Genomic DNA, 72,089 nt, shown 5'->3' on the forward strand with positions numbered 1-72,089 from the left:
GCAGAAATAAATATTGTTTTATTGACTGAAATGAAACTTCCTTAGTAAAAATTGAACAAGCCTGAAGAAAGGACACCTGCCTTTTTTTTTTTTTAGGCCCAGAGAAACAGAGCGCCCAAGAAAATGTTGATTTGATTCAGTGCTGTTCATGCTGAGTAGCAGTATCCACAGGAATCCTCAAAGCACTGTGGATGGTAGTGGTGGTTACCTGCAACTCAATAAAGCTGAGAGAGTATGGTGTGTTGCAGCTCTGCAGAAGCTGCCCATACTGCGGGTACCTGAATGGACAGACTCCCCAGCCACATGCAAGGGGATGGAAGGGAAAGGAAGAGAAAGGACTACATCTTTCTGCCTGATATCATGTAAAGACACTTGAGTTGCACTGTAGAGTGTCCTAAGGCAACTTAAGACAACTATGACCCACTAAGAAAGCCCCTAATGTCAGCAATAAAGGCAGCCAGTGTTTGCTAGATCAAACTTGGTAGGACGAGAAGCAGCATGAACAGGAAGGAATAACTGTAATAGAAGAGGAACAGATGAAAGAAAAACCCTGGCCAAATCTGAGTTGTAGCTTCTGAGCTTCAGAAGAAAGATGCTCATCCCCCCCCGTCAAAGGAAACATTTGTTTTATTAAAAAGGAATCACTTAAGGTTTCAAAATCTTCCAGATATCATTGCAGCAAAAGAGCATTCCTCTATATGTATAGTGAAAAAAAATTTTTCCTCTCCATCAGCCAATAAGTTTTCCTTTATTGAATAAATATTTTTCCTTTCTTTCCTCAAACCAAGAAACATGCTTTAGTGCCAATGTGTGCTTTGTTTTATAGAGAGATTTGGTCATCGGTAATGCTGCCAACGGTAGTATCACCGCCAGTTCTGAACTATCTGCAGTTCAACTTAGAGCTCCAGAGCAAGTGGCTGTGTGAGAGTCTCAGTTTCCACACTTTTTCAAGTAAGATTTTAACCCTCATAGTTGAGGAAGAAAACTTGAAACAGAGCCAAAAGGCACACTAGAGAATGAAAGGGCTTTCTGTTCTAAAGTATCAGTATTTTGTAGCCCAATGATGACTAGGTAGTCTGAGTTCTATATTTATTTTTGCCAGTGTGGTATTTCATTATTAAAGGGAAACCATTTACTGCCACCATGGATTTGCAGTTACAGATTTATTGGTCTCAGGCTGTATTTATATATTCTTTTAGTTCACATTGCTTGCAGCAAAACATGACTTTTTTCTGCACAGTACTCCTTTGAGGTTCAAATAATCCCCTTCAGATTTGGAAAACGTACAAGTTCTACATATTCTTCAATATTCCTGAAGCATGGCTGCATAAAACAGGAAATGATACAGATAGCCACACTGCTTTGCTTTGGGCTGTGGGAAATTTTATGTTTTTACAAAAGCAAAAATAAAGAGATACATAGTCTTTGATGACTTTCTAAATTGTAAAAACAAAAGGAAGATAGCCACCTTTTCTTTGTAGCACAGAAATGCTTAAATGTCATTTATTTATTTGATTCAGAGACAGCCACTATTGTGAAAAATACCACTAAATTTCTAAGTGCCTGGATGCCTTTATGTTGGCACTAAAGACCAAAACACATTTAGCCCATGTTCAATACTCTTTTCACAAAGATACATTCAAGGCCAGAGCTAATACAATTGCTACAACTCCAACTATCAGGTTTGGGAATTGGCGAGGGTATTTTTTTTGTTGGGTTCCCCCCACAAAACTCACAGACTCTGCAAGAACTTTCATTACTGCAGAACACATTTTTCCTCTGCTTTTACACCTGAAACTCTATTGATGTACTAAGGGGAATGAAAATATGCTTGAAGGAGCTAGCTCAGTGTTTATTCACTTGCAACTGATACAAGTCAGGAACATATTTGTAGGACTGTAGCCGCCACTCTGCTGGAGTACCAGATCTCAGAAGATGTTGTTTGTGTGATTCCCATGTATTCAGTAGACATACATCCATGCACTGTGGTTTAATCCGGCAGGTGGCTGAACACCACACAGTCATTCGCTCACTCCCTGCTTCCTAGTGGGATAGGGGAGAGAATAAGTCAAATCTACTGGTTCTGTTCCCTCGCAGCTCCTTGGGCCCTTTGCTGAGAACGGCCTTGGCTTCACACAACTCTGCTCAGCAGTAACTATAAACATTGGTGTGTTATCAACATTATTTTTCTCCCAGAAAAAAAATATGCATCATACCAGACACACTGGAGAAAATAATTCTATCCCAGCTGAAACACACACCATCAAAACACATAACAGACCTACATGCCTAAACTTCCTCTGTAGCTCTTACTGTTCATGCCTAAGATAGAATGAGGGCTCTGCACTCACACTTTTTGTCATCTTGATCCACATAACTGCCTTTCCATCCTGAGCTGTAGTTTATTTCATTATCTTTATTTCTCCAAACAAGACGACTATTTATTTTAATGGACAGACATCAGTTTATCCTATACCTGTGTAATATGATGGAAAGCTCAACAATGACAGCAGAATAGAGTTCAAGTAGTACAGTTAGGTTGCACTTCGTCTTGAAGGTCTTTTCCAAACAGAGCAATTCCATGAATAGCAAGGTCCTAGGCTGCAGCAAGCGAGAGTTTGCTCAAATACAACAACCACAAGTGCAGAGATAAAAGAAAGACACTACTTACCTTTCAAAGACCTCAGGTAGGCAGCAGTCTCCAACAAAATACCCTTGACTCCACTGCTAGCCCTTAAATGAGGTCTGGGAAGACCTCACTTAAGTGACCTCCAGTCACTCAGGGGCATTGTGCACACCTGAGCTCCCCTGGGTTGGCCCTGCCTTCCCACCAGCTGCTCAATCACTGGTTCAAGCTGTCACTTAGCATTTCTGCTACAACCTGATTAGCTGGTTGATTGTCTTCAGCAATTACTCAGGTCTCAATAATGTATGTGAAAGTTGCTCTTCGATGTTTTTGTTGGCTGTGGTTGTCCCTTGACTTTGTGAACTCCTCACCTGGAGTTGCAGTGTGCTCCTTAATAACAAGGGTTCTTCTAAGGATCCAGTTGAGATCCACATTCTTTCTCTTTTTGTGAGTTACTGACATGTAGATATTTCTGTATCACCAGTCAGATAGAATCTTAGGCATAAATACAGTGATAGAGAAAAGAAAGCTGCTTATGTATGGAAGGGACCACAGACAGTCATTCTAGGGATTTGAAACAATGTGGGCTTGTAAACTTGAGCAAGGAACTTCATGTCATATAGAGACTCAAACAGAATGTGTTTATAAGCTTCGCATCCTGTCTCAAGGTAGTGAAATAGGAAACAGTGAGTCAGTCTGAGGTTCTCATGTTATTCAAAACGCATGGATTGATTACACTGTTGACTGTCTCAGAGAAAACAAAACAGAACTATGCGCTTGAACCAGGTCTTAATTTTCCAAAAGCCCAAATAAATCCAGCCACTATCTCCCCAGATATATACCTCGTCTTTGTTGCAGTAATCCTTCTCGAGCCAGGCTAAAGAATGTGCAGTAGTACAAGAAGGCAGTGGTCCTCACTACTGAGAAGCAAGAGGTGCTTTCTGTCCCAGTTGTGCTCAACTTTCCTGTGCATGATGCTGAAGGGCATCAGTCCTCTGCTGACCTGGGTTTCTGCGGCTTCTCCCTTTCCATTTGGTTTCCTTTGCACAAACAGTGGAAGAATGCTTCAGGTTTTTTGCCAGCCATGCATTAGCTTTGTTTTCAGACCACTAGTACCAGAAAAAAAAAAAAAAAGCATCTTAGAGCATTATAAAATATCTGATCATAAAGAGCCCATTGTACCTAAACACAACACAGTATTTATGTTTTTGTTAGCAGAAAACACCGTGGCAGTGCCAGTATCCCAGTGTCTGCTGCAAACCCATGTTGTCATCCACAAGGAGTTACTGGGAAAATAAAGCACTCAGGTTCCTCATTATCCCATTCTGTTTTGGTTCACTACTGTTGTGAAATCTGGGGTGATAGGCTACTTCTCACAGGACCCAGGGAGCTCCAAGGGTGAAGGATGTGGGGCTGGAGAACGGGCACCACAGGATTTGATGTGGGGCAGACAGGGAGTGCACAGGCTCCAGATGAGCCAGAATTCACAAATAGTGAAGCTGAGATCAACTCACACTCTAAGCCAACACCTGGGAGATGCTTTGCTGTGCAGAGTCACAGTCTCAGGATAGTCTCGCTCTGCTCAGTGCTTTTCCTTGAGCTTCTTTGCAGCCACCCACCATCTCCTGCACCCTAAGCTCTGGTACTGCCAGGCTTGGGCTCTCTATGGCTTTCTCGTCACACAAAATACAGTGTTGTAGCTGCTGCACAGTGCCTGCCCCCCGGCTTTTGGTCCTTTGCTGTGTTTCAGACATCCTGTTGTCACCATCGGGGTGAGCCCTTCTGGCAGACGTTTTCTGACACACGTGAAATACCATGCACGTCCGGTCTGAAGCCTGATCTGGTAATAAGGAAACTGCACCACCAAGAAAAGGGGACAAAATCACTGTGTGGTGTGCCAAAATATAGCCCCAGCATCTCAGCTTCCTCACAGACTGCAGTCTGTGGCCCTCTACAGATCTCATAAATATTTTTCTGCTTGCTTCCAATTTCTGATTAGTTCAGAAATGCAGGAGGGATTCAGTGCTTTCCACAGCTTGTAACAGTTAAGCAGCAAGTAGCCAGCTGAAAATAATAGAATCTTGGCACCTGCTAAAAGCCAGTAATGCAGATCATCCTCCTGTAACTGGAAAATACACAACATTTACATTCATCTAAATTTTTGTTCCAGACAGATAAGATTAAAACATTTTTTAAAATTTGTTTAAGGAAAAAATAAGAGACACAATGGACTACCAGCATTCTGTGCCACCCAGTACTGTATTTAGGACCATTCAGTAGAAATGAAAAATGCTAACCAAAAGCTTGTTATTAAGCTGCTACATGTTATGCCCATCACCTTTTAAAGCTAGCTTTATGGTCTGCTCTGTCATACATATTTCTTGAGTTACAAAACTATGCTCAAGGACACTAATCACATGGGTATTTGCAACAACAATGCATAATCTCAGTTCAACATTCAAAAATGCCAATTTGGAGTTAAGGCCTATGCAAATGGTTTGAGGTGTCATCAGAAAATGGCTACACAAAAATTAGTTTTTAAAAAAATGCTTGCCTTTTGTGTCCCCATGGATCAGGTTAGGAGACTGCACACTGCTCATCCCCATGGTTCAGCTGAAAAGCAAAACCCCAACAACTAGACTGAATGACATTCTAACATTCAATGCTTTGGACACCAAAGCCACTGATTTGCTTTTGTGTTCAAAGAGTACTGGGAATAGCAGATGGACACTGGTTGTGCCTATGGACCAGCTGTTCTAGTTTCTTGATGGGTGAAGAAGGGAAGAATAATGGCAGAGCTGGGACAATGCAGTGCACAATCTGTAGTGTCAGGCTGAGTGGCCTAATCACATTCATGAAGGAAGTAAGCAGTCAATAAAACAATGGCAAATTGTCTTCATCTGACTTTCTCTTGTTGGAATAGTCTGGCTGAAGGCAAGGAGCATCACTGTCCTTGGAAGCATGTAAAAACACCGGTTAAAATCCCTTTTCTGTCATCTTCATTGCACAATAGAGCTTTACAAGAGGCTGTTTCAACATAGCTTACAACTGCTGGGAACCACACGTATAGAGACATCCTTGGGCCTGATGTGTAACCAGGACTGCTTGGATCAGATTGGTACGTGAAAGGAGGAAACACTGAAAAGGAGGCAGGTGCTTCAGGAAGTAGTGTCTAGGCATTAGCACTGCTCCAGCAGAATACCAACACACCAGAGCAAGAGGAGCAACATCTGACTGGTGGATCCACAGCCACCCCCTGTGTGGCATCCTTCCATTGAATGAGCGCTCTATGGACATCACCCTTTGCATCATCCTTTGGGGCTCCTGCACTTCGGTCCTTTGGTAGCGATGTGCGTTTAACAGCCTTTCATTTCCATGAGATCCTGCTCTTGGCTAGGAGGCCCTAGGGTGAGTCACCAAGCCACCTGCTGCAGAACAACAGGAAGAGCCACAAAATCTTTCAGGAATAACAAAGGCTGGGAGGTGTCTTTATCCAGTCCAGACTGCTGGCTATGGGCAGCATTTGCAAATGCACTGGAAATACGCTTCATTCAGATCATATTTTTTATTTTATACTCTCTTCTAAAACAGATTTTTTTCCCTCTGATCCTTCAAACACTGAATCACGGGAGGGCTGATGGAAGACTATTTGTCAAGTTGACTGTTTCAGGAGTTTTGCTGCTTTTTGTTGCAAGATTTATTTGATATAAGATTTTTTGAGCATTTGATCAGCTTCAGAGCTGGCTATATATACTCTTTCAGTATATGTTTTGGAAAGTAAGCAGGATTTGCTAAGGAATTTAGCGGAAAATAATGCTTTCAGCTAGGCCAGGTCTGCTCTCATGCCAAACTTACGGGGCAGATTACTCAAACCCATCCAGACTGGTCTAACTCTGCTTCCAGTGCGGTCAATTAAAATGAACAAAAAAACCCAAAACCAAACACAAATACAAAAACCAAAAGTCTTCCACCAATTTCAGCGAGAAACATTACAGCTGATTGCTGTGGAAAATTCTGGTCACACCTATTCTACACCTATTTTAGTGACAGGTTAACAAATCTATAGTTGAGTGTGTAATGGTTATTCCTATTATATTGGTTGTGCATTTCAACATACAAAGTTGTAAGTGCAAATATTTACAGAATCAGGCCCATGCAAGTAGGAGTCCTGTATTTCTATTTTCTTTGAATCTCCTGCATCCTACTCTGACATCATTTTGCATTCCCATACCTATCAGTATCGCTCAGAGTGGGAACAACATGGAATAGAGGTTATCTTTATTTTCATTGGGCATTAGCCCAATTTATGGGGCAGAATAGAACTCACAGTTGGAAACAATACCAACAACAACAGGAAGTTTCTGTCACATCAGATCTAAACTTGAATTAGGTGTCAGCTTGCTGAGCCATTTGCCTGTGGCTTTCACTGTGTGAAAATGAATGAGCATAGGCAGCCTCAGGCAGCAGGGTGTGGAATATGAGGGACACGTCACATTTGCTGTAGCAGGTAAGACAGATGTGATCTACATGCCAACCAAAGCACCCAACATTGCCCTTCTGTGGTTCAGCTGCTCCTCATACAGGCATCAGCTGTCACTCAGAACTGCACGTGACCTGACTAATGCCCAGCTGCTCGAGCAACAAAAGAGGACCCCATTACAAATAGACCTGTCACAGTAATTAACAGAGAAGATACTTACACTAACCTGCACCTTCTGTAACACAACAGAGCTAAGGATTTGGCTGAACATATTTCTTTTTGTCTTGCTTTCAACATTGCAAGACAGTTAACATTTTGTTTCCCAGGTCTCAACAGTTTTGACACGACTCCCTTTTCCTTGCAAAAAGCATAGCGATTTCAGTTGTTTGTTCCTTCCCCACCTCTTCTGCATCTTCATACATTCAAAATTAATTTGTCCCCCTTGTACTTGCGCTATTAACAAGTATGTTTTTCCTCATTTCTGGTACGTGCAATATATGCTTAGCTGGAGTACGCTCCAACCGTATCTGGCAAACCTCTGCAACCAAGGTCTCACAGGCCATGTTACTCTCTCAGAGACCATAAAAACAACAGGAGAAATTGTTGGCCGGGAATGAAAAATGAAGATGGTTCTCACACTTCTGTAGCTGGCTGATGTTCTTTCTCCAGTTACCATGGAAAATTACTTTGGTTGTGGAAAACCTGGCGCTATATTTCTCAGGTAAAGCCCTCCCTCAGTTTAATTCATTTGTCACCATTTTTCTTTCTTTCTTTCTCTCTCTTTTTTTTTTTTTTGCCAAATGCATTTCCTTGGTCAGGGAAGCAGGGAGAGCTGTTGGCAGCCCCCAGCCCACACATTCCAAATATTTCAGTGTAACTTTATAGCTTGGGCTGTAGTCATACAAGGGAAAACTTTTTGCAAGCACTTTCTCGTAACACAGGACATCAGGAAAACCATGGAGTCCAGTGCTTGCACTTGGAAAAAAAAATCCACACACAAAAGAAATATATAAATCAGGAATGGGCTAAAACTCAATCTCAGCACGCTTCAAACGTCTAATGTTAGGCTCCTAAATCCGTTTTAGCCACCAAGATTAGTAGCTTGATCTTTGCTACTGGTAATCATCCAGCAGGTTCTAGGAAAGCAGCTTATTTCAGCACCTAAATGTGGGGTTTAGAACCTAAATTTAGTCCTTCTACTCTCAAATCTTGCCCTCAGCCAAGGACAAGTAAGGGCACCTGGATTTTAAATCACAATTAGTTTTACTTCTAGGTCAAATACAAGCATCAGGAAGGGTCTAATTTTCCATCTCTGATATAGACACAGCCCCAGATCTCACTGTTGCTGCTTTGCTCTGCAGCTGGAGCCTCCTGGCACTACCTGTCCTTTGCTGATGGAGATGTGGATTCCTCTCTGCTGTCTGACTGGTAAGCAGGGTGCCCTGTGGGAAGCTGGAAGATAAAAGTAACAACAAGCAGTTCAATCTGGTTAGCTCTAGAGAGGCTTTGTTTTCCTCATCAAGGCCCTCCAGAGCCCAGAAAGGATAACCCCAGGGTATGGCTATACTTGAAATCAAAACCTAAGCTTAATCTTCAGCAGAAGCCAGAGACAGACCAGAAGCACAAATCAAAATCGAATGTGTAACTGTATTCCTAGAAAGTCCTCTTTTGAAATAGAAATGTAATTACAACTCATTTTCTCAAGCCTCCCCCTACACATGAAGGCTGTAGCCATTTTGCTAGCCCCTTTACGAAGCTGATTTTTATTTTAATTAGGACAGACTTTTAATGTCCTTTTAGGTTATTCTCAAGTCACCTTACATCGATTTATCTTAATTCTTTCCCTTCAGACAGAACAGCTCTTTTCTCTGGAGTCCTCAGAGCGATCACACTATATATTTTCTATCCAGAATTATTTTAGTGACCTCTTTTGAATAATTTTACAAAGAGTAAGAATCTTCCTGAAATCCATAATAGGAATTTAATGTAAGACTTGTATGCTTAAGGCAATGCATGTAGGTCACCCTCTGTGGCATTGCAACATGGACTGTGGGAAACACTGTTGGCTGGTTGTAGAGAGGTAGGGATCTGATCCAAAGGGACACTGAAACTGCACAAGGAGGAAGCTCACAGCCACTCTATGCAGCCCATTCAGAGGGGAAGAGGACAATGCAAGACAATATAATCTAAGTGATGTAATACTACACACTGTTGAAGCTGTATTTTCAGTAGTTCTGTACACAGCTGCTCCACAGATTTTAGTGCACGCTTGTGCCCAAGTGCAAAGCTCAGCCACTTTGCAGACCACTTTTCAAGGGCTTCTCCTGAGAGCTTGGTGTATTGCCATGTACACAATTCTCAGGTCATTACTTCAGTAATGGTCACATCCTGGCTTTGGTTTCACCATCCTTGATGATAAAGCGAAGTTAGCAAACTGACGATAAAAACTTAGTGAGAGATCACTGCATTTGGTGAGATGCAAGATGAGTTTTGTTCTTAGGTAACATGGCTAAATTTGTGAAGGTTAAAAAACAGTTTGATATGGCACCGAAGGAAGATATATAAGCAAACCTGATTAGATCTGTGGAAACACCCTACCTGTGATGGGCATAAAGCTAAGCTCCACAGCAGTTATCAGAGCCTTGTGTTTTTAATTTCCACATTACTCAGAGACTTAAAGAAACCTCTCAAAAGAAAGCAGGAAGGGCTGTGCAGATTCCTGGTGATTCACTGATTTCCTTCCTCCCATCCCCAGCTAGAGCTTTATGGGACAAGCCGACACGCTAGTGCATAGTGTGCTGCAGCCATGAAGTGCCCAGCATGGGATAGATCCCCCAGCTCATTGCCCAACAGCGGTGACATAAGCACTGTCCTCCATAGGCACCCCATGCCTCCTGGCAAGCTGTGGGGCTCTCTGTAAGGAATTCTTCTCATTTTAAATAGTGTCCTACATTCCTCTGCAACAGACAGGCATACTGCAGTCATGTGGCTGCCAGCCTTGTCGTGTTTCTATGGCTTATCTGACAGACGTCTCTATCATGATTCTGAGCAATAAGGTGATTGATGACTAGCTCAGAAACCCTACTACAAAAGCAAGTTGCAAAATAAGAAAACATAAGTTTAAAATACATCTGAAACTATTCTATTCTCTAGGCTGTCACACAAGATTTCTCCAAGATGTCTCTTATCTACTAGTGCAGATAAACCCAGTAACAGCCTCCCACTGAGCCCTGGCTTCCCAAGAGATTTCCCCTATTCCAGTTAGACCCAAGGTACCTGTTAGGGTGTTACTATGTGAAAGCTAATATTCCGAGCAGCAGTAGAGTCTTAATTTCTCCTTTTATCTTTCCTTCTTTCCTACTTAAATAAGTCTGGGGGAAATAAAATCTGTACATGGCTTAAATGAGCTTGCAATGTTTACAAAGTTGTAAATGAAACAACATTAGAAATTGCCCTGAACAGGTTACCATCTGATTTGTCCAGCTGGACCCCAATGCCAGCTTAAGAAAAACAAGGCAAGGTTACATTCAGAAGGCACTGGGCGACCATGAACCACACCAGGATCTTTGTGTTCCAGCTGACAGGTTGCTGCACAGGCTGGCTCTGTGCCTCCCCTCTTGAGCCTCCTGCACACTGGAACTGGGTTGTTTTGGCCCATGTCTTTGGAAACCCTTGACTGTTTGTGTGATGTGACAATTTTGGAAAGATCAGAATTTGAAGTGGCTGGACTAACTTTTTAAGCTTCTTGTGCAGGAGGCTTTAACTACCTACCAATGCTTTTTTTATTACTGGTCACAGAAATATAGGTAATTAAAAGTATCACTACAGTCAGAGAAAGGAAATGACAGAACTGGTGACCTCCTTTAAACTTCTTGCCTAAAGCAATTGGTACTTGGGAAGAACTCCCTCTGGGCTGGAGGCTTTAAGTGGGCTTTGGTTTACATTATGCTCTCTCTATATATGGCACTATCCTGCCCTGTTAGTGTTGAAATCCAGCTAACTGACTTGGGGAAGAGAAGGGGTAAGCAAGAACCTGCTGAAAATGGCACCCTTGGTCTTCTTTTTATCTTCAAGCCACTCACATAAGCTCAGGGAGACAATTTCAAAATAAAAGTTTTAACATGCAAATACTAAAAACAGCTCTCAGTGTGTTGCCTTTTCATCTCATTGTTCCCTTTATGTCTTGACTCTTCAATTTTAGAAGTTTTCGCACAAACCAAATCCACTAGACAAATCAACAAGTCATTCTGTTACAGAATGAGAGGCATCATTTATCTCTATGTAAGGTCAATGGAATATTCTCAATCATACTGCAGAGTCAAAATCTGACCTCTAGTCTCTTTAATGCTAGCCCTATTAGGAGCCATGTTAAAACAGCTTCTGATTTTAATGAAATCTAGATCTGCCCTTAGCTTCCTACACCCTTCACTTGCCTCTTAAGAATGATCTAACTGCTCTGTTACATTTGCCCTCTCTCGAATAGGATCCCTCACTTGTTCTTGTCTAGAGGTTGCCTTGTATCCATATTTAATTTAGAGCCTTACCTCTGGGTATGCAGTGGCATAATGCCACCCTACTAGTAGAAGGACATGGCTCAGTTCTCTGCAGAATCAGCAAACCTTTTTCCTTTGAGATCCAGTGCTGTGAACCAGACACCGATCCGTAACTGTGAGGCTTCCTCCCTGATTACTCTTCTCTTCAGCCTTGAATTCCTGCAACCTCGCAGGAATCCTCTGCTTTTTCTTCCAAAGCTTTCAAAACAAAACTGATAAAATGAATTTTCTCCCTGCAGCACCTCAAGGCTTTTTTTAGACGGAGCAATCAAACAGCAAAGGAAAAAACAAAACATTTGGCATAATGTTCTGCAAACAGAGGTCTTGGGAGCAATATTGTGAATAAGATAGCAACTGCCAAGCCAGAATAGGTAATGGTGCCTCTGGTCCTCTGTAATTCTGTGCGTTATGGACCACATCTCCTTTTCAAGTATTATTTCCACATATTTTCCTCCAAATAACTATCTGCGTTACTGGAACCAGCTATATGCCAAATTTGTCTTTATCCTTATAGAAGTGAAGGATAGCTACAGCTCTGGCCTCAACAAGAACGAACATCTGCTGAGATTCACAACCAACTTGCATCCATCATAGAACTTGCAGAGTGGCAGGGATCAAGGTGATGCCACCGGAGGTCTGGAAGGGACATACAGATCCACCTGCACTCTATAACTATATGGCTTTTTGCATTTTGCAGCTCCTACCTCCTGACCAGGAACTTATTCCAGACTGAAACATCTTGAATTAAATTAATCACTAAAACTTCTGTCTGCTTCAATTCCACCACTTACATATTCTATGTAGAGAAAAAAAAAATCTTTTTTTTTCTCTAAACATAGTGGAGGAATCTTCAGTTATGCACTTATGTTTGTTGGTTGCTTGATATCATCCTCCTCAAAACTTGCTAAAGGTGGTCAGTAGAAATGCTGTCAGTTCCTACAGGTGAGATTCCTTGTCTCTCTCATTTCCAGATCACACTGACTTTCCTCACTGCAAGTGGATTGGGATGGGATATCACATGCACAGGGAACGTGCATTATCATTGTGTGAATGTGTACATTAGCATATTGATATCTTTTTAATAAAGAAATGTTTCAATATGGAAATACTGCCATATCTCCATCTGAAAGTCATATTTTTTAGTTAAAATGGTGGTTAAGCTTCATTCTTTCCTTTTTATTTTCTTTTTGCAACCCTTCCATTCTGAAATCAAAGATGCCAAGCCTTCTCCTCAAGGAATTTTCCTAACAGAATTGAGTCTCAAATATTAATAGCATTAGTATTGTCCAAGTTGGATAATTGGCAATCCCAAAAGAACTGATAGGATCTGTTGCCTATATATTACTAGCTCAGGGCTATGTAACAGCCAGTACTAATTGATTTTCTTTCTTTCCAGCCATACAAGCATAAATCATAGTTAATAATTCTCTCAAGTCATTTCTACAATAGTAAGTGCCCACAGTGCGCATGCTTCCACCACAAGTAATACACTTGAATATCCCTTCTTCCTAGGACAGACAAAAAACCATCATTCTTCATCCTGCCATTAAGCACAGATTGGAGATTTAAGCATGTTAAACCAAAGCTCAGACTATGGCGGTACATGATGTATAGCAGAAAGGACTGCATATACGTGAGTTCCATAGAAAAAGCAGACATTTTTAAAATATAATTACTAAAATGCAGCCTCCCTGGCTCCCACTGCGCTTACCAGGTTGAACAAAGCTGTAACAGCTACCTCACAAGGCTCTGGCTAGAAACTGTGGCGTAATTGAGCTGTGAAGTGCTAGGACATCTAGAGCTGGTTAATTGGACCTCTGAAATGGATTAAATGCCTATTGCAATGTAGGCCATAACCGCCACCAAAGGAGCAGGGCTTTGATAGCTTTATGTTTTTATGGATATAAATTATTAAACATTGAAGTATTAAATATACAAAATAAACTGCTATATAAATATATTATATAGAAATATGATGAAAAACATTTTTTACAAAAGCATAGATGAGTATATGAAAACAAGAGCAGCATGGCTGAACACAAGATGTGAGCACCCGACAGGTTATTTTGCAGTAAGAAAAGGTCAAATTCTTTTGTTTGAAGAATGGTCTGCAACATCCCCACATAGGATGTAAACAGCACAGTAGCGGCAATGAGACACTACTTCCTGGAGGAAAGAAATGATGTTAGCAAATGATGTAAGAGCCTGATACAAACTGAAACAGTATCTCATATCTTTGAGATCAGTTGGGGTGTACAGGGTGCCCATCATGGCAAGAAAAGGAAGGAAATATGACACCAGCCCTGTTCTCCTCTCTGGGAGGTGCTGGTGGTAATGTGGGCAGTTCTGACATTGCTCTGCTCTGCGCTCTGAGCCCTATGGGCTCTCTCCCATCATCAGATGCTGACATGGGACTTCATAGGTGTCACAGCCAGGGTTGGGTCCATTTACATCAATGAAATGAATGCATCAAATAGCATCCCTGCAGGTGTAATTACCTTTCCACGTGCAACCAGCACATTTCTCTGTACTGACCTCCTTATGTATTTAAATGGAAGTGCCTCTGGCAACAGCGGCAGGTGCACCAAAGCTTGAATAAACATAGAATATGTAGTCTCAGATGGGAGATGGGTCCAGTAAAGCTATCATTTGAAAAACTACAGAGGTGTATTGCCTTCTTCAACTTATTTTGGTCTTTGGTCTGCTCATTCAGCCCTGGCCTGCCTCAATTTCGCAGAACCACAGTGAGGATAAGGCTGAAAATTGCCATCACCCTGAGATGGCTGCTAAATTGCCTCATTCTACCAAATGAGGACAGAAGTCCCTAGAAGGGCTTCCCACTGCAGAGGGGTACAGCCTGTCTGCTCACAGCCTTCAAGAGAAGTCTGTGTCAGGCCCCAAGTCAACTGAGGGGTGAAATGGTTCTGTGTACTTTTAACCCCGAATCTCCTTGTTTGCTTTTGGACATACAGTTGTTCAGCTGGGTGAAGAGGTGTACCATAAACAATGATCTCTGCCTTCCATATTTACTTAGGAATGCTATACTTGACAGCACGTTTCCAGTGGCGGAACACTGACTTCCTGATGTCAATATGATATTTGGCAGCTAACACATACTCCCTAAAGTAAACAGTAGCACAGCTTGACTACAGTCTGTGAGGGCCTACAACATTAAGAAGCACTGGCTAAGCTCTTGTTTTTTGACAAATAGCACACCAAATTGTTCAATACAACAGAAAGAAGGCTTAGCCACAACCCAAGCAAACAGTGGGCTGTTGTTCCAAAAACACTGACAGTAAATGCAGGGATATTTCCTTTGCATACAAATGAATTGCAATAATCTCTGAATGAAGATAGGCTTTTGACTGTTTTGTGAAATAAATATTTTCCTCGTATAACATTGCCCCGTGGATTAAAAAGCAACTGAAGTACAAACCTGTGCCTAAATTATCTAAAGCTGCAGAATCCCAGGAACTCGTGTCTCGTGAAGCTTCACATGTACATAGCATCATTAAGAAATGTCAAGGCCATATTTTACTCTACTCCCTCAAAACACATAATAGAAGAAGAATTTTAGTCACAAAAACATCTCCCTGTTACACAAAATATGCTGCTTCCCTGGGAAAATGGTGAATTCTAATTTGTTTTTGAAGGAAGTAATTTTTTTTTCCTGGCAGATCTGATAAAAACAACAGCCAGTGATTATCTAATCTGAAGGTCATGTCACACTCAGACAACTGGAGTATCTACACAGTAGATGGAAATTCTGCTGTCACCACCCATCATGACAACCGTCGGCAAAATAAAAGCAATGCTACTGCCTGTCTTCCTGGTACATCCCAAATTGTCTGGATGGTAAAAATAATTCTCAAGAACAAACAAACAAAAATCTGTAAAATGTGGATAGGCCAGTAGATTTTCAGACAGGACAGAAACAGAGGTCAAGAAGAAAAGGAGCTCCAGCAATAACCAAATCTTTGCAATTGTAGAATTTCAGCTATATTCCATTTAAGAAAGCAAGAAGTTAAGGTGGCCTATCTCTATTGAACAAATAACCCATTGTGCCAGCAAATGTGTTAACAAAGGCTGGTGTTCCAAGGGTTTGGGTCTTTCCCCTCTCTCTTCTTCCATTTCCTGTGCTCTGACTCTACCCATCCAACATTTTCATTTCCTCTACCACAAACCCTCCCCTTTGCAGTTCCACCATGCCCCATCCTTCTTACTGTCATGACCCACAGCCTAGGCACCTCTCTGCCCACCTCTAGAGTACATGCTGGCTGGGCATCAGAAAAGGCAAGGTGCGGAGTCCACAGTGTTGATTTCTTCTAGGAGGGACACTATTTGGAGGTCTCTGTCCTCTACTGAGCTAACTATTTTCATGTCATTTTTCATCTTTGAGGTCTTTGCCTCACTGCCAGGTATGGTTGAAGTGATGCAAAGAATTCAGAAGCTGAATGAAGAGGGACACAAGCAGAGCAAGCCACCTACATCCATGGTGCCAAGAATGGAAACCACACCCAGCATTTCCCAAGGAACCCCATAAGGCCTGCTGCATCCTCTCCACAGCCAGCTGGCCAGGGACTGGGGTGGGAGGAAGGAAGGTGTCTTGTAGGGCTCTCAGGCCCCCTTACTTTGTCCCTGCCTGTGCTATGCATGTGCCCACGCCTCATGGGTGTTTTTGTGCCATGGCAAGTCCCAGAAGCTCCTTGCACAATGCCAAGCACCTGCAGCCAGGCAGGGCGGAGAGATGGGAGACAGGGCAGTGATACGTCGCCACTATCTATGGGGTTGCTGATGGAGAAGAAGTGGACTGAACCTTTCTCCTGTGTGGTTCAGGACTAACCAGACACCTCAGCAGCAGGAAGCACAGCAGGGCAAGCAAACACTGTGATCTACATGGTCCTAGGGATGCCTGCCTCAGCAGGAAGTAGCACACTGTCATTGTGCTCCTTCCCGTTCTACTTTCCACACAGCCAGAGTGCAAGAAGGGTGGCCTGAAACACCCAGCTGGAGCTCAGCACACAGACAGATGTAACCCTGCTGAGAGCAGTACGCATCAAATCATAATGAAGCACAACGGTTATCAAAATGCGGGTTGTGATTTCTCAAAATAAATAAATAAATAAATAAAATAATTTAAAAAAATGGAGTGTTGGGCAAGAGAAGAAGTTGCTCATTCCTCCAGCCCACACCAGATGGCACCAGCATTTAGTGAAGGCCTCAGTGTGTTGCTGCTGCTCACAGTGGGCTGAGCTGGATGGGGAGGTCTTTTTTGCAGAAGAGAAGGTATCACTTAAAAAATGAAAGCATAGTCACTGTTGGCACCCTCTGGATTTACTCTGCTTTCTCCCTTGCAGCATGCAGAGAGCAAGAACCAAGGGCTAGCTATGGCTACCGCTCAGATTTCAGGTTTCATTTTCTCTTCATCTGCTGCTGAGAGTAATTAGCTCCCTCTTACTTAATGAGCAGTCCTTACATTACTAATTTGCTGTAGAAGGAAGGGGAAGACTTGATTCATTCAAATTTCTTCAGAGTAAACTTAAGCAGTGTAATTGTTAATTAAACTACTTCATTTAATTTAATGATTTGGAAAAAAAAAATCAAGAAATCAAAAGTAATTGGGAGAAAACTTCTCCCTTTGGGTTGCTCTACTGACCTGCACACCTGAAATCAAAGATGCATCGTCATCTTCCACATTTTTGCTGATTTAAACACAGTATTTCCCTAGACCCTTTGTGTTTGTTCTGTTGCAAACCTGGCAAGGAAATGGCAAATGAGAAGGAAAAGTTTTCATAATTAATGATTATGAGAGCAGCTAATATATGCCAAACAACAGTGCTGATATAGTTTTCATGCAAGGGCTCAGCAAGTACTCGGTCTGTTGGTGGGCTTCGGGGTGTGCTAGAAGGTCAGTTTTTCTTTTTTTTTTTTTTTGTATTACAGTAAACCTGAGTGGAAAGGAAAGAGAGGCAGGAAATTCCATGCAGGTAGAAAATTCATTAAATAATGACTGGATCCCCACTTGGGTTTATTCCCCAGTAACTGACCTGCACAAGGGACCTGCTGAGAAGGGGGGAAGGTATGCTCACTCCTCAGTGAGGACTCAAGTGACACCGTCTCAGCTGAACACCATCATTGTGCCCAAGACCATGCTGTTGATCAGGCTTTGTGTACTTAATATCAAAGAGTGGTGTTCTACATTTGAGCGGTGTGTTTAAATACAGAGGGATCCACATTTCTGTATGGTGTTTGTATCTAAATTACATCACCTCCTGCTGAAATTCAAACGGATACACTTGATATGCAAAATAGCTTTAGTCTAATTAAAAGCACTGCAGATAGATTACTCTGCATGCCACACTTGGTATCTAAAGATGATTTAACCCTGTGTGTTATTGTGAGTTAGAGAGCAGTTATGTGGGAAGACAACAGCATCACTGGGACACAGATACAAGGCAGGAGGAAAGATCACTATCTAAGAATAAGCAATACAGTCTAATAATAATAAATAGTATAGTCATAGTGAATTCTGATTTAACTGTAACATCCCTTTTGGATTCAGACCACAACAGTGCTATCATAGAGATGTCCCATTCAGAATACAAGACTCTGCTAAAGATCATAGAATCATAGAATCACCAAGGTTGGAAAAGACCTCCAAGATCACATAGTCCAACCATCCACCCACCACCAATATTTCCCCACTAAACCCTGTCCCTCAGTACAACATAAATGTTTCTTGAACACCTCTAGGGGTGGTGACTCCACCACCTCCCTGGGCAGCCCATTCCAGTGCCTGACCACTCTCTTGGAGAAGAAGTATTTCCTAATGTCCAACTTGAATCTCCCCTGGCACAACTTGAGGCCATTCCCTCTAGTCCTATTGCTAGTTACATGGGAGAAGAGGCCAACGCCCACCTCACCACAACCTCCTTTCAGGTTGTTGAAGAGAGCAATAAGGTCTCCCCTTAACCTCCTCCAGACTAAACAATCCCAGTTCCCTCAGCCACTCCTCTTAAGACGTGCTCCAGACTCCTCGCCGGCTTCACTGTCCTTCTCTGAACATTCCCCAGGGCATCATTGTCCTTTTTATAGTAGGGACTCAAAACTCTACATAGCTCTCAAGGTGTGGCCTCACCAGTGCTGAGTACGGAGGGATGACAGCCTCCCTGCTCCTAATGGCAACATTATTTCTGATACAAGCCAGGATGCCATTGCCCTTGGCTGCCTGGGCACAATGTTGACTCATGTTTAGCCGAGCGTCAACCAACACCTCCAGGTCCATTTCTTCCACACAGTCTTCCAGGCGTTCTTCCCCAAACCTGTAGCGTTGCCTGGGGTTGTTGCGGTCAAAGTGCAGGACCTGGCACATGATCTTATTGAACTTCATCCCATTGGCCTCAGCCCAGTGATCCAGCCTGTCCATATCCCACTGAAGGGCCTTGCTACCCCCAGGCATGTCGACACTTCCTCCCAGCTTGGTGTCATCTGCAAACTTACTGAGGGTTCACTCAGTCCCTTCATCCAGGTCATCAATAAAGATGGGGGGTTAGAACTTGATGATCCTTGAGGCCCTTCCAACCCAAGCCATTCTATGATTATGTGATATTAAACAAGACAGGTCCCAGTACTGATCCCTGGGGAACATCACTTGTGACCAGTTGCCAGCTGGATTTAACTCCATTCACCACCACTCTCTGGGCCCTACCATCCAGCCAGTTCTTTACCCAGCAGAGTATATCTGTCCAGACAACAGGCTGCCAGATTCTCAATGAGAAAAGATGATGACATTTTGTCTTTTCTGAAATTAGCAAGAAGTGATTTTGCGCAGAACCACTCAGTACATGAACAATTGCCAAAGATTTACCGTAGTCACTGTAGAAACTTCTCCATTGCTCATGATAACACTGTCAGATGTAAGACAGCGCACAAATGGAGGGGACCAGAGAAGTGGTTTAAATATCACATCACAGAACAAAACTCTTGAAAATATTTTTGGTTCTAGGAAAAATGACCAAAAGGAAAAAAAACCCAGAAAATACCAGCACAACTGCTTCAGAGCTAATAGAGAGTTCCTAGTCCTACTCATATGTCAATTGTTTGTAACAAATTAAATGATATTTTCCAAGGACTCACCTACAGCTAAAGTGATACCCTAGTACAAGAAGCAATGTACAGTTCAGTAATATGTTTGGTCCCCCCTTAATGTAAAGATTTTCCTGCACGTGCTCTAAAGCTTGAATTCACAGGAATGTTTTTTGGTTTTTTTTTAATTAGTGCATGAGGTATGTTAGTTTTCTTAATATATAACTGAAAGGGGAAAAAATCCTTTGGCTGCTTGATTATTTTGATGAAACGAAATCCCATTTAAATATTGGAAATGTTTAAAGCACAATTCAACAAAAGGGTTTTAGCTTTACCAACATATAATTAGTTGCAGATAATAACGAATGCTAACTTTAGTAGCCGTCAGCAAGTTTACACAGGAATGATAAACAAGAACGTGTACGTACCACCAGCCAATTCTTAGTTCCTACCCAGTGATATAGATAGTTGGTCACAGATAAGTCACTGTTTGATCATGAAAGTCTGTAAGAAAATATTTCAGAAATGTTTCCTTCTCAAATTTTCGAACATTTGACATCCCATTCTGTCTGCTTTTCATGTGTGTTCCCACAACCTCGTTAACTCTGCACCCTTATCTTGGACAGCCTTCATTATATGTTCCTGCTATTAGATATTACATTTTATATGAGATAAAGATTGTGCAATTGCAGTTTCTAAGTAATTCAAAATGCAGAAGAGGGAATGATAAAAAGCTTTTTAGTGACTGAGCACAACTCAGTTTTCTTTCAAAATGTGCTTTAAGGATTTTATAATGTGGCTTTGACAAACAAGATAGGCTGCTCTCATACATGCTGAAGTTCATGCTAATGGATTCAGTGAGGTAACTGCAAAAAAGAGTTAATGACTAATTACTTCCCCAAATATATTATTTCTTTGACAAAAAAAGCAATACTTCAGAGTGTATCATGAAAACTAGAAAAGTTTTTTTCAATGAAGTTAACTCTTACTGCCTGAAAAAACAAAGTTGCCTTAAATTAATATTTATTTGTTTAATTGTTTGCTTATTTAAAAATCCTTCTAGGACACTAAAACACTTTCTAAGAACTCAGTACTGTTTATGTTAAGAATATCATGCAGTGTGCATGGAGTGCATATACACTTATCCTTGAATCAGAAAATAGTCTGACAGTCTGTAGATTAAAGGAAGTTATGAACTACTGTTTTTCATGTTTCTGGAGCTTTCCTAGCTTATACAATTTAAGGAATCTTTTGCCTGTTTCAGCATACCTGAACAGATCACAGAAATCTTCTAGATACTGATATCTTCAAGAGATGAGTGGAAAACCAGTCCCCAGCCATTTGTGTGAAGAGTGCTACAAACTGGTTTCAGTGAGCAGAGGTATCTGAAATATATTCAAGCTAATAACCCTAATTTCAGTAATGCACTTAAGACTACTGTATTCATCTTTATATTAGAAGAGTGTCTTTTTTTTGAAGACTTACATATAAATTTATGTGAAATAAGCATTTCTTTAAAATGTCCTTTAGTACGCAGATGCTATTGGCTCTTACCTTTCACATGCTTATCTCTTACTTCCATCCAAGCAAACACACTCATCCTAACAATAGTGCGAGTTTAAGTAGCAGCTCTTCTAGGAAGGTTTAAGCAAGCTGGTTTGCAGCTGGACATTCAAGCAGAACTAGTTAGCCCAGTGCTTATCCCATGGGGTTGGAGATTGTAGGGAGCTGGTGAGAAAACAGCTGCCAGGTTTCTGGTTTACGAGAGGTCATATCCCCTCTTTGAAGGCTTCATTGGGCCCTTGCAGGACTATGGCTCTTAGGACTGAGCCAAGGAGGGAAGAAAATAGAAGAAAGGGAGATGACAAGGCAAGGCAAGCTTAATTAACTGAGAAGCTGGGAGAGCAGCACAACAGAAGCAGGAAGCACTGAAGCAGAGCTGCAAGCCATGAGATGCTCTGTGGAACACCCACTGCTATCATGGGCAGCCCTTCTTCACAGGGTCTAGATTCAGGGACTGAAAAATATCTAAGCTGGTATGGATAAGAAAATTAGGGTCTGCAGTTGATAGGTGATGAGAGGAAGAATTGCAGGTATTCCGTATTAGGGCAAGATCACAGAAGAAATAGGATTTTGCATACAGCTAGGATTTTCTTCTACTTGCAGCTTCTGTGAAAAGGCTTTTTCCACTTCAGCTTGCCAATACGTGAGCTAAATAAATATGTGGGCAATGGCAGTCCCTATTCTACAGGAAGCATGTTGGAAAATGTTTTTTCAAATAACACTCAGTGGAACAAAAAATATATTTAACTCACAGTTAAGGGACCACGGAGTTCAGCCACATTTGACCAACTTACTGCATGCTGATTCAAGCCTGCTGAAGAAAAATTGTTACAGTTAAGTAAATATCTGCCAATGCCAGCAATGTCACTGCTATACGCAAACATCTTTCAGATGAATTCTTTGGTAAGCAAAGATTTTCCATTACAAATGCTCCATTACCCCCTTTGGCTGTGCCTGCATGTATCACTGTGAGCTGCCTCCTACACAACAGGTCTGTGGGGACAGGATCCACACCCTAAAGAGCAGCACATTGAGGAAACCACACCAGTCCCACATCATGGCACACCTGACAAGAGCAAAACCTACAGAAATGCAGAAACAAAGCCTATGCAGGACACAAGTGTGGTCCACTTGTGCTTTAAAACATTATTGTTACTGCTTTTTTTATTTTGGCTAAATATGCTCAATTTGCCATATGCTCAGCAAACAGCACTGTGACCTAAATGTTTCCACCATGCCAGCTTTCAAAGCAAAGAAATTGCAGCGATCTTTGAATATGGAGTAAAACACTCTCCCTGCTAGGCTTTGAGCTGGGAAAAAAACACACTGATTGATTTTGACTTAAATTTTGCATCCGCTGGTCTCTGCCATCCCAGCATGCTCAGCCTAAATGGTTAATGCATCTCAAAACAAGGTATTACAGCAGAAAACCAGATTAGCACAGAAATAGTGGGAGCTGCAAAGCCCTTTCCACTTGTCCCCTCTTCCTCACCTATTGAAACAAGCACAGATAATATCTGAATCCATTTGTGTCTAGTTAAAGTCCTGTGCAAGTGCACAGGCAAATTAAATGTAGATCTCTGGCTTCCAGCAAGTTTTGTTTATATTTGTCCATGTTGCAAAAGTTGATATGGACAGCCAGGACTGCACTGGAAAGGCAGATTCTCAAAGCCTTCCCACAAACACCCCAAGAACAGCATTTCCTGCTCTCACCACAGAGAAGGGGACTGATCATGAGAGGTGAAAATCAAGCAGGTGCAGACTTGCTGTGCTGTTTCCTTCCCCACACATTTTTCTATCCAGCTGTGGGATCACCTCTGTGCTGCAACATGAGGCAAAAGGTAGTGGTGTGTCCTAGCTGGAGATGGGTCAAGGAAGCAAGATAGAAGGAGTGGCTATTTCTGCCCTAAATCTCTTCTATACCACTTGTTTGTAAAAGGGGCAGGAGAGGACCATAGTCTGTGCTGACCCACTGTGGTGCCTCACCTGGACCAGCTGATGTGTGTGGAGATGACACCAGCCAGATGCACATGGCTTTGGAGGAAGGGATGCGATAGCATAAACACAACAAGCTCAAGTTGTCTGTCCCAACCATGCAATGATGCATGGAAGGATATAAAGGGGAAGGTGTTTCCCCTTGAATCCTTTTTTTTCTCCTGCAGCATAAGTGGGGATCTCATTTTCAGCCTTCAGATCTTCTTGGCAGATGAGCAGTTTACACACCTGTTGTGGGTCAGAGACACTTATGGTGGCATAGGAACTGCTGTGATGACTGCAGATGAGGGAGTAAAGTCACCAGGCCAGAGCTAAACTTATTCTCTAAGAAAGAGAACAAGTTTTATTTTGCATCATTTAAGTCACGTTTGCTTTTGCTGTTGTAATCTGTTTGTTGTATATTCACCAGATGAAGGGGAGAAAACTCATCACTTTCTAGAAATTCAGTCTTTCCAGAAGAATTCCTGAAGTTCCTCTCTTTATTAAATTTCCATTGATTTTTTTTTTAATGTAGAGGTGCCTAGAGTTGTAAAGCAAGAGGCTGATCTGCTTTTCCACTGCACTCAGCTCCTTCCATGCCAAATCCTCACATGTCCAGAGTCATGCACACTTCTTCCCTGATTTAAAATAAACAAAGGAATCCATGTTTCCCAGAAGGGTGGTGGAAAAAAAAAAAGGAAGCCTTCATCATAGGGCACATTTCTTCCCAAAAGGGAGAAGCTGCAGAGAATGGAGGAGGGAAAAATGCGTAGGGCATATTCATGATATTAGCCTAGCAACAAAACGCACTGGAAGGCAACAGCACTTCTGGCATTAAACACACTGAAAGTACTCATGTCAATAAAACTAAACAAAACCATGTTCATGGTGGGAAAATTTCACCTTAACTCGATGAGTGCAATTTTGCCCATGCCACCATTGGGGAAACAAATCCTGCAATATCCTTTTTATGCAAGAATGTATCTACTGTAACAAGACAGATTCATTCTGGAAAATTTTTTGTCAATATATCCTTTGTTAGGCAGTATCTTCATCTCCTAGCAACAGCGTGGGGAAATCCATCAGGGACACAGAATTTAACGGTAAGATATGATGGCTCACTGTAGCTCAGGCATTTTTTGAAATCCTCACTGACATGCAAATGCTTTTGTGCACTTACGCCCGTGTCCACTGACAAACAGATGAATTGGTCTAAAGAATGGAAATGGTGAAAAAGCACTCTCCCTCTCATTAAGTACAAATTGAACAAGACACGAAAAATGCTGAAATGACTGCTCTGCCTCTCGCTCCTCAGAAGGCTCTCTCACATTACTCGTGTCTCATGGGAAATTGCATGCATACAGGCCACATTTAAAATGTTTAAATGCAATCACAAAGCGGTTTTCCCAGCCCCAAGCTTTGCAGTGTCACATTTCAAAAGGCAGGAAAGCAGTAATAAACCTCCTGTAAGCGTGCAGACAGGGCTGCAGAAGGTGGCAGTGGCCCCCAGGTGCCCATGTTTCAAGGTACAGCCCTGTCTCTGCTTTTATTTCATTTCTTGCTTCCCGGAGAGAACCTGTGTTCCATTTTAATGGTGAAGTAAAATGCTCTGGGGGTCTCTGAGGGATCTCTTTGGCCATGTGCTGTGATATCCTTTGGGCCACAGGATGTCCCACTGGCTGTTTTTTAAGGTCGTATTGTTCCAGCATCCCAGGGGGAGTTGGGAGCAGAGGAACAGGGCTGTAGCCTGGTGGCCTGCCTATGGCACAGGGAGCTGGATGGCTTCCTCCTGCCATGTTCTGGTTGTACCTGCAGCCCTGGGGCTGACAAAGCTCACCTGTGTCTCAGGTCACTCTGTAAGTGTACGAATCCCTTGCTGCATCAGCTACACAGCTCCAGAAAAACCAGAGCTGCAAGAGAAGGTCTGGGATGTGGAAAGAGGCTTTGCAGGAGGGATTTGCCAGAGAATCTGGGGAGCAAATGTGAGGCTTTCTGACCAAAGGAGTCCTGCAGGTACACTTGCACCACCCCAGATCCCAGTGTGACAGCCTCTGTGGGAACACTGGTGGGAGACTGACCCCTCTGCTCTATCACCCAGCACTGTCTGAACCAGTCCTTCGCCTGCAACAGGCTTTGATGGACAACACGCAAAGGCCTCCTGAAGTCTTAGTGAGAGGGGACATGACAGTCAAAATTGCCTTCATGTATTCAGCCACACACCCCTTGAGATTTTAAATCTCCCCATATACGTTGCAGAGGGCTTTTCCTACCAAGAGAAGGGATGGTCCAGGGGCACTGCAAGCTCCCCGAGGGCCTGACAATGCATGCTGCTCTCTCAGATCTGCTTTATTTCGGCTGGGAAGAGACAAGCCTGCTGTGTGGGCATCTCTGCACTGCCAAGCCAGTCTGAGGCTGCAGTTGTCCCTGGGGACATTAAAAGCAGCATCAAATCAGGAAGAGTTTTGTTATTTTATCCTTTTTTCTTTCTTTCTTTCCCCCTTTTTTTTAATGTACCTTGTAGATTTGCAAAGGCTGGAGGGGAGGGTTAATTGGCAACACAGTGAATTAATGGCTCCTGATATGAAAACAACTCTGTCAGAAAGGCAGCTGGGGAGACAGGCAGGGGAGAAAGCTTTGCTATGGTAAAAGTCTGCTGCGGAAGAGAAAAATATTCTCTGATTACTGGCTGTTGCTGCTGTATCGGGAAGTTCTGAGGAGGGGCCTGAACTCACTCCTGCCCACCCCTGGAGCGAAAAGGTTTTTGTCGAGGGAAATATCAGGCTCCTCCATTCACGCTGCATTTGAAGAAGACACAGGCTCCATCCGTGTGAACTTCCCACTTTAAAGAGGAGTTCAAATGGGCGTTTTGCTCACCAGCTGCCCTCAATGAAATTAGCTTTCTGGCTGGAGTATAATGATTTCATGCACCGTGAATTTGTTTCCACTGAAGCTGTGTTTGCTCTTGAACTTTTTGCTATTGACTCGCACACATGTTCAGTATATAGAGCAAACACTTTGGTGTGAAACAACATCATACACAATGAGTCATCTGTGCACTGGTCCCCAGCCATCCCACGAGGAACTTGTGCTGTCAGTCACACTGTCATTTGCAAACACAGCTACAAACACTCAAAACCAGACAGTTATCTTGTATAACACCTTATGGAGAATCTGCCTTAAGCAAACAGGAGCCATGTTAATGTATTTTTGGAAGAGCTAGTGTAGAACGATAGATTTTATAGTAGGAGTCAGCTTTTGTACAAGTTCTGTCTAAATTGATGCCTTTTAGTGAGATGACTTTAAAAATAATTACAAATTAACCTTTGACTTACAGCTGAACCTGCCTTGGTTTCTATGGCAATGTGCAGCTATCATCAAGCATTAGCTTCTTGTGTGCAGAAAAATGCATTTACTCATCCTAGGGAATTGCACTAAATAAATTAACAGTACTAACTCCAGACATCCTGATGCCACTGTGTTATTGACTGATAAACCTGAAATCCCTTCATCGTGCAGATCCATTTGCCTGAGAACTCACACCAGTCCAAAAAGTCCCTCACTATTTGAGAGTTAAGGTGTCTGCAATGCTTGGCTGTTACCATTTAGCCAATTAGTTGATGAGCAACAGACAGACTGGTAAAGTGATGTCAGACAAGACAAAGAAAGACCTTTATAAATTAAATATATAAAAATTAGCACAAGGTCTGTATTCTCTCTTAAAGTGTTTGGAGATTGAAATAACACATTGCTTGCATGCCCTCAGCACCATGGCAATCATTAGTCAGTGTTAGCAAACACTCTGCTTGGCACATCACCGCCAAATTTGGCATCTCTTCTCCCCTGACCAAGCAGCTTGCCGCTGGTGTAAGTCTGCATGGGAAACAATCTCAAGAATTATCACCACCACTGACGTCAATGATACGCATTCCCTTGTATTAAAAAAGTTGTCAATACCTGTGACTTTGCAGTCCCACTTCTGCGGATGCTCTGTTTAAATGATGGTAGAAATAACCAAAATGGTGCAAACTCTCTCCAAAACCATGATTAACCACAGCGGTAGAAACATACAATGATGCCATCTCCTGAGAAACATGCACCCAGCCTTTGTTCCTCCACACTGCCACCAGCACAGCCATCTCTCCCCAAAGACATCCCTTAGGACCATTAGGAAGTAAGAAGCACCACTCAGCTTCAAATCATAACCCCAAAATGTGTTCGTGTGCTACTGCATTACACCCATCCGGGCTGCGGGCTGTTAGCTTTAACCTGCCATGGGCTTTTTACTTTTCTTTCCACCAGCACACAGCCTGGCTCTGGGGACACAAGCTGAAGCGCCTGAAAGCGCAGATGGCCTATCTTCTGCTCGGAAATTCTGTTCTGCTATCCTGCAAGCCAGAAACAAAGCTTCGTCTCTCTTCAGAGAGCAGGTTCTGCTGCACAAAACTTACAGTTTTTTCGACTTGGTAACCAGTTCCTCCCCAGGAGACCTTAGTGTCAGGGAAGAAGGAGGGGAACTCATTTCAAACTTCACACTTAGGTCCAAATTGAGCCCATCTGCAGAGCCACGTGCTGTTGCTGAGGGGAGAGAGCAGCTGCCTCTTGTGCAAATAAATTCATCTGAGTGTGCAGAGACTGGCTTGGAGTGAAGCAGAAATCCAAACTCCTCACCAGTATGGCTTTCTTCTCATCCCTCTCTGCAAAAGAGGCAGCCTGAACTTCTGCCCACACAGGTCTGAATAAACAGTGCAGATCCAATTACCTGTTAGCAGAATCTGGATCGACACTTTTTGTCCAGCCAATATGCTCTGCCACTGCTCATTTATCTAGACCAAAATCACAAATATCAAACAGCCAAAGATCGTAAATTCACTTTCTCTGTATTGGCACAGAGTGGGTATTAGGGAAATTCATTCTGTGATTGATTGGAGTTGCTTTAGGATCTGAGATCTGCGCAGTTAAGCTGATTTCCCTCCATAAAATATATGTGTTTTTTTCCACTGGATGGGGACATGGGAGTTCTGCTGTCCTCATCCTCCACCCCAGCCCCTTCCCACTCTGATCCAGGAGCAGAGAATTCACATTCCAGTCAGTAAGCTCTGTCACAGCACACCACTTCCCAGCCATCTGCTATCTAATAAAACAGCCCGTCTAGACAAACCCCCAGCCAGGCAGCAAATCTGATATTGCACTTGAAGCCATCAGAAGTATTAATAACCTGCCATTGCTAAACTGTCAAGACTCTTCCCTGGGAAAAGGGACGGCCTCTGCAGTCCCAGGCACAGGGTGTTCACAGTAACAAGATCCTTCTTTCTTCTTCATTCCAGGAGCAGGCTGGAAACGCATTGGAGACAATGGAGAAGGAGTCCGTGTTTGTTGAACTCAGGCTCACTAAGAAATGGATTAAAAGTATTGTCCACATCCAATACCACGAAAAATGAGCTTTGCACTGTGTGAGATGAGAGCTTTTCCTTCCCCTTTCTCTCCTGTTTCTTTTCCCCTTAAGTGAGTTGATTTGAAAAGAAAGCTGTAATCTCTCCTTGATGAAAGAGTTCTTCAATACCCCGGTGCACCAATGAACCAGGGCTGCAGCTTGCAGGCATTTCACTGGGCAATTCAGAGCCAAGTTCATAGGGCTGCAGTCTTTTCAGGGAGGGGCACAGAGCCTAGAAATAAGTTCAGTTCCAGCTATTTCAGGAAGAGTTTTCGTAGCTCCTTTATGTTAGGAAACCTGGAAAACCAAATTACGGAAGTATGTAGGCTGTTAGAAGGCATTTCTCAATTCCATTTTATTCTCTTCAGAAAAAGCTAACTAGGTGATAAAAGACCACAAAGAATAAGCATGGTGCTACAACACTAGGATTTGCATTGTCTGTCCAGAAGCTTATTTTTCTAGCAGTTCTGTCCACTGGAGCTACGTCCACAGTGATGTTGCAATGCTTGCAGCTTGGGGTGCTGTGTTACAGACCAGTCTGAAAAGGAGGATAAATATTTTGCCTAAACTACGAGTTGAGATCTGTTTAAGGCTTTCCAGATGTGACCAGTGAGGTCAGAGCACTGATTTTGCCATTCTGTGAAAACTGCAATTTGAGTTTTCAGGGCTGAGCTGAGTTCAACCCAAAGTTCTTCACAGTGAAATAGACTTTTATCTTGAGAAAAAATGGCGGAGACTTGGTAGTGACAATCCTGGAACAGAGAAGCAGATTTGGAAACTGGAGGAATACTCACCCAAAGGAGATGAAACGTAGAGGGAAAGGCACTGATCCCAAGGGCAGAGGCACCAGAGGAGACAGTGGGCACAGCCCACCAGCATCTCCTCTGCAGTAAGCGTGTGTGTTATGATGATGGATTCAGTCACAAGATGTTTCACTATTTGCTGTCATAATACAAACATTGCTATCATTCAGCCAAGTCCAGATGAAAGAAAGAGGGTAGGAAAAGGGAAAAAAAAATGTAAGTAAATTCTGCAATTTTTGACAACTGGAAGTAGAGTGAAACAACCGACTGATTGGAAATGGATTCTGTCAAAGACTAATTACGGGACAGCCATGTCACCTTTAGTAGCACAGGCAAGGCCATTTAAAAACCGATTTATATTCCAAGAATTATAGCTATATTGATTAGGAATTACAGTCAATGTTATGGTTTCCTTGTACTAAAATAAAACTAAGCTGTTAATCTAAACTGCAGTGTTATAAACACATCCAATTTTGATTTAACTATTACCAAGGTAAACACATGATTATAATGAAATTAAAGTAGTAGCAAGAATTGTATGAAGATCCAGCCAGATCTCAGTGACATTAAGATAATAGGTAGAAGTGCAGAAAGTATCGATCGTGTGTGACTAATAGGCTGCTTCACAAAGAGAAGAAGATTTGCACACTGAAGAACTGAAAATGAAAAATAGAATAGAATCTGAATAGAAAATCTGTAACTACTGCTTCAGTGTAAGCATGAAATATCAGATGTTAGAAAAGCCTATTTCTAAATGAATATTCCTTTCATGATTATGAAGTATGAGAATCTAAGGTATTATAACTGCTATCGACACATAGAACACTGAAAAGATATGGACAGAACATTACTGCTTTGGAGAGGGGTTATACATTTATATCTGAGCTTAAAAGAAGAATTTATTTCTGTTTAGAGCGAGACCAAATTATGCTTTTTCTTTCCTTTTCACTTAACATCATAAATCACAGGTCTGTGTCCTTGCATTTTTTTCCATTTGTAAGCCGGAGCTTATGTTGCTATACATTGAAAAGGACTGCTCCAACAGGGGAGTCATGAAGATAGAGGTAATTCAGACTTGGAGCGAAGAGTACCATCTTAATTTTACATTTTTTCTCATTGCATCTCAAATGTAAACACTTGTCGTTTATTTTCCATCTGTGAGAGCTGTGCCCTGTCCAAACTCACATTTTTGCTGTGAGGATAACTCTATGACAATGTTTCCATCGTTAGTGCCCAGCCATGGAGAGGTCAGGGGTCCCTCACACCCCCTAAATGCTGTGAATGCTGCCCAAGGCCTGCTGGTGCCCCGTGTGACCCAGTCACACATCACTCCCACACAGTTAGACAACAACTGTGCTCAGAGGAAACTCCCAAAGACTTCCAGAAGAAACCTGCTTGGAGATGAAAGAGAAAATTATGATGATAATCAGCTTTACAAGAGAAAAGGAAAGCCGTTTCTCTTTGGGAAAATTTCCAGCATTTGAGAAAGGGGGAGAAGGTGGGGAGGGAGCACAATAAGGTCTCACATGTTCAATTGATTGTTCACATCTAACAAAAATAGCCCCAGCCTGCTCCCATTGTCCTGCAGCTGCTGGCTTCATTATGCTCATTGTGTGTTGCTTCGTGGCTGAGCGGTGTTGTTGCTCAGTTTCCTCTCCTTCATTTCCTAATGAGATCTGTGATGAACTGAAGGAAGAGTCAGCAACACTTCAAAACAATGCCTTGTAAGCTTCAGTGTGGCCCTACAAAAACCCCAGGCTGCTTGCTCACAGGATTGTGAGGTTTTTTCAGGCAAGCACCTGGGCAGGTAGCTGGGCACTTTCTTGAATCAGTGTTACATCACTTGCATTATTTTTTTAATATTTTGATAATTCCCAAGGCACATTTATATTCATGTGTATTTCATGCTTGCTCACTAGGTGACAGGAGAAGCTTCCTGCATTCAACGCCAAAAGATCTTTATCTTGGGAAAAGAGTCTATGCACAAAGATGTGAACATGGTGTTTAAAAGGTCCCCCTCACTTCTATGTACATAACAGCAAGTGTTAACTCTCCAAGTGATCCCTACATGCAAGCAGCCTCAGATGAAGAACAAGGCATGTGGGAGTGTTCCCCTCATTCCTTCACTGCTGCTGGAACCGTATGAGCTACAGCTGAAATATCAAACTGAGCTGGTGCGGCAGGATTGCTCGCACGCTGAAGCTGCTCAGCCCCCGTGTACAGGAGCCATGGAATGTAAATGATCACTCCCAAGAGTGGGATTTTCTGCATACAGAAGTTGAACATCATAGCATCATAACTGAACACTGTGAGATAGCTGAAAAAAAATCCTACCAATATTTTGCAGTCTACTAAATCCTCTTTAGCTGAATTTACTTCTGTCTTTTGTTCCAACCCCTAGGTACTACAAAAAACTTTTCAAGAGAGACTTTACAAAGACCACCATTGTGCACGGATGCCCTTCTTCCAGTATGGATTCAGGATGCAAGCTCCTTGTCCTGCACTGCAACACTTGAGAACTCCATCAAGGAATTTCATTTATGAAAAAATTACTTGAGATGTTTCAGATGAAACCAGATGAGGAAAATAATTGGTATTTCATTATGTGTTTCTCTGCTATTCTTTATTATTTGTCAATGTCTCAGTGGTTCCACTGGATAAAATCATCTTGAACAAAATCCTGTAGGTGAAACAGTCAGTCTCTAGTTAGAGGTGCTGGATGATCCCAGATGGCTAAAGACCAAACTCAAGGCTAAGGAGAAGTGTCCTGCCCTGATATTTCACCAAAACCTCACCTTTCTGGAGTAAGCATTGGCACCCAGATGCAGGTGAGCCTTACACAGTTGGAGAAAAAAAAAGTTTGGGAATAATCAGCAAAAGGGAAGAGCACCTGTGAAAGCATCCTCAGTAAGAAAATATTTTTCCAGCCCCACTCCTCCCTCAGCAATCAGCCTGCTTCCTGGACGAGTGACCGGTCAACCCTGGAAACCCAGCCAAACAGATAAGTTACACTTCGGTTCACCTTATTTGTTGCCAGATCTTCAGTCTCAAAAACACTTAGTGCTCAACAACTCTAAATCCAAATGTCAGCCTTCTCCTCTCTCCTCTGCTCAAATACTTCATATAGCTCTGAGTAAGGACAGTCTTCTCAGGTGTTCTCAGAACTGCTAACAGCCCTCCCCACAGCCCCTTCCTGCGCTCACCAGACCCTTGAAACGTTCATATTTTTTTTTTTTAAACAGGTATTTAAAGAAAGGGTGAACAAATGCTTTTTGTGTTTTAAATAACGAAGGAAAGGAGATAACATACTGTCACTGGCAGGTCCCTGAGTTATCCTTGACTTCACAGCATCTCACATAAAACTCACTCAAGAATCTGGAGCCTGCAAACTAACAGAGGTCTTCAAACTGCTGTTAACTCTATTCAAAGTCTCTGCCTACTGTAGCTTGACCTAAATTCTCCAGTATCCACCAAAAACTCCTCATCTGACAGAAGAGAACATAAAATAAGCTCACTTCAAATGCTGCTACTAATACTCTCACATATATTTTAGCAGCTTTCCTAGTTTCCTATTTTCTCTGAATATTAAGATACTTGAATTTGTAATTCCAAAGTAAAACTGTACTAATAAATACATTAATTAGATAACAACAGAGAAAAACAATAAAGTAATTGTTCTATCTCCTTCATCAGCTATATGGCTGTTTCAAACATACAGCACTTCATTAAGTTGAATTAAGAACAATGAAGATCAATTAATATTGATTAAATGCTAGAAAAAAAGATGACATTAAATAAATGGTAGGTCAATTCCTACTGCATGAAAATTGAATTGTGCTGAATGTTTGGGCAAGACATTCTCCTTTTAGTTAAACACCTAGCTAAAAAAAATAAACCAAATTTATTCAATAGTTAATCCCTTTCTATCTTGGGAGATGAAGATAGAAGAACAAAGATCAGGTGTGCAAATGAACACAGCCTGTGGTTTCTGCTCTCTAAGAGGGACATCCGGAGAATCAATTCAGTATGTCTTCCACTTAATCACTTTTTCTTGGACACTCTTTGTACCATACTGTGCATTTGTTGTCCCTAAAAATCTCCACGACCTTGCAGATATTTTTCATTGCTATGGTAACTGCTTCGAGAAGAGCTGGTGATACAATCAGAGACAACCATCACTAGACAGACTAAATCAATCACTGTTTTATTAGCTGTATTGGTTCCTTCATACTCTTACACAGAGATAAAATAGGAAAAGCAAGAACCAGCTTATTCCCAGGCCTGGGGCAGTTTGCACCACCATTACATATAGCCTGTGTAATGAGAAGAAATAAGTTTTACAGCCAATCAAAATTTGCCACATCAACTGCCTAAAAATATTGTATCCTCCAATACCCCACAATTTATTTAGTTTTTCTGCTAGATTTTCCTCCTCAGGCATATCAGAATAAGCTTCATGCATGGCCGAGCTTGAGGTGCCCAGGCTCAGTCAGCCCAAGACAAGTCGATCACTGGAAGCAGTTTTTCTGTTGGAACGATTCACGTCTGAGTATGTGCACAGCTACCTTTTTTTGATACCTCATGTTTATGCCCCATTGGTCTTAGGAAATGAAATTAGGAAGCCCTGGAGTGAGCTTTAGAGTGAGCTTTGAGGAAGACATCCCTTGTTTAGACTCTTATGGCTTGGAAACTCTCTTAGGGGACCAAAAACATAGCTTTAAGTCTTCTTAGACTTAAGCTAAGGGAGGTTTGAACAACATACTCCTAGTATCTCAAAAAGTCTTCAAGCAAGAGTTATGGCAAGCACCCTTCACATTTTCAAAGAAATGCTGCCTCTTTGCTCTTGGAGACTGAGTAAAACCACTGTCCTCAGGAGAGGTGGGCTGCCACTGGTCGTCCTTGCAGCTTCAAGGGAGGAACGTGCACACAACAGTGATTCTGGACCTTTCAGTATAACTTGCTTTGCTGCATGACAGGCAGCGTCACTGTAATGGTGTGCATCAGAACCCAAATCAAGGAAGGCCAACATCTGTCTGTTCACTCCGTTTATTCTCTAGTTTGGATTGTTCCCTTGCTTGCATGCATGATTGTTGAAAAATAACTTTGTAGTTCTTCAACTGGACAATTTCTGATATCTTACAGGGTATCAGCACCCACACAACAGAGTCTAATAAACACTGTGACAGTGATTCCCTTTTCTGGTGGCTACTTATTCACCCTAACATGCTGAGTGCCTCCCTTGCCTCAGGACTCTGGATGGCTCTCTCTTGGACCTAGACACCACACACTGCCTCACATCTTGTGAGGAAATGAAGGTACTTCGGCCATTTATTGACTTCAATCTTCAAAAAAGATCCCTTAGTCTAAAAAAATGTGCTGTTGTTACTTAATTCTGTCTCCCCCAGGAGTGCCAAAACATTCTCAAGTGTGTTTTGGGAGGATTAAGTACTGTTATCTGACCTGATAACAATTCGATGATGTTCTCAAATACTGTAAGGGAATCACAATGCTCTCCTTGGTAGCAGCGGCTCATCTTTCCACATCACAAAACCTATAAAACTCCTGCACTGCCTTTTTGCGACTGAACTGAGAATTTTGGCTGGAAAGGGACTGTCTCTCACCCTCTGCAGGCTGCTAAATAAAACCAAAAGAGATGTATAGATCTTTGCAAGGGCTTACACAGCTGTAGTCATACTTTGCTTCAACACAGGTTTTACCAAATAGTTTTCTGTTCTGGTCTACTACCGCTTACCAGTGCCACCTCCTGGTACTGAAATATACTGAGATCCAGCTGTGCAGAACAGTAGGATAAGGAAACACAAAATATCCCAGACCCCAAGTTGTAATCAATTTCTCTTGTTCTCCACAGCCTTTAATAACCTATTTATTTTATGGATGATCAAAATTTTAAATATTCTTGTATAAATGAAGGAAAGGGCAGAGGAGCTGTCAAAGGCAAGAGGTCATTGTGGACATTCCTTTCCAAGATGTCCATGACACAGCCAAAACAAACCTATGCTCACCAAACCAGCTGGAGCCAAACAAGAGAAACCTTAAAAGTTTAAAATTCTAGTCAGAAAGTCTGCATTCATTGCAGGACAGGAAATTCCTGCATCATGTATGAACATTGGAAACAAAAATAGAGATTACAAAGACTTGAGAAGCCTCTCAAGCAGTCACCCCAGAGCCATCATGGGCACAGCCCTGTTCTTCCCCTGGGGCAGGTCAAACCTTTGCTAGTCTTTTTACAGAATTTGACTCTTAAAAAGACAGATTGACAGGGAAAACTGACATGCACCTGCAAAACCTTTTCCAGCAATACTTCCCCACTTCATCTTTGGCTGTCCCATAACTTCAGATTTGAAGGAACAGCAGCCCCCTGACTTCACATTAAATCTTTTGCTGCAGCACACGGCCTAAAACCAGTCAAGCATTCAGCCCCTGGCTCCAGGAGAGGGCAGTGAAACATGGTTAAACTTAGAAATGGCAAACATGCTCTGAAGTGCGTAGCGATTCCTGCTAAGTCAACCCAGGCGTTGACCTTGGTGGCACCGGTGCAGGCAGATGCAGCAGGAGGAGCTGCAAGTGCGGTCACAGGTGATACAAGCACCATAAATTGATTTGTGTCTCTATTTCGCAGGGAAAAACATTATGCAACCTCTTCTCTCCTTCTCTCTGCCCACAGAGAGGAAAAAATGTCATTAGGAGGCGGTGTTCACTTGCACTTGGGTTAATAGATCTCATTTGTTCTGCCAGTGCAGAGGGAGGCAGAACCAACTGAAGAACTTGTAATTCTGTGTGATAATTAAGACAATGTGCCATATCAGCCCTCAATCATATTTTTGGATGCTGCAGTGTCCATGACACTTCTTGGAGAGACTGCAGCTGCAATTAAACATTTTTGATAACTCATAAATATTACATTATTTGCCTGGGTTAGGCTTCTGATAACATCATTCATTTCAGATCATTCAATTAGTGCAGACAAAGGGGTTCTTTCCAGGAGACATAATGTCATTGTCTCTGGAAAGGAACGCACTTCCCAATGACTGTTTATCACTCTGTAATTATAGGGCTGTAGCAGCCATTCTCTGTATTGCAAGGAGTCCTTTCGGTGCCCAAGGATCCAGCAGTTCTTTGTTTTAATTTATTTTCCTCTTAAATACCTCCCGCTATTTAAGCAATAATTCCCTGCAAATCAATTGTTAGCAGCAGTTAATGACTGGTTGGTTAATTAATAGCTGAAAGCAAAGCGGAGGGTGTTCACTGCTCTAACAAACCATCCAGTGTTAACTGCGGTACTATTGCTAATGTACCCTATAATCAATGGCAGTGGTGTAGCCTATATATCTCTTCAAGAAAGGACTGGCTGAGTTGCAATAGGTGGCACAAGGAAAAAGTCACCAAGGTAGTCTGAACAGGGCAGTCCCCGTGCACTCCCTGAGCAATTTCGGTCCCACAGACACCTCAGTCTCATCTCTTGCTTGTCCTGGGGTCAGCCAGGAGCTGGTTACTGAAACCCTTGGCATCAACACAACAAAAAGCCCTGGGTCTTCACCTATATTCAAATCTGATTAACAGAGTGCTGAGAGTGTCTGTTCTCTACTGGACATCTGCATTAAGATGGTTTTAATGCGAGGATCTGCTTCTTTCTCCAAGGGGCAGGTTCTTGGATAATCTCTTTTCACAACATTCTGTTTTAATATTTACATAACCGTATTTTGTCTTTTGTCTTTCTTGAAATAAGGTTTGGAGTGACACTGCCATGGAGAATGAAGGAGAGCCTAAAGCAGGCGGCAACTGATGTTCACAGAGTACGTGTAATGGACCAGTAAGCTTATTATGAACTAAAATACTGCAGTATCTTCAGTGCAGAGGATGGTAACAGAGAATAAATGTTGACATTTTCATGGTGAGCAATGTAAAACCATCAAATCAAACAATTTCTGGCATATAGTCAAAGCAGTGTTAAAATGGAAACTCTAGAGATAAGAACATTTTTGAATTTTTTCCTGAGCAGAAATGTGAGGCTGTACAAAACCCCATGGAATGAGCTCCCTGCTCTGAAGCAGAGCCAGGGCTTCCCAACAGGCACTGTCTGACATTTCTGAAAGAGAAAAAAAAACAGCCAGCAAGGAGCATCTTTGCAAGACCGTGCCAACTCTTCTCACTCTGACATTAAGTACTAAAATAAGACAATTTCTGGTTGTTATCCTCTCTGAGATCAAAGAGAACAATGTGCCACTGCCTTGTTTTTAACCATCACTTATTTTTATATATTTTATATATACACATATATACAATATATGTGTCTCTCTATATATACATACACACACATATATACACTGGAAGTCTGCTGATAAGTTACTCTTTCAGCCTTCTCCTTCCCGAAGTAAACAAACTCAATTCACAATTCAGTATCTCCTCGTGGTTCCCAATGTGATATATTCTGACTGCTTTCCTTGTATTTTCTGTTTCCTCTTCATCTGTAGCAAAATGTTGCACTAAAAGCTGGATGCAGTACCACAAGTGAAGCAAAGACAGGAAAATAATTGTTTCTCAAGGACAGCACTCCTCTTCATATAACACAGGACATTTAATTTATGGTTCCCTGCAATCATCAAGTCTTTTGCAAACATGCTGCTGCCCTGTTACTTCCCCTCCACCGTATATTGTCTCTGCATCTCACCTTCCCAGGCACAGCATTTTAGACTGTTCCCGATGAAATATCCTTTAAATATTCACGAATCATTTCCCTGAGCTGTAAAGATAATTTCATATTCAGATCCTGGCCTCCTTGGTCTTGCAGCATCTCATAATTGTGGACTTGTTTGCTTGTTCTTCAGCTTTTAAGAAAAAATATTCAATAAAACTGAGTATAAGACAAGCTGCTGAATTACGTACTTGAAATATCCTTCCTGACAGTGATCCAGCACTAGCTGTTGCTACAGAGCTATTTTTCAACTGGCTATGCACCTACCCCATTGTAATTATATCTATACCATGCTCCTTAGCTTGTCATATATGTCAAAAAGTGTTACTAAAATCAAGCACTGTTGCATTTGCTGCTTCCTCTTTATTCACTAGACAAGCTACTGTGACAAAGAAGGAAATGAGATTGATTTGACATCAATTGTTCTTGACAAGCCTATGTTTTCTTTCTTTGTTTTTCTTTTCTTTTTCTTTTTCTTTTTCTTTTTCTTTTTTTCCCCATCGCCATATCAGCTGGCTACTTACAAATTGATTGTTTAATGATTTCTTCCTGAATCTTTTAAGGACGTAAGTTAGACTGACAGGCCTGTAATTCCCTGGGTCCTTCTTCTCCCCTCTTTAAAACTTAATACACTGTATTTGCCCTTCTCTTGTCTTCAGGGACCTCCTCCCTCCTCCATGAGTTCTTAAAGATAATCACTAATGGCTCAGAGATTGCTTCAGACAGCGCCTTAAGTACTCTGGGGTGAACTCCATCAGGCCCTGCTGACTGCACTACATCCATCTTATCTGAATATCCTTTAATCTATTCCTCTCCTGTTCCGGTCTCTATTTCTGCTTCCTTAAACATATTCAGTTTAAGCAACTGGTAACTGATAAAACTCATAATTCAAAACAATTAAACATTCTACCATATATTTTTTAAAATTTATCCAGATTTAATTTATATTTCCATTCTCCAACTTACAATTCTAAGAATATATAAACTCATTGTCGGTATTCATCAATCTCTGTTCACTAGCTGCTAAATCATTGCTTATGGATACATTCTCTGCTGAGAATGGAGCAGAAAGAGGAAATGCACCTAAAACATTTTTTCACTCATGTCTCCAAAATCAACCTATATGTCTGTACTGCAATAACAGAGGTTTCCATTTCTCCCAAAAGCTCTTCCTAAGAGACAGCTAGCAACTTCACATCCAAAACTGCACCTGTGGCAGGGCCATGAGCCAAGCACTACTCTTAATGAACAACTAGAGCAGTCTGAATTTGGGAAACTGTTAAGCCTGTTCTCTAAAAGTGCTGTAAATTACAAAGTACTAAGTCTAGGTGGTTTTGTGTTGTTTTTTTTTTTTTTTTTTTGGTGGGTTTTTTTTTTTTGCTTATTATTTTCTTCATAAAACATCAAGATCTGCCAAACATTATGATGATTTAGTGTGACGTGAAGATCCACTATTTTTAACTCTGTCAACCACCTATTGCTGTAGTATCCAATGGGAAGGTAACTCAGGTTTCTGCCTACGGTAGAAGAACAGAATAATCTTTGCCGTTCTCTTTAATAAAGTCTTTTTTTCCCACCTTTCTTCTCAATAATTCATAGTTATTAATGATTTCAGGTGTGTGTTTAAGGCTCTAAACTCAAAGTCCCTCTATGCCAGTCTGAATTTCAGTATGGCACTATGACCAATTGCTGCAAGTTTCTGAAACAAAGCAGTCCATGAAATCCAGGATGAAGCTTATGGTGGTTCAGAAGAAGCATTTCCATTGTAAGGGATCTGTCAGTAGAAGCGCACATTGAGAGGACACAGGCAAAATAAAAAAGCAATCCTCCTTCCAAAAAGCTTTCCCCTTACAGAAAGGATGGCATTTGTAAAGAGAGCTGGCTTGGGAATTTTCTAACCTTTTCAATCAAAATTGCACCATGTCTCAAAACTGATCCTTTGTGCAATAACATTGGTTTTGATGAAACTGATTTCTGAGGCTTTGAACAGAAATTATACAAAATTCAAGAATAGGAGAGGTGCACCACAGAGCTGGCAGTTGCCAATTGGAAGGACACTCGTGCAAGACATAATCCTCCCATTTGCATTTATGAACATCCCCACCCTATACGAATACTACAGTCATCAGATCTACCTTCTGATAAACAAACTTTCAAAACTTTCGCGACAGACAAATCCATTGGCACTTAAATCAAAATAGATTGGAAAGTCTCATGCGTAGGATATACTTCTATGGAAAACTCAACTTTTGAGCCATACTTGAAAGAATTAACTACTGCATAACGTAAGCACTTTCCTACAGCATCCACATCTTACTTTCTCATTTATCTCTCAATCTGGAAACAGCACTGTCAGGTTCCTCAGCTGAGATGGCTGGCTGACATCTATTCTTTATGCCTTCCAAGGAACAATTACTATGTTCATCTGTGTCTTCTGAATGTGGAAAACTATATAAAAGGAGTATTTTTGTTTCAAGAATCTTCTATACCTCATCTGTTATACTAACATAAATGCCACCTAAATGGCCCTTTTCTTTGAACTTTACTGCTATCCTCCTTTCTTACTCCATCCTTGTTCTTTCTCGTACTTTTTTTTTTTGTGAACATTTTACTTTGAAGGTCACTCATCAGCCTAAAAATGTTTTTTATTTTTTTTAATTCAAGAATCTGTCCAACCTACATTTATGTTATCATCTCAGTATTTTATAATCTATTTGTGGATAACTGTGTTTTCATCCCTAATTTTAAACTCCTACTTGCAACTTTGTCTTCTGTTATATACCCTTCATAACTCTCTGAGGAAGAAGACGATAAAGGATCCTTCATCTCATTACCATCTTCCTCAAAGTTCAGTAACTCAGCAGGCCATCTTTAGCAATAAGCTTCAAGTTCTGCATTTTCCAGTTTCGAAGCACTGGAGTAGCCAAGATCATAAATCTGTTCAAGATTCAGTTGATAACAACCTATCCAACTGACAGGTTGGCCTTAACCAAACACTGAGTCAGTTTAGAAGTATTCAAGACCTTATTCCTTGCCCAGACTCTCAGTAAAAATTTAAATCGAGGTTTTTGTAGTAAGTATAAAAAACAAAATCAAGCACATCCCTCTGGAATTAGCAAATTCTTATTGATTATAATATCTTTAGAGAACATCATTTTTTCTGGGTAGGCAGAGATGCCCATGGCGCTCTGCTCCTCGGAGAAGGCTCCCTAGACAGACCCCTTAACTCCTCTGAGTGAATTTGCTCATCAGCCAGAGAGGGAAGAACTTGACATTGTGTTGAGTAAACAGAGCTGGTTTAGTGATTTTTAATGCTACACTTCCAGGTTACAGGAATGGTAAGTTTTCCAGTAGAATAAATTCTCTACTACTGCAGGTCTTCTCAGTAAGCTGCTCAGTAACTACTTTAAAATAGAGGGAGTCACTGTTATCTTTATCAGGAGGAAGAAAGTATAGCCTTTGATTCAAACAGCTGTCCCTGGCATCCAATTATATGCTTTCATGGCATAATAATAATAATAATAAAAAGAGTAAAAGAAAATTAACTACATTGATTCATGCATTGATTTCTGGCTGGGGTTTCATTTTGGGTTACTGCTGGGACTTCAGCATCAGCAGGAGTGGTTACTGAGTCACAGCTGTGCTCCCCAGCCAGTAACCTGATAGCTGTGCGAGAAGCAGGGCTTTTCTGCTCTCAGTTGCATGAGGAGGAAACCTGGCTCCTCCTAATCACAGGCTGCCACAGTAGGGACACATAACTCACTCCTGCAGCCCATGAGCTACTCTAGCCTTTATTATATGGTTCTCCAAAATAAAAAGGCTCTGTTGGTCTTAGCTGTGGGGTGTCTTGGAAGTGGACGTGTGTCCCTGTTGAGAATGCAGTCTTGGACTTCTTCAAGCTCTCTGATGCTTCAGTCATTTTCAATGAGGCACAAGCCAAAATATATCACTATGAAATTAATATTGTCCAAAGTATAATTCTGGCATACTGCCTTAACTCTGCCTTTTAAGCTTCTTTGAAATCTGGTCATTTCTAACTGGACTTTGAAAAATCTGTCTTAAATAGTCTCCTGATTACAAAACCCTCATAACATTATGGTGCACTAGAGCTATAATCACACTCAGCTTTCTCTTGCACCAGAAATCCTGCAATGGACTCATAGTACTCTCAAGTAGCAGTTACACAAAAACATAACAGAAAAATAAAGTCTAACAAGTAGACAAGGAGGAAGAGAACAGCTCCCAGCCAGGCGAGGAGAAAAAACTCAAGTAGACCAGAAATCCAGCTCTAGCTTGCATCCTGGCCACTGTTTTCAGCTAGAAGATAGCAACAAATAATCTCTCCCTCTTTTAAAGTTACCTCCCTGGAAGGGAGTTGGTCAGTGTAAAACATGGTAAGTGGCCTTAGAAGGTAAGTGTACATTCTCCAGACTACAGAATATAAATTCCTGTAATTTGTGAGGAACAAGATAAGTCACTAGCTAATTAATGCACTTAGTATGTATCCCACGAATTGACATTTATTTGGCTGAATATTTTAAAACATTATGTGCATTACTCAGGTTTCCCTCTGCTGATAGTAATAAACTTACCTCAGATATCGTGCCTCTTAATATGTTCAGATATAGCAAGTAATGGCTCAGTAAAATTAGAAAGGATTAATATCTATATGCATTTTGTGTTGGACATATTAGCTTTAGAGCTACTGGGAGAAGAAGTACACTATAAGAGTATCATATCTATGATAGTAAAATAGCAATCGCTAAAAAAAAACAAAACCAAAACAATTTGCCTCGATGCTATATTCTACAAATTGCTGTTTTTCCATATCTTGAACTAATCATCCATGCTTACCGTCACACCTGAGTAAAAATCGAAATTCCTTAAAAAGTAATAAAAAAAAATAACAGTATGCTTTACTAAAATGACTTCAACATACAATTTTTAATGCAAAAATCCATATTTTTTCCAACATATTAAGTCTGACAGCAACAAAATGTTTCAGTTGCGGTTGTTAAGGCAAACTGAAATTTGTTACTGACTTCTTTTAAAGTGAAACATATCTGCAGGACTTAACAGCGGCTGTGAGCTGTGGTTTCCACGCTCTCCACATCTCCCCAGCAGGCAGCTCTGGGACCCCAGTGCATCTCCTAGAGTATAGCTTCCCATGCCAAAGTACAAGGGGGCTAAACCAACGGCACACAGCCTCCACACCACAGCCTCCAGCAGTAATTTTCCGCTTGACGATGGCCCACAGTAGATAGCCTACAGCAGCTTACTTGGAAATCCTGTCCCCCAGGACAGAGCTGCTCACACGGTTAAGTCCCTGCGCCATCCCTGTTCTGCACCCCTTCCTCATCCCACCTGCTCAGCTGACAGACAGGCACAGGGAGAGTGGGCTGCACTTGAGGCATCACACTGCTGAGCCTAGGCACTATGTTACTCCAAATTGAAAGGAAAACAACCGCGAGTAGCACAGCATATCTTAATCTTCACTGCTGGCAGAGACAGTTTTACTCAATTTTAGTCAGCTATCAAGTAATCAGGATGGGTTAAGAAGCAGGAGGAAGAGCTGTGCTCAGCTTCAACAAGGCAGTGGGCACTTGAGTGCTTTGGGGAGCCACTGCCCAGCTGCCTCTTCATTACCACTGCGGGATCTCCGCTGCTGCCACAAGGCAAATCCAGTCTGCCAGGAAGCCACCATCTCCCACCACAGTGACCACTAACCTTTGGAAGCAGCTGCGGGTCTGGCTCCTCTTAGCAAGGCATTCACACAAGCGTGCCTGTGTTTACATGCCTCAAAGAGCTTAATAAGGAGACCTAGAAAGGTTATTAACTCTCATCAAGTCCCTCTTTACATCTTTAACCAGGACCATTGCTTGCACTCCTCATCCTGTGCATGCCCCAAGAACCAGGATAGTCACTCTGGGACACTGGGTTGCTTCCCTTCACATAAGCCATGACAACACTTACAAGCACAGACCTCTACCATGCAATTAGGGCATGAATTAGGACAGCTCTCATGAAGTCCCTGATTTTAACTGCAGTTTACCACTACCATTAAGCTGTCACGTACAGGCTATGATCTGTATGTAGTAACTTCATGCAACTGTACACATAAGGCAAACAGTTAATGCCTCCTCCATAAATCCCAATGGCTGAGCTGTAAGTAGGCTACGGATACAGGCTCCGCTAATTAAGTAGAGCACAAACCTACTCTTTATAACACTAATAAATAACTATGCCCATTCCCCAGAAACAAGTTGAAAGCACGTGATGAAAAAGGTTCGTGGCAGGCTAAAAAGCAATCTAGAGGAAGGCGCATTTCAGCACAAGATGGCTGCTTCCCATCACACAGGTTGTGAAGGGAAATCCAGGCCCTTGTTACCTCTGGTGAGAAAATAGATTTAGCCTGGTAATGACAAATCTAGCTTGAAAGTGATGGAAAATGCTTCTGAAAAAGATCTGAAGAATGTTCAAACAGCCTTTGATTATGGATCATTACAAAATTACCCTGATCCAAGGCTCTAATTTCTCCTCCAACAGTTATTTGCCTCCTCCTATCTGCAACACCCCCACCCCTCAGTGCCTCCCTCTTGAAGCAACATCTCAAAAAATTCAAGCGTCTGCTCCTAAAGGAAAATAGCTTCTAATTAAACATATTGTGTGGGTGTGAATAAAGCTGGGCCCACTCCTTGCTGCACTGATGTCAACATAGAAATGTTTTTCTTCTTTCCCACAAGTGCCAGCAGAGGCGGGGCACTGGTGCTCTGCTCCTAGCTGCAGTTTTGGAGAAACAGAGGTTCTTTGGTACCAACAACTAACATGGATTTTCTGCAGGTCTGGTCAAAGAGCCTGAAGTTTTCTAAATTTCAGAATTAGAGTCAAGAGTTAGGGGGCTGGCTGTTCATCTGAGCATTGTGTATTCGTGGGCCTGCTCTGTATCTGAATGTAGGAGAAAAGAGAATCTTAAAAACCTTTATCTGAGCCACATGGGAGCACAAATTTGATTCAAAACCCACAAAATCAAGTATTCAGGGAATGCTACACCGCATTTTCGTGGCAAACTAGGTTATTTTGCAGACTGACAATCTACTTGAATCATTTTCAGATTTATTCCTCTTGTTGATCTGAGGACCGAGCTTAGAAGACAATCCTATATTTCCTCTTTTTTCTCTATTATAATCCTTCCACAGACACACACACACACAAATAAAGGAAAGTGTTGCTGTAGATGCAGACAGAAACCTTGCAACATCACAGCATAATACAGAAAGGTGAAGACTCAGTACCTTTCATCTAGGTAACAGTCTGCTAAGGCCAGAGTTGCTCTCGATAGTGTTGAAGCTCCTGATGATTTGATTTTCATCTCCTTGGCTACCTCCCTCACCTTGTTGAATGCCACTGGCACACTCCTGTCTGCAGGACTCAGTGATCAACGGCATTTTGATCAGTCTGGTTGTAGGTTGTGTTTGGCAGTAACTCTGCAGAAGATACACATTTGGAAAATTAGGGGAGAAAAACAAGGAGCTGAAAGTTTTGCCAGACACCACCAGGAGACACACAGTTTCCCTGTTTGGAAAGCTCAGCTTTACTGGGTCACTGTGGCCCCCAGCAAGGTTAGAGGAGAGGTACTGCCTCTGTTCTAGATGCATCTTATGCACTGCATGCAAGAAAAGCTGTTTGCTGACTGATTGCAGCACTTCATGTTCCATTTAAATTCTCAGTTATGAGCACTCTAGTTATTTTTGCAATTGTAGCTTTTAAAGCTAGGGCCTGTGTGAAATACGGAGAAACTCATTACTTTTCAGTAACACAAAATCACATTTTCCTTGTAGAGCTACACAATCTCAGAAAAAAAAAAAATCAGTAGCTGATCTCTGCAGACCATCTATAGGCTCATCCAAGTTCATATTCCTGCATCTAACCACGTATTTTCCTTCAGAGCTTAGCTTGTCTGGAGCTGGAAAGAAGTGATCTGTTTTTCATTTTGATGAGGCTAGCACTTCCCAAAGTTCACCTCTGCATAATGTCAGCAGGGAGACGTGCATCTAGATGATTCAGAAGACACATTTGTGTCAAAATCCTTCTCTCCTGATTTTCAATGAAGTGTTTTGATGTGCTATGGTACTTCACAAGATTGAAATAAATGCATTTCATAGCCCTCATCTCTCCCATCTCCCACCTTCTCTGTAATTATATTTCCTTCTTTTTTTCCAGAAATACCTGAGGCTACTTTTTGTTTTTCTTAACACTAGACTCAGGGTAATTTGAAGACTTCTCTCTAAGACTTGTTTCCTTACAAGCCATCTCAAATCGGTATGGCAGCATCTTCCCTGCACAAGAGTGGCTTTGGTGCCTTTCAGGTGCCATTTCCTAGCAGAAGAGAGAGATGCCAAGACAGTATTTTCTTGTAATCATTGAATTATGCATTCTCCCCCCAAATGTAAACATGAGATGGTTGTTCTGATTTAAGGCTCAGCTAGGTTTTCAGGAAAAAAAGATGTTTTCCCTTATCTATAGTGGACACCATGGCAAAATTTTTGAAATTATCACAGGATATAGTGAAGTGTTTTTAAAAATGCTGCAAATGAGAGCTTAATCACCTTCAGGAATACCTCTGAAACTGTGACTCCAGCTGTTTTATCCTCCTACTCAGCCCCTCAGAGGAGTTGTTGAAGCTGAAGGCTGAATGATGTAGATGCAAGGCTTCAAGGCATTCCCTTCCCCAGCTTCTCTCCTACTGAACAATTTATTATTATTATTATTATTATTTTCCTGCAGGAGAGGCAGCAGACCAAGCTGTGTGACCATGCTTTGGCCACCCTGCTTCATAGTCCTGATGTGGTGCAAACTGATGATCAGTCATTTCATTCTCTGCCACAGAAAGGCTTTGACAAAACCTTAGCTGGAAAGCAGTAGCCCTGAGCCATGTGATCCCATTAAACTAAATAGGGAACCCTTCTCCCTTCTATCCCCAGTGGGATACAAAGGGAGCTCAGAAAAGGGTGAGCATCAGCGCAAAGTATCCTTTAACTTTCAAGTTCCCAGGGTTGTTTTTTTTTTAACTAACTCCCTGAAGAGCTGGAGTTTGGCTTTCCTAAAAGTTAGTATGCTGATTTTAGACATTGTCTGTCCCACATCCATCAGGAGCGTGAACTCCACCACTGCGTGATTTCTTCTGGCTTAGAAAGTCATACAACACTGTTTCTGCATCACGCCAGGAAAATTTTGCTGTGCTCCTGGGATAGGAGCAGGGCTTCTACAGACGTAGGAAAGCAGAATTATGAGCATAATGGGACAAACAAGACTGAAAAAGAACAGAAGTGTTCTCCAACCCTTGCTCTTTTTTTTTTTTTTTAATAAATTTGAATTTTACTTATATAAATATGTGGGACCGATCTTATTCCAACTCAGTTTTCTGTGACCTTGTCACTGCAGCACATCTGGGCTAATCCTGTTTGCTGTTTTCCATCAGCATAGAGCATAACAAGTTCCAGAAATCTCAAGCATGAACATGAGGGGAGGTGGAGGTTGAAATGCCGCATTAATTTGTCTGGTTCAGGTCCCTACCCTACTGCCCATATACTTCACCCAGACTCAGATGTGATTTGGCACATTGATCTAGAGGAGAAATTTGCCCTGAGCACGGATGATGTTGTTTTGTCTCTTCAGTCAAACAGAAATTCTTTTTTTCTTTCTGTGAAAATAGTTTCATTTCTAAAAAAACCTGTGGTCTTAGGCTGGGATATTTCAGAGCCCGAGCAGTAGATTCCCTGTGAAAGAGCAGCCAGGCCCCTTGGGAGGTTTGGAGATTGCAGGCTTGCTGTCTGTACTAGCCCAAAAACTACTGCACAAAGTCTTGCTGAAAAACATGAGGTTTCTTATGTCAGGCAGTGAATTTAAAGTGGAAAAAGGGTTCAGGGAAAGGGAAGAAATGACAAAAGGTATCTCATGGGTTTTAAGAGCTCTAAACAAGAAAGCTTTGGTGACACTCAGATAAGCCTGATTTCCTGAAAGCGCAGGAGGTGTAGAGACAAAGAAGACACAAGGAATGGGGGTCAGTTCCTGTCCATGTTTCTGCATTGCAAGAAAACATAACGAGATCCTTCACTGGGATTCAGCACTATGTATCATTGTTTCTCATTCTAACAACATTTTTATCGTTGTATAATTTAAGCAAGATGATTTATGGTATATGAAACTCAAAATGTGATCTGATAAGATAGTCCAAATATTACAATGATGATATGAGCTAAAATAGCACAAAACAGGGGCAACCCACTCAGCTGACTTTTCTTTACCCAGAGCACTGTCCCACAGTGCTGCCCACCGTGAAATAGCTGCAGCACTCATAGCCCATTTAAATCTTTTGAGATTGGAGCTGTTCAAGCGTTTTCTACTGAAATGCTGGAGAGGAAAGGAGTCCAACCATGGCATTAATCCTTACTAGGCTGTAGCTTTCTCCTCTCTGTAAGGGAAAAGTAGCCCAAGCAATGAACACAGAAGTTTAGCTTGTGAATAAAATATCACAGCTTGCTACAGGTTTCACAGAATGACTCAAAGAGCCTATTAATTTGCTTTTCAGATTTTGCAGATTTAAAAAAGAAACGTCTAGCAAATCCTACAGTCCCTCCACAGTGTCCTCCTGGAGACAAGCCTTTCTGCTCCTCTCCATCTTCATTTAGATTTTGCTCCTGAAGGAGAATGGCGAGATGCAGCACAGCCCTCTAGCACAGACCCTGTGCTCTGCTGTCCCTCCATTTCCCTCACCTGAGGAGAAGACCAGCACAGCCTTATCCTGGCTCACGTTGCCCTGCCGACACCAGGCTAAGCTAACACAGAAGGTTCAGGGAGCTTTGTAACAAACTTAATTTCATTTTAGGAAGGTGGGGGGAAGACAACAACCTGTGATTCTCCAAAAAAAAAAAAAAAAAGCTGATTAAATATAACTTGTTCCAAAAAGATTTGTTGCCATCTCTTGACAAAGATGATCTGGTGCTTGCAGTTTCTACTGAATTTCATTTCTATTGTAGTTGAACTTGGGGGAGGTGACAGGGGAAGGATATTAATACATCTTGGGGGTGAGAGGGAGTTGTTTTTCAAGTGTGACAGAAGCAGCGAGTGTTTTGAACACCTCATACTTCACTGAAATCCAATTTTCTATCAGAGGCTTTGCACTGAAGCAAGAACGCGCTTGGAAGTTGGAGCCTGGGATGCTAAGTGGCATCTATAAACCACACAGGAGACAAATGCTTTCTCTTCCTTTGTTGCTTGCAAATGCACCTTCAGTCTGCGGCAAGCATGAACATGAGCCCCGAGTGCTCTGAGGGTTTTGCACAGAATCCAAATTGCAGATCACAGCTCTTCATGAAGGCTAAAGAAAATGATGGTGTATTCCCATGCTCAGGAATAATGCAACAGCTGATGGAGGCAAGCTCGGGCTTTAAGCAGAGAGGGCACCCACATTGGTAACGGGCGGTAATGTGAATCGTTTTGGATGGAAAAGCAGCCTGCAATCCTCTGACCAACTCTGTCTTGGCAAAGAGCATTGAGAGTAATAACAGCACTCTTAAAAGGATAAAGGCAAATCCCAGTGCTGTGGTTGGTGGGTTCTCAGAATTGCTCGCAGCTTAATCACAGCAAGGCTCAACCATCAGGGCTGTTCCTGTAAGACATGCAGTGGACATATGGTACGGCTGACCTACAGCTGTCTGTTCCTGCCTGGCTGCTCTGTGGGTGCCAGAAAATGGCAGCCCTGACCTTCACACCCAGCATCTCAGTGCCTTTGGGCAGAGATCTCTGCCTATTGGACTGAAATACTTCATTCACCTCATTTGAATGGGGTATAGTGTTCAGAAGAAGTAACATGCTTTTTACCTCCTGCCCAATTCACCAGTATAAACAGGTTAGGTATATACACTTTAAGCATGTCATAAACCACTCCTGACTTAAACTTATGCAGCCTTAATAGCACTGCATTTAGAATAAACTCCCAAGTGACACGGATAGAAAATAAGGCTTTCACTCTCCTGGAAACAAAATATATTCTTTTGTCACTACTAAATAATGAGAACATTAGTACAAAACATCAGGAAGCATATAATAGGACGTAAGTGGAGGATTTAGTTAAAAGCATATGTAACAGCAAATATTTTCTGGCTACTGGCAAAAAGCCTGGAAGAAGCCATCCCATGTCAGTGACCACAGCCCTGCTCGTCCCTTCTGCCTCCCCACACCAGGAGCAGGAACTGCATATGAGCATAAAAGCTGGTTACTTAAAACAGAGATGGTGACCTGAATGCAGGAGCTGCTGGAGCTCAAAGATTTGTTTTATTAATCAGTTTTCATGCATTTATCTGAGGATTAGCAGAGGCTGCCAGCTTTATCAGCATTAATTTAGAGTACCTTGAAGTATCAGGGGCGGAGCCACCTGCTACTCCTGTAATTTCTGTGTGTTGCCCCCACCCTGGATTAAGAAACCATCCAGACAAAATGGGTGCCTCAGATGTGCACTGCTCATTGTAGCATTGGGGTCACAACAGAGCGGAGCACCAGCACATGCAGGTTATTTTGCAGAGGCAGGATGGGGCTGCAAAGCAGCATGCCCTGCACCAGTCCTGCCCCCACCAAAGCAAAACTGAAGGCTCAGCTACCTTCTGGCTGGCCAGCCACGTCTTGCCAAAGCAAATCCAGAACACTTAAGTGGCCATTCACTCACGTTCTGTCCAACGTGGATATATATATATTTTTAACCATAACAAAAGTTTCCTGCTGTACCAGTCTGCACAGACCCTGAAAATGGCCTCGGATGCAGAAGGCACCAGCTGACAGACAGCTTGAAGTAGCCAACTGCATCAACAAGAATCAACATTTCCCTGTTTGAGCAATTAGCAGTTCCCCACTCAAGAAGGACACCTGGGCAGACCAGCAAGGAGATCTGAAGACATCTCCACTGACAATCCAAGGATGCCTGAATGGGCAACCGCCACCCATATTTACAACAGCTCCTCCTGCCTGAGACCAGGTAGCAGGTTGGAACAGAGCAGAAAGCCCACAGAAAACTTCTAGCAGCATTTGAACAGCTCAGATATCTGTAGAGTATAACCACCAAGTCTCTTTATAAAGCACTGTCTCCTTTTCTTCGGCTTGTTGCATGTGCCAGAAACAGCCAGGTGTCATTAAGCAGAAAGATATAGAGCCATGATCCAAAAGTGATAATTTGGGCTCTGAGGGGTGACTGAACACCCTTCAGAGTGCTTTTTGCCAGAATGTGTGGCAGACCTAGAAGTGTGACTGTGATCTTGTGTTTGTCTGTAGTACACTCAGTGCTTCCTTTGGGATGCAATTATGAGATCAGAAGAAATTAAATTCAGATGTAGGTGCACTACCTGCATAGTAAAGTTGACATCCTTCCATAAAATAAAAGACTAAAACCTCTAGAAAGTCTAGACAAAGTGGATGTAACTTAAAAGTAGCTATGGTTTGCTGAACCTGGTTGCTTTAAACTCAAGTCCCACTTGATCCAATAATATTTTTGCCAACACTGAAACAAAGTATGAAGAGCTACCTTGGCCCCAGGGCACTTCTTGGTTGGATCTTACAGTCCCACAGACACCAGAGTATACCAGGAACATCCACATAGCACGGAATTTCCTCAGAGCCCTAATGTGAAGGCAGCTGTGCCAAATGGAGAAGCTTGGGCTCCAAGCACAACTCCATGCTCACCATTGACCCCTGCCATGACCCATGGCACTCCAACAACAGAGGAACAGCCAGCTACAAGCTGTGCCAGTACTCTGCAGCAAATAAAGCCTCCTCAGAGATAAGCTTCCCATTAATTGTTTCTTCAAAGCCCTATGTGGGGAGACTGCCATGAAATCCAACAGGAGAATAAGGCAATTGCTCTCGTACCACCTTGCATGACTCACTAGAGAGACAGGAGCACAGTGGTGCGGAGGAGATAATTGCTCTTTTGTGGGTATGTGCCTGGTTTCAGTTTGTTTAAGTGTCTAGTTCTTGGCCGTTGTATTCAATCTTGTTTTTATTAGGGTCTTAAAATTGTACAGCATGGAGAAGTTTGTACCTCAGTGGGAGTTTTCATAATACAATAAAATACAACCGTAAATAGAGGAAATGCAGGTTGCTCTATGGCATTTACGTATAGCACTCTTCTCTTGCCTCATTAACTTGGTAAGCATTTGGGTTTGCTAGAAATCAGTGTAATTCATACTACAGCAGTAAAGTGAGCAAGTTGAAACACAAACATACCAGAGCTGCTGTGCTGCATGTCATCACAGAAATGTCCAGGTGTCATGGGCAGGGGCATGGCTGCAAAATCAGGGCAGAGCAGTGACATAAAGTGGTGGCAGGTTTGAGCATCACCACCCATGGTACAGGATGTACTCTGTACTCTGCAGAAGACCTACTGCTCCCGGTGCTGAACAGCAGTGTGTAATATCATCTCTCTAGCTCAGTTTCTTTTCTCAGTATTTTTTTTTCCAAGTAGTGCAGATCTGAAGAAGGAAAAAGGCCAGGCTGTTTCACTTTGTGGGCTATATTCCTATGGGATGCTGCTCCTTAAAGAATGCAGCTGCATGGCTTTGAGGCAAACAATCCCACCCACCAGGACTTGTGTTTGTTCTCTATGGGTGGCCAGATTATATTCTCTAAAAACACCAAAAAACCCTAACCTCACAGATAAATTACCAGCAAGCACGGGGCCCTTCCACACGCTGTCATTCGTAGCTTTGCATAAACACCAGAATTTCATTTCTCTCTCTTGCTGCCATTTACATTTTTAACCAGCTGTATATCACTCCTGCTACACGAAATGCTTGGAAAAATAAAAAAAGGTGTAGAGAGACTTTGCTTTTGCTGCAGGGCAGTCTCATCACAAGGTGTGATCCTCAAGCCTAGTCCCATTGGTTCTCCAAAGACCACTCGGCACTTGGGGGTGTGGGCAGGTAGCCAGGCACTGCTGAAAATCCATTACACAGAAATAGTAATGCACATTTCAAGTCTTTGCAGGTTTGTTTTCATATTTCCTTTGACCAAATAAGTCACTAAGATGAGTATGTACTCATGAAGTCTATCCAATCCACACTCTGCCCTGGGAATGACGGTAATGAGCGCTAGGCAAGGACCAGAAGGAGATAAGAAATAGGGCCCTGGTGAGCAGTCCTGCCTGCTCAGCTTTCTCACCTGCTGGTCACCGTTCAGGTTACTGTGTTTGCTTCCAGTGGGCAGTCAACATGATATTGCTTTTGAGCAGGAAAATTGGATTTCAGAAAGAAATATGGATTCGTGAATTAGGATTTATGAATGGATTTAACAAAAATTTTAATAGCTGCAGCTCAGCATCTTTATCTTCACTAGCTGGAGGTTACAGCTGGCCTTCTCTGTACCAATGGTCAGACCTTCTCAGAAGGTTGAAAGAACCTCCAAAAAACTGATGGACATTGTGAGTCAGTTGGCTCTGCATTGCTCTCTGACAATACTTACACGTCCCATTTCTAAAAGCACGAAAGGATAGCGATGCCATAATTACCTTGGAAAGGCATCAAAAGGCTTAACAAATTGAGCATGTTAAGGTCCTTGGGTGCTCTGAGTGGTTTTGCTGCATTACTCCATTCCGGCGCTGGTCCTTTACAGAATCAACGAAACAAAAGGGCAGAATTTACAAGTGGTCATTTCCACAGGCGTTGGCGCTCAGACTTTGTGGGAATGCAGAACATGGGCACCCTCAGCCTGCTTGTTCTGGTCTGTCCCAGAGTAGTTAATGTTTGCTGGGTGTTTAAATGCTCAGACACATTTCACCTTGAGGTTATTTGGAACCAAAATCCACAGAGGTAAAGGAGAGCAATGTCCTATAAACATATTAGAGTTCTTCCTATGATCGTGTGATCCTTTCCCTTGACATTTTTGCACAGTTTGAAGCCAATGATTAACTTTCCATTAGCAAAATACCAGCCATAAAACACTGCGGGAACTTGTTAGGCATGTTCTTGAAATAGTAGATGGGGCTGAGCTAGCTCCTGCACGGCTCTGGTGCTGATGCCTAGTGGAAGAGCAGGGGTTACAAAGCGTGTTACTACTGCAGTTAAGAAACTTCAGCTTAAGGGAGCACAGGGACTGCTTTTTCCCCAGTAGTGGCAAATAAACCAGATTAGGCAGCATCCCTTGCAAGTCAAGCAAGAAGGATGAACCTCAGATGGAAGAGGAGGAAAATCTTGAAAAACAGCACAATAAAGAAACCTGCCAAAAATAAAGCAAGTAAAGGAACAAAACCGGGAAGATAAGGGTGTCCTGAGACAGTGCTTGCTGTGGCTGAGCTCCACAGAAGAGAGCAGCGTCAAGCAACAATGCATGGGGAGCGTCCTTTGCCCATGCTTTGAGCCTTGGCAGCCCTGGGGTGGAGCAGTGTGGAGGGAGTATTGACTGTGCACTGTGACTTTCACCAGCTGCTAAGAACATGGGGCTACTAGTCCGTAGGGCAAAGCTCAGTGTTTTTCCATGTGGGATCAGTCACGCAGATGCCCTGCTTCTACATCAGATACAACAGGTGGCACTCAAATAAAATTGCCTACATGAGCAAACGCTAGTAGGTGAAGATTAGGATGGCAGAATCAGGTTCTTAATGATCTTGAGAGAGGCTGTAAGCAGCCTGAAGAGAAGCCTAATTCAGATGCCTCGGTATGCAGCCTTTTTTATTACACCCACAAACCACCCACAACCTCCAAATTGCTATTCTTTAGAAACACCCTGCAGCATTTTCTGGTTTCCAAAATACAGGAGCGCTGTAGGCTTAGCTGCTGGATTTGTGCATGCACATGCAAAAATAACTAATGGGGGAGCTTGATCAGACAGCAGGATTTTTTCCTCAAATGATACATTTTAGTATTAAAGTAAATGTATTCTGTTATCCTGCTAGCATGGAATAATGAAACAGGAGCTTTTTCTTCCCAGTTTTTTTTCCTTCCTCTCCACTGAGCCTTACAAAGTAGCAACAATCCTTGGCTCGTAGGCTGCAGCAGCCCACAGAAGCTTTGAGAACAGTGTCACAAACCTACAAACCCGCACCGTTAATTGGGGACTGGGTTGCTGGTGACGCTTTGGAGCACTGGGCTGTCATTTCAAAGCAGCAAGGTGCTTTGCAGATGCCAGCGCCTGACATTTAGCAGTGGAGGGTGGACGGGCCTATACCACTGAGACAGTGCACGTTGCAGTCTTTTCTAGCAGAGCATGCTCAGAGAAATGGAATCCTTCCTCCTGTGGGTCCCTGACAGCAGCCGCTGTCCTCCTGCACTTCTGAGAGAACACATGACTATCTTGAGAAGCGGTGACTGTGCCACCACTGGGGGTTCGTTTCAGACATGCACGCTGCTATTCCAAGCTGCTGCTCAGCCCTGCTGTGCTTGCTGCTGGGTCGCTGTAATTGTCAGAGAAAGTCTAGAGGAAAATGGGATGAGGCTGATATTTAGGCTGCCCCACGATTTTCTGTTTTGCTTCTTGGGCAACGTGTTTTTTTTGTTTGTTTGTTTTTGTATTTTTTTATTGTGGTCCCAATTTACAGTGATATAAGAAGATTGCAGAGGGAAAAAGAAGCCTGAATTCTCTTCCATTGCGCCATTGGGTGTGCATGAAGAACACAAAATCATCCCACAGAGCCACTGTAATCATAAATACATCCATAAGGAAAAAGAGGAAAAAACCTGCTCCTGGCTTTTAAGCACACTTTAAAAATATTTCAATGCTCCTCTTTCTTCCCTATTCCTTTTAGACCTTCATGCTGCCCACTGTAACCACAATCCCTTTAGCACTTAAGGGTCTGTAATGTCTTTTCCTCCAGAAGCTGAAGAGCACTAAAATCTCCAGAGATACGTGAGGTAGGGGAATACAGCTGGTCCTTTTTCCATGGTGTATGTATAAGGGAGGTATATTTCCAAGGGGATGATATACAGCTTAAGCAGAGAAAAACCCCCAGCAGCAGTTGTGTTGCACTGAAGTCACAAGCTGTTCCCTTACAGCACTGTCCCTCCATCTTGCACTCAGAACTGCCTTCTGCAGCAGAGAAATGCTCCTCATTATATCCTACATAGCACCCACTCCTTTTCTGCAGTGCCCTCTGGATGTAAAGCAATCACTGCACAGCTTATCTTCTGTCTTTGCTCTATGTGTATTAGATTATTCTGTGAACAAAAGCACAGTGCAAAGACTGGGAATTGCCTTATGCTGTTATGTTAGCAAAGACTTCAGTTGTAACTCCACATTTATTAGCATCTCCACCAAAGGAATCTGAGGAAATGGTGTACTCTAACACAGGAATAACACAGGGTCATCAAAACAAGAGCACAGTACGATCCTCAGCTTAAGTCACCTCTCCACTACTGCTCCCTCGTAGGGCTGCCCCCAGACCCTTGCATCCTGGCCCCAGCATTGCAGCAGACTCAGAGCCTCCCAGCCCTCCTCACATCACATTTTCCCAGCACAGCTCACTCCCACGTTTGTAATTAGGCTCCTTGCCTTGCTCATGATTACATAAGCTACCTTGGAGGCCAGAAACAAGAAGCTCTGTTAAGTGAGAATTGTTTGAGGCATGAAAAAAGGTGCTGTGCTCTCCTAGCAACGGGAGTTGTAAAATAATGTAATCATAGCCAAAATAGTGTGATAAAAGATGACGTGGTGCTTGTATCAGGTTGTTATGGCAACTGAAATAAGCTTAAATGTACATATACAGAATTCTAAACAAATAATTGTATGCAAAGAAGCGTTTCTAATGAATCCCACTCATCTCACCTTCATCTCCATTCATTCATGTGTACTCTTGGCTGCTGTCAGGTCCTGTTTTAATGGCCTTTGCCCTCTTCCTGCCTGACCTAGTTCTTATTTTGCTTTCAACTTTCTTTTCTTTCACCCTGGTGATGTACAATTCTTATTTCATCCCCGGGATTCTGAGAGTGACAAGAGATTTACATTTCAATGCACTATCACCTGACCTGATTTCATTTTCTTCTCAAAACAATTTCCTCACTTGGGGAAATGTTGCCCTAAGGTAACAGGATTTCCCTAGCCTCCCCTGGCCCTATCACCCCCATTTCTCCCACTTTGGCACTTATCATGGGAAGAAGCCACCCCAGCAGATGCAGGAGCCTTGTCCATGGCCATTGCTGTCCTGGAAGGTGACCTGTTCCTCAAGAACATCACCTGCCTTGTTCCCAGACACTAGATTCTCACCACAAGTTGCACTTAAAAAACAAAAACAAAAAAACTGACAAACCAAACCAGCAAACATTTTCCATGTCTTTTGATTCTTCCCCTTCGAGACTGAATAAAAGTCTGATTTCCATAGAGTGCAATCCTGAAATCAACCCATCTCCTCTAATAGTCCCAGTGGGGTTGTGTGGGGAACTAATTGTTTTCTGGATCAGGGTTTTATTCCCTGTTTTGTTCCAGGGCTGTTATTTTTGAAGTGATTCAAAAAGAGACAACATTTAAACTGCTATCTCTGTTAAAACGCTGGGGTGAGCTTCTAGAGGATATCCTGCTCCCAGAGCAAGATACAATATTTCTCACCTGGTAAAGTACCTGGCGCACAGGTACAGAGACAGAGCAGTTCTCAGGGCAGCTCTAGGCTCTTCCCCCTGCAATTGCAGGATAACCCCAAGCCAAAGATAACTGAGCTCAGAAAACGCAGTGTGGAAACCATCATAACAATGAGCTGAGCCTAACAGCACCAAAGACATTTGTCCTGTAAGCCTTTCATACTGCTTCGTTTGAGCCCATTGGGTATAGTAATGACTATTTCCCAGTGGGCATATGCAAAATGATGGGGAAAAAAGCCTTATGAAAATATTCACCCAGCTTTTACTACTACTTTTTTGCATGATGATGAAAATAAGACTGGTAATGTACTGTCTTTGAAGACCAGCAAATTCCTGCACATTGCACCTGGTCAGCCAAACCTCACTGGGTACTCACAGCTAGATCCCACCAGGGCTGCCTTCCCAGTCAGAAGATTTGGCTAGGAGGAATCCAGATAGTCTTGGGTCACAGCCTCAAACCTGTCAGTCAGGGTTGGGTAAAGTGACCATACGAGGTACTGGGAAGCATCTCCCCAAATCCCATCTTGCTTTAATGAGACCACCATGAGGAAGATGGGCGAAGCATCCTGGCTGTGGTAGAGCTCTCTCAGTGGTGGTGATTCAAAGAGCAAAGCAGAAAGTAGAATGTGCACTCAGCAGCCAAGATAGATGGCTGCAGTGTCAGGGAAGGAGTTTTGAGATCGTGGAAGCTCATGGAAAAAGCCAGTATCGGTATGGGCTGGGTGATAGCAGAGGTGAAAGGAGATCTGGCATCTCCAGTGTGAAGGATCTGGAGCCAGCTGCAGGAAGAAGGTAAACCAAATTCCACGTTAGGAGAAAGAACCCTCACAATGTTTTAATGTTTAAGTTTTGCCTCTTTCAGATAAAATGTCAAGCTCACATTTGTCAGGAATTTAACTAAAAGGGGAAATCTGAATCTGAATTTAATTTTTATAGGTCTGTTCTGCAGCCAAGAAAACATCAGAATCAGCCTATAATTTGATTTGCTTGTGTATAAATACTACAGTGGAAAAAAAAAGATGAAAGATCATTTATCTTCACATCCTTAGGGCTCTCAAACTTTGTTTGAAAGCCCAAAGTCTCCAAATACTTGACAATAATCCTAATGGTGATATGTAAACAGTTGGAGAAATTTCATACAGAAACGTTCTTGTGCTAGTTGGTTATCCATTTGAGGCTATTCGCATGGCTTCATTGCATGGCAGCAGCAGGTCATTTATAAAGCTCATATAAATGATGCATTTGGAAAGTGCTTCTTGTTCAAGCTGATAGAAGTTAGCTGCATGCAAAACGGCATACAGCAACTCAGCGCATATCTGCCTTGTGAGGTAAATATCACCATCCAAGTAGGAAGATCATTTATTTGGACATTTCTAAGCTAGTCTTAAAAGCACTTTAAGCATTTTTAAAAGAAATTAGCAAGGTACTATTTGTCCAGTTGTTATAACAATTAATAAAAGATGCAAATTGAGTCATTGGCATGAAGAAAATTGGAAGCTATTAAAGACTGTTTCTAATCCAAATCCCTGTGCTGAGTCCCTCTGCAGAAGCAAGGAAATTATGTTCTGTGTTCTCAGCCCCAGTTTTCCCCCTAAAGTGCTAATGCTAATTATACCTGCTTCGCAGAGGTTTTGTAACAAACAGCCTGTGTGTGAAAACTACTTTGATGCAAGCAAGTGCCAAGTTCTAGTAATAAACATATGGTGAATGACATTTTGTCTGGATTTATATACTGTAAGAGCTTATTTAAATCAGATTTGGAAACCAATAGTGAGTCAGAGGAATACTGGGTTGTTTCTCAATCAATAAATAAATACTTATTTGAATCCCTTGCTCTAAATACCAGAAACCATGGCTCTGCTATAGGCATTAGGTAGATGGCATACCCAATTTTTTTGCCCTTAGCTTCAATTCTTTGCTATGTAACAGTTTTTTCAGAAGCATTTTTTTTCAAAAGCCCTTCATCCTACTTCTTCTCCCATTTAGTTATAGCTGCTCAAAGAGAAGTTACTGTTTTCTGTGGCCACCATATTTGTAATATGACCTCTGTATTTGTAACCTGCAAACAGATTACATGCATTTAAAACACAATTACCGATTAATTCTCTAAATACTACTTTTGCCGGTATTATGAGTGCTTCACTAAAGGCATCTAGGGCTCAGATCTGGTGAGAGCAGAGCAGGAATGGGACAGAACAGAACAGGTCTCCCATCTGATACAAGCAGATAGGCAGGGGTGGAAACAAGGTTTTCTAACCTTTCCAGGAGGCAGGCCACTCTGGCCAGAAACATCCTGCTATCTGCTGAGTTACATCAGTGCACTTAAAGAGTCTTTGGACAATTTGCAGTCCTGAATTATTAATGACTGCCTGTTCCTCCAAGCAGCAAGAGCAGGAAGAGAGGGGACAATCCCAACGCAGACATAACAGTGTTGAACGTGTGCAAAATCATAAGCACATGGACATATTCAGCAGCACAAAGAACTCAGCCTCAAAAAGTATTCTTTTGCTTACAAACCTCTGAGGAAACAGGCCAGCTTTCTATCATCCTTTGCTCCAGAACCCCCCTTTTAATTTCCAGGTTGCTTGAGCCAGGCTGGCTTCACGACTGAGGTCATAGCCCCACTGCACGCAGCTCCCTGCTGCCCTTGCTCCTGGGAATGTCTTCCCTGCTGCTGCATGAGAGCACTGCAGACACTCAGCAGAAATTGCTTTTGTTCTTTTGTTAATATTTAATGCAAAATTTTAGCCTCCAAGGAGAAAGACCTCTTGATTCTGAGGCAAATCTAAAGCGATTATCATATTAAAGCTCTCAATTATTTCTTCCCAAATAAGCGTTTCCATGTGGACAGTTGTATGACAAGTGGGATAGAGCTGTTTCTGCCTCCTTCAGCAGCAGCTGTTGACAATTTTCATAATGCAGGATGGATTCCTGCACTTCAGCACCAAATTAACTTTCCAATATAGGCGTGACTTCTCCCCCCACTCCATCTTAAATTACCAACTCTGCAATCCCACTGGAGGACTGGGAAGCTGTGGTTATAAAAATGTTTAATATTTCTAAGAGTTTTAATTACCATGTATTTTTAAAAACCTGTGATTTCTCATGTCCCTGTATAGGGTAACTGTTCTAATTTGAGTGGTGACAAAGTACATGGGTATGGAATTACATTTAAATCTTTCATGGTTACTAACAGCTATAGCTAAGCTGTTTTGGCAAGGCAAAGCACCCGTGCCACCCCAACGCCATGGAAAAGGGGTATCTTAAGATGTCTGTGCTGACGTTTGTTCACACCTGGATAGATGGCAGTGCTGTGCAGGACATGGGTACGAGCAGGCTGAAACACTCAACAAGCTGCCAGGAGGCGAAGCCTACACAGAGGACCACCAGGTCCAGCACTACTGGCCACTGGGCCATCCTTCATTCCTGCACAGAGCTCTTTCATACCTGAAACGATTTCAAAGTGCAGCCAACCAAAGTCACTTTCCTTCATGTAGCTTCCTCTCCATGCAGCTGAGCCCCAGAGCAGGGCCTGTCCATCCTTTCACTGTGGTTTTGCTGAGGTGGATGCTGTTTGGGCAGTGCTTATGGTTGTTACGCACCAGCTCAACAGTGATCAGGGTCTCACTGGTACCTTCACAGTCCCTCTGGTCCATAGCACATTGTATAATCTGCCACCTCTTGAAATACAGCAGAGAAGAGAGACATCAAGATCTTTCACATTTCTTGAGAGTTTGCAGTTACTTCTCCTTTTTTTTCCCTATATTTCTGGGAATTAAAGTCCCAACACATATTTGAGTTGTGCTGTACCCCAGGCACTGCCTCTTCCCTCAGTGGGCACCTGTATCCCAAGCTTTCACCACTCACAACTCACACAGGAAAGATCTGCCTTGGGGCTTCCCTTTCCATGGCTAATTCTTCCCATTTCAAGATGTAAAAGGGATTGATCCCAAAGCCTGACCCTCATCAGTTCTTCTAGACAGGCACTGGATACCAAGCTCACTCACACATTGCTCTGGGACCTCTATCTGGTTGTGGGACTGCTCTTGATTAGAAGGTTAGAGATGAGAGCCCGCCCAAGTCACATCATAAGCCTTTTTGATGTTTTTCTGTTGCCCCTCTCTCTCTCTTCAACCTTATTATCTGTGGTTTGAGAGACGCAGACATGAGAGATGAGCTCTCATAGCTACTCAGGACAGGGAATGTTCTGGAGGACACCTCTCCTATTAGATACAGAGGGGTAATCAACTAACTAGTGGCCTGTCTTTGATGCTGATGAAAACTGGCTTCATAATGACATATTGTGTGGAAAACCATTTAACCACAGACTTTAGATGACAGCCATGCTATTTGTCTGAAGGTCACAAGAAACCACTTCCAAGGCCTAACTACTCATCGTCTGTAACTCCTAATTCTCCCAAGACCAGGCTGGCAATGACGTTATATATTCCCAAATGGCTTTGATCAGCATTTTCCTGTTTGTGCACACGGTGTTGTCCTGCTGTGCTTGTCAGACAGGCGTTAATTGCCTACCAGCTTTCTACAAAGGCCTTTCGCTGGGAATCATGAGACCCAGCCAAAAGGAGATGGCATAGGCAGGCAAGTTTGTTGCTTCTCAACACATCAAAATTTGAACTCTCAGTGATTTCAGACAGGATCTGAGAATTCCAAATTTTCATGGTAGAAGTAGAGGGATGTCTCTCAAGGAAAGCCAGGCAAACAAAATAGCCTTATCTACTGCAGTCTAGAATGACTAGGAGGAACACTAAATATAACGTTTGCGCTGTCCATTCCCCCTTTCTTTGTCCAGTTCTAATATTGGAAAGTGTACAAAGGCCTACAGGGACTGTGGGCCCCAAAGCCATTATCCCCACAGCATGGATCTTACCATCACAGTTACTTCTGGCTGGATTTGATGGTGACAGTCCTCAGCTAAGGGCCCCAAGCACGCAGGAGCCATCACTTTTCCAGGCTATCTTTCCCTGTGTCTGATTATTACTTGCCCTGCAAGACAATTGCACCCTAATTCTGAAGATCTATGCTGGATTTTGAAAGTGCTGCAAAGCAGATGGTGAAGAGTCTCATGACAGTGACTGTCTGTCCCCAGACCTCTTCCTGGTGTGCAACAAGCTCTTGGGCGTGCAGCCGAATCAAGTTCCTATGCAAAAAAGACTAGCAAGGAAAAATAAAAGTCAAACAAAAAGAGCAGCAAAATAACAGTGTTAATCACAGTACAATATAAGCACATCTCTAAATTGCAGGTATAATATTTTTTAAATGATCGCTTCATAGCTGATCTATGACTGCATTAGAGACAGCATTTTATAAATGATAGGACTTGTACTTCTTTACAAATACTGACTTTTCTAATTTCTCATCAGAAAATTAAAATGCTGATCCAGATGACACGGCTGCTTAGAGTAAGCATTGTATTCACAGATTTCCAAGAAAACTGTCAGGATGACATGAGAAAATGTTTGGTTTATCATTTATAAGAAATGCTAGCTTTCCAATGCCAGTTAATTCACTTAAGATGCTATACCAGTGTGCTAGGTTCAGCTGAGCAAGGGATTTCTAGTTTTGCATGATTATAATTTTGGCAGTTAATACTGATTGCAGCAAGGTTTTGGGGTATTATTCTTTTGCAGTGTTTCTTTTTTTCATGCAAGTTAGCTAAATCCTTGAGCTTCTTCATATGCCCTAAATCTGCTGTTTTCAAGGCCAATTTGTTTTCTTTTAAATCGTATCAATTCTCTCCTGAACTTAAAACCCAGGAATACTTAACTGCTTGAAAATCCCCCAAGTGTGGTGCCCTGGGTGGCGTTTTGCATGTCTCCAGACCAGATAACAAAGTGAGGGCACCTGGGAAACAGCAGACCTCATCCTGGGAAAAGGCAGCCCTATGCTCGCACCAAGATTGAGGAAAGAAGGATTTAGGGGTAGATAAGGGCAGACACCACATATACAAGACAATTTGTTTACTGCTCTGCCTTGCTTGCCTTATTAGTCAACTCAGCACAGTTTTTGCACAACTCCCCGCTAAAGGAATGGACTACTGCCACAGGAGCTATTGGGCAGAAGGAAAAAACAATCCATTAGTCATGGAAGCCTTGGGCTGGCTCTGCTGCCTGCAGATGGAGGGAAGGCAGCAACCTGCCGACACCATGCCAGGAGCACTCGTCCTCCCCTCATCCACCCGCCACTTGTGCCTACACTGTGAGCAGTCTCTGGGGCTCCATCTCAGCAGAATGTAGATTTAATTAATTTAAATTAAATTAATTAATCCTTAGGTATGTCTCTGGTTACTGTGCTAGGCCACTGCAGGCCAAATGGAGGAGCTAGAAGAGCCAAGCAAAGCGCGATGAGGGCCAACAAGCTGACAAATCCCATGCAATTTTGCAGAAATTAACTCCAGCTGGAAAAGACATCCAATGAAGCTCTGCTTCCTTGCTCATCATTCATCTCTTTGCTGACCGGAAGCCTACCTGCTCAGGAGCCGGAGGAAGCCAAACCAAATGACCCTACACCAACCATGCACCTTGCTTGGCGCACTGAGCAGCTCCCACTTGCCCTTTCAGCCACATCCCCGAGGCTTTGGTATCAATCTCACCTCTCACCTTGATCTCCCCACGTTCCCCAGGCCATGTGTCCACACTGCAGTGTATCTTTGTTTCTTGTTTGTTCCTGGCTTGGCTTCGAGTCCCATAGGGAAGATGGGCTCACAAAGCAATCCAGAAAGCTGGGCCAGCCAAATTTGCAAAACAGAGCATTGAGCGGGGGAAACACCTGTGTCCCAGCTTTGTGCATATTTCGTGTGAATTTTCACCGGACCTTTAAGGTCTTCCACCTCTGCTGGGCTCAGGCAGCCTGCTGAGGGGCTCAGAGCCAGAGAGAAAAACAAAGAGTCACAGAAGATGGTTGTGAGGGAGCACAAAATAACTGAAATGGCAGATCAGGTAAGAGTGCTGCAGCTCACCAAACCTAAAGCCAGCTGGGCTTTGAGGGGTCATCATCAGCCACTGAAACATCCTTGAACATGCCAGCAGCCTGCAAACAGCTGGGCAGAGACTCACTATGACAGTGGGTCTGTTTATTCACAAAGCTGTGATTTTTAACCTCCATTCCCTGGCTCCATGTCCAAACATCCCCAAGTGGTAACCCTGGTGGTTTGCAGGGCGCTGCTTTCACATTGCTTACAAAAGCGGAGAGAAAAGCAGAACATAGTGGGCAGGAAAACGCAAATGGGATTAAATGCCAACCTAAATAATTCTGAGGGTGTAGGACTGAGAGCGACTTCATTTCTCACATTTCACATAAAAACCACCTCCGAGCTCCACAAGACACCTCCTCACCTCTGTTCTGAAATGGAAATGAGGTGACATGCAGATGGGCCCAGCATGTCCTCAAGCCTCCCTCCCTCACACTGCTTTACAGCCAGCCATCTTCTTTTTGCCCCCATGGAAGCCACCAGCCGCAGCTCAGCTCTAGCCACACATGCTCTGTGCTTGGCCACGTGCCTCGGGCTAACCCAGAGACAGACCCAGCACTGGAGTGGGGAGTCCTGCCCAGGGAGGATGTCCCTAGTGTCTTTTTATCATATGAACAACTTGCGTTGCTGTCCTCTCACTGTGTGCACACATTTTTCGTCTGATAAATTCATGTTGCTGGTCCCTTTTCTCCCTTTTCTCTCTGCTTCTCCAGCAAGCAGCTGCACCAGCCCACAACTGCCCTGCGGGCTCCATTCCTCCTCACTCTGGCTCGGCTTCTGGTTTTATTATTTATTAGCTGCAATGGTTTGTGGAAGTTTTGTGGCGTCGTATTTCTCACTCCTTTTTTTTTTTCCCCTCATGCCTCATACCTCAAATATGAGCTATTTGTCCTTTTTCAGGAAATCTGACATTAGGAAGGCTTGGCTGAGCTGGGAAGTCAGGAAGCTCTGGGACACAAATCAGGCAGGAGCCGTGACCTTGGCCATGCTTTCGCTTTTGCCTCTTGCAGTGATGCCAAGCAGTCTTCATGCTCCATGCCCTCTCCCTTTGCTCTTCCATCTCACCCCCAGCATCACGTCGCACTGCTTGCAAAGACCCACATGTGTCTCTCACTGAACATCCTGGCCCAGCTTTCCATCAGTCGGTACTGGGTCCTGATGTCCTGCCCCACTCGAGGACATACCAGCATATCAGCCTTGGTGAGGGTACCCGAAGTACATTTCACTACTGAAAGAGAGTTTATGAACCATGCAGAGTAATTATTTTCTCTCTTTACTACCTGCAGAGCAGGCCCCGCTGCTCAATGCACCACGCTTGGATCTGGTGCCTGGATCTGAGATTGTTAAAGATGAAAAGTATTCTATAAACATCACTGGCACTTAAACAAGAGTGTAATTTCTGCCCTCAAATGCAGTGCTTGAGGGGCTGCTGGGCACACACAGCCGTGCTCACACTCCACAAGGTGATTTCTCACCACACATGTGCCAGCAGGACACCAGCTGCTACAGACAGATGGGAACGCGAGAGGCAGGTGCCGTGGCTTCAAACTCATCCTTGCATTTCACATTGTAGCTCTCACCAAAAGGTGTCTGCAAAGGTGGGGTAGACACATGTGTCACCAACCCGTAACACTCCCATACCTGGCTCTCCTTAGATGCAGATCCTCCTCCCGGGGCTTCTGCATGGAATTAAACAGCTGATCATCATACCAGCTGCAATCTCAGTCCATCTTTGTTCAGCTCCTGACAGAGCAGCTTTCAAACAGCCAGGTTGTCTTATGTGAGAGGAGGAAGCCATCGGTGACTTTAAACAGTGCAAATATCCTAATATGTGGATGTGGAGGATAAACACAACACAGCTCCCCACCAGCGCGCTGGGGCCTTGCAGCAGCTCCCACACCCATGCCCTCTCTGCCTGGAGAGCACCTGCTGTCTGCAGGAGGCAAAAGCTGACAGCCCATAACTATCAGAGCTCTCTGGGGAAGAGGCAAAGCCCTAGGACAGGTGGTATTCAGCAGCAGCACGAGGTTTTCACCTGTAATTCTCACACAGCTGCATCCCACAGTCCCCAACAGTCTCGAAGGATGGAGCTGCCGAAGAGTGGCAGTCAGCGTACAACAGGCAAGTGCACCCCACAGCAGCCATCCCAAAGGTCCAGCACCTAGCCAGTTTCAGAACCCGAGGGTTTCACTCAAACAGCATACAACTGCTCACATGAGCATAACTTAATTTAATTTTCAGTACTCAGCAGAATGTATTTTTCATTGCACCTCAGCTGTGGCATAGAAATAAATGATGTATTTAGCCTTCTGATAATTTTGCTAAAGCTTCATTCCCAGCTGATCTCTTTCAAATGATCCATATTTCAGAGATTTTTTATCCTTAATTAATCTTTGTGATAAAAGAAAAAAAATATTGAAATGGAGTTTTGGAAAAAATATTTTCTGCTGTTCAAATCTTATTTTTTCTGCATTCTTCTCTCCTTAAGCCCCCTCAGCCTTGGCCTTTCACTGCCTGTGCAGATACACGAGACCTCTCCAGTGCATATGATGCTGCAGAAGACTGGAAATATTTCTGAGCCAGGAAATAATGACAGTTGTTCCATTAGATACAAAGGTTTTCCTCCACAAGCTTCACCAAAAAGGCACTATCTAGTTAATAATATTACCTAAGCCTCACTACCAGCTCTAAATGGCCCAGATATAATTTTGTCCTGCTGCTCCGTGCTGCGTCGTTCTCTTCTTCCAATAATGCTTTGGCAAAAGAGTGTTTTCACAGTAATAAACGAGCTCTCATCATCCTGATGTAAATCCCAGCCGTGGCGCAGGCAGCTCTGCCGGGCTCCTGCAGGTCCAGGATTTTTGGAAATATCCGCACAGGCAACTCCTGGCCTGGGCTCCTCTGCAGCACACAGCCACGTACACAGCGTAATTTATAGCACATTGCTCCTGCTGTTCCGAGTGGAATACGGGCAGGAAACGCCTGCGTGGCCACTGCAGTGGAACAGCCAAAAACATAATAATATTACCCAGGCACACACGTTTCAGTTCAAAAACTCTGTTTGCTGGGCTATGGTTCTCCAGACATTTTAGCTAAGGAAGGATCCAATCTAAAATGCTGAAAATTATCTATCTATCTATCTATATATCTTCTTGCAGCTCCTTGTGCTGATGCTGATTTCATACTAGTGATTCAGCTGTAAGGAGCCTTAACTGGGAGTAATTCCTGTACTGTAAGTACAAAGGTTAAGTGGGGTTAACTGTGTTTAAAAACAGCAATAAAAGCACAACTCATAGAAAGAGGGAAAAGATAAAAGAATTTCCGTGGATAATTGTGCCTGAGTCTCTGTACTAGCCCAGGAGCAATGATGCCAAAAACCAACCCAGAAAGAAATCCCGGTGGTGCAGAGCACTTACTTCTGTAACTACTGCGTGGGTGTCTTCATTGTAATGGATATCTATACCTCAACAGAATAATTTCTGTTCAATCAAGTAGCACGTATTCCCACTTGTTATGGAAGATCATAGAGGTGCTCTTTCACAAGGACGAGTGGCTGGCCCTGCAGAAACCATGTGATGACCCGCACAGTTCAGCAGAAGACATTCTTTGGCAGCACCAGCCCAGCCACTGCACTGGGCCTGGAAACTGCGTGAATCACAACCGCAACTGCACAGATCTTTTCCCCTTTGGGAAAAGCTCTTGCCCAGAGCTTCTGGCAAATCCATGCCCTTGCCATTGCCCGGGCATGGGAAACAATCCTCATCTTTTGAGCAGAGAAGTCTGCCTTGCGGGCAGCTGGAGCATCTTCTCCAGTCTAAGAAAAAAAGGGTGTGCTTGGGACGCAGCGTTGCTTCAGACCACATCCTCAGCTCCAGCCCCTCATCATCCGTCTCCTCCGAACTGAGGTCCCTGCAGAAGACATTTGCTTGGACAGCTCAGCTGTGCCTCGCCCCCAGCACAGCACTCCCTGCGTTCGGGTTCTCCAGGCTGGAATCCCCTGGTGCAGGCTGAGTCACCATGGAGGATATTTCTGGATTTGCCTTCTGGACTTGGGGAAATGCTGCACGCCAGCGCCCAGCTGCATTTGGAGAGGTGCACTGTTTAGTGAGCCTCGCAGGTCTATTTCCATGTGAAAGTACATGCATGAATCACTCCTTGTAAGAAAGTGCTGTGGAACCGAAAGGGGCAGGAGAAACTGCTGGCTGAAGGATAAGGAAGGGAAAACTGACCAATATTTTTCCTGCACTGTAATTAAATGGCCACATGAAAGCAGAAGAGACCATGAGAAGCCCTCAACCTCTCCCTGCATGTATCACTGTTTTCCTACCAACACCTATTCCAAAAGAGCACAAACTGTTAACAGGAACAAAAATGTAGAGCCCATCACCTGCTGATGTTGCTCCTGAACTTTGGGTCGGTCTTCGTAGAGCTCAAGATTTTTTTCTTTTTCCCCCACCTCCCAGATCACACAAAGGACTGCTGCACACTAGCAAGTTGCTACTGCAAGGCATCACCTCAGTGTCCTTATTATCACTAAGCACCACTTTAATGTCCTTATACCAATTCTTGTCATCTCTAACTTATTTCTATTGCCCAAGTGGCACAATAGCAAATGGCCATTCCCTCACATATTTTGGTCAGTGGTTCCCTTCAACATTTTCCTTAAAGCTCTGCATATGATTACACTCAGACCAATGGCTCTGAAGTTGCTCCTTATTTATATATTTAGTTGTGTATTCATACATTCCACAAGTGTGTTTTCAAAATACACCACCGACTGAAAGATCTGTTAAAGAGCAATGCTGTTCGACCAGTCAGCACATGTGGTATTTCTGCTGCAGCTCTGGGAGAGAAACTATCTCAGTCTTCCTGGAATAAGCGCATTAAACTCTGCATTTGCTTCTGTCTCCATTCTGGTAGTTCTTGTTTCCATAACCTAAATCTCATTCTTGGCTCTCCTTCCACAGTCCCTTAGCCAATACATTAACTTTAAATCTCCCCCTTACCCTTACTGCATCATTTCCCTTCTTCTTTATATCTTGCTCTTCCTATTTACGTGTCTGGAAAAGTTTGTGCTGTTTTTTGGGCATGATGAGCAAAGAAGCTTAGCTGGACTTGTGCTGATTTCCACCGCACTCCTACACTTTTCTAGCAATCCCCAGCTTGCTTGGCTGTCAGGTCATTTTTCCAAACAGAAAACAGTGCCACTTCTTTCTGAATCAGTGACTACGAATAGAAGACTTTCCTCTGCTGTTCAGTCTGAGATTAACAGAACCCAATATTGCTCACCAATACTTATCCAGGGATAAGACTAGGAATTAGTCTTTCAGAGGAACTGAACTTCTGATGGTGCTCTCTAACATCATTGCAAGCCATACCCAGATCCAACACAACACGCTTGTCAAACCGACCTTCTCCTATTCTCTCCTCTGCGATTGCAACAAAAGCTCAGGCAGAACCAAGCTGTTTCTTCACTTCACAGCCAGCCGTACTCGGCAAACACAGTGAATGGGCTCCATAAGCAGTATGTGCTTCACCCCTTGGCAGTGAAGCTGTCCCTCTCTTTCCCCTGCTCATTCCTTCTGCCCCTGCAGCAGTGAGAGGATTCCTGCTCTCACCACCCAGCTGTTACTCAGCGTCTGCCTCTGCCAGGGCTGTAAGTCTCACTCAGGCCACCCCATATCATCAAGCTGCCCCTCAAACTTTATCTCCCATGCTATTTCCTGCTCTCTTTTGATGCATGCATGCTTGCACATACTGAACCCTAGCATCTTCCTTAAGTGCATGTCCAATCTAAGGTGAATTTTATCAGCCAAAATATGTGTCATTGCCTACCCAAAGCCAAGGTACACCATGCAGGTTCTGCATCCTGTCATCTCAGACCTGCTGTGCAAGTGCTCAGGTCTCCTCTGGCACTGCTACCACCTCCTCTTCTCTCATCTGTCTTCAGAAAGAAGAAAATATCCTGAATTCTCCTGCCCGTTCCCCTCCTCATTTGCATCCACTCTCTGGCTCCCTGGTCCATGGCTGCAGGAGTTCCTCAGCCTTTTGCCTAAATGTCAACTCTGCAGCTGTATTTAAGCTCAGGTGGAGCATCAGCCCAATATTCCCTTCAGAATGCACCTTCTTTCCATTTTAGAAAAATGCAGTCCAAGTGCAAAGCTTATTAGATGCGTACAGAAAGCAATAAACCACCAGCTGGCAGATAAACATTACCTTCTCCTCAGGCAACCTCCTCAGAAGGTTACTGCTTCTTCCCCAGGGAGACACAAGATCTCTCATTTATCTCATATCCTGGTAATACTCACAAATCTGCACTACAGTAATGACTGTACTGAAACCACATGCTTCAGGGCTTCATCTCGTTGCCTGCTGAATCCAGGAAGGGACTATTTACTTCAGTAAAGGATCAACCAGACTGTTTTGATGACTTAATCTTCTTCTGAAGCATGAGCAGTAGGTGGGATGCAATGTATGACAGAATCATACTGAGACAGTGAAGAGGATATCCTCTTGCACTGACCTATCATGCACATATCTGGATGATTTGTGATCAAAATTAGATTCAGCAGTAACTGCTGTTCCTGGTCTTTCACAGCTCTCTCAGACCAGCAAGACCTTCATTTCCTCTTACCTTCTTCAATCTGTATCTTAGTACACATTCCCACTCTGCTACTGCAGGATACCTCCACTTCTCTCATTTTCTGGTTTATGGCTCCCATCTCTCTGACTTCCAAGGCTGGAGATGCTTTCCAATTTTTCTCCAATAATTATTGAAACCAGCATACGTTGTTGAATCGTAATAGCATATCCCGGAAACCAGGGCAGGTATTTTAACTTTATCATGAAGGTGGTTAAGGGACGAGAGCCTCTGAGTTAGAAGGAGAGATGGAGAGAGTTAGGACTGCTCAGCCTGGAGACGAGGAAGCTCAGTGTGGACATACCAACGTGTACAAACACGTGATGCAGGGAGTAAAGAGGAGAGAGCTCAGCTCTACTCAGTGGAGCCCCGTGCCAGGACAAAAGACAACGGGCACAAAGTGAAATATGGAGTACTAAATGCAAGAACGCATATATATGGCTTAAAGTAAATACCTAGATGTTGAAGAAAAAAAAAATGCATTTCCTTGATTACACAACGGATGTCTGCATCAACTGCTCCAAGGGTGCGATAGTTAAAAGACAAAATAATCACTTCCTGCTCAAGTTCTGCTGCTGTAAAAATGACACAGCCCCACAGCCCCAGCAAACAGCCGCACAAGGCTCCGT

The 72,089-nt window shown here is 42.9% G+C and overlaps 2 long non-coding RNA genes across 2 annotated transcripts; both read right to left on the reverse strand.

The window, feature by feature from the left end:
* LOC110398070 lies at positions 1,074 to 3,454 on the reverse strand. Its single transcript, XR_002438179.1, has 3 exons — positions 2,672 to 3,454; positions 2,477 to 2,601; positions 1,074 to 2,043 (listed from the first exon to the last, which is right to left on the reverse strand). It is a non-coding gene; the product is annotated as an uncharacterized LOC110398070 (long non-coding RNA).
* On the reverse strand, positions 17,322 to 21,666 carry LOC110399052. The gene is made up of 3 exons (XR_002438855.1): positions 21,014 to 21,666; positions 20,173 to 20,248; positions 17,322 to 17,414 (listed from the first exon to the last, which is right to left on the reverse strand). It is a non-coding gene; the product is annotated as an uncharacterized LOC110399052 (long non-coding RNA).

Source organism: Numida meleagris, chromosome 4 (genome assembly GCF_002078875.1).
Source record: "Numida meleagris isolate 19003 breed g44 Domestic line chromosome 4, NumMel1.0, whole genome shotgun sequence".
In the NCBI taxonomy this organism is placed as follows: domain Eukaryota; kingdom Metazoa; phylum Chordata; class Aves; order Galliformes; family Numididae; genus Numida; species Numida meleagris.